General features: G+C 43.0%; 2 non-coding genes and 1 pseudogene across 2 annotated transcripts; all 3 read right to left on the reverse strand.

Moving 5' to 3' along the window:
* Positions 1 to 35656: 35656 nt before the first annotated feature.
* LOC123126962 (uncharacterized) lies at positions 35657 to 35735 on the reverse strand (annotated as a pseudogene).
* A 174-nt stretch (positions 35736 to 35909) lies between these two features.
* LOC123126958 (small nucleolar RNA Z199) lies at positions 35910 to 35990 on the reverse strand. Its single transcript, XR_006462151.1, has one exon. It is a non-coding gene; the product is annotated as a small nucleolar RNA Z199 (small nucleolar RNA).
* Positions 35991 to 36074: 84 nt separating this feature from the next.
* On the reverse strand, positions 36075 to 36171 carry LOC123126363 (small nucleolar RNA R64/Z200 family). The gene has a single exon (XR_006461644.1). It is a non-coding gene; the product is annotated as a small nucleolar RNA R64/Z200 family (small nucleolar RNA).
* Between the last annotated feature and the right edge of the window lie 35918 nt (positions 36172 to 72089).

Here is a 72089-nt window from a genome sequence, read left to right on the forward strand (position 1 = left end):
GGGGTAGCCAATGACAAGGCCTAGCAGCCCGACTCGTGTTATTCGGTTGTGCTGGTTTTGATAGTATATCAATATCCCATAAAAACGCCTTGATAAAGAGATGGGTCTGTAATGGACTGTCATAGATTTCTTCATGAATTGCTCTTCGTCTTGACCTCCAGACTGCCCAGAGAGTGGCCACCATGTGCGTGAACTCATCATGCGACAATATTTCATGCATTGTGAAGATCCAATTTTTAGCATTTAAGTTCAGGTTATCACACATCTTCTCCACCATCTCCTCAGATGATAGAGACCACACACACCTTGCGGAGATGCAGTTGATTAAGGCGTGTTTCCAGCCATCTTCCGCCGAACACAATGGGCAGATTGAGCTTCTGGCCATATGCCGATGATGAAGAATGTCTGATGTTGGTAACGAGTCCCTACATAATCTCCAGACAAAATTTTTCAGTTTTGAGGGGACATTGATGTTCCACAAGGACACCCATGCCTTCATCTCTTGACCTGATGCCGACGACCCTCCTGTGCCAGCAAGTAAATTTTCCCTTTGACTTTTTAACTTGAAGAGCCTATTGTAAGTTTAGCTTACCGAAAACTTTCCCTGGCGATCTTCACCCCAAGCCCAAAAGTCATCGATCCTCTTAGTACACAGTGGGATAGATAGTATGGCTGCAACGTCAATTAGAATAAAAATCCTTCTCAGCTCCTCCTCCCGCCATGCACTGGAAGAAGCATCTATGAGGTTCGAGACATGTTGCGGTGGGCTAGTCACCAGTGAAGCGACCGGTCTCATCATGCCCGGCCTAGGCAACCAGTTTTGTGTCCATATGTCGGTGTTCTCACCTGTTCCAATCCTTCCAATTTTGCCTTGTGCAATGACATCTCGCCCATCCAGGTTCGCCCTCCAAATCTGCAAAGGATGAGCCCCCAACTCAGAATCTAAGAAAGAAACCCAGGGGCAGTACACCACCTTTAGTATCCTTGCACTCAGCGTCAAAGACCCCTCAATCAAGCTCCATGCTTGTCTTGCCAAGAGCGACATATTTAATAATTCGATGTCCTTAAAGCCCAGGCCTCCCAATGATTTTGGTGTAGTGCATACATCCCATGAGACCCAACACGGCTTCCTTTTGCCCCTCTTGCTTCCCCCATCAGAATTGACGGATCATTGACATCACATTCTCACAAATACCACATGGCAACCTAAAGCATGCCATAGAATAAACCGGGATTGCTTAGGCAACTGCTTTTTTCTCAACACTTCCTTTCCCACATACGATAATAACTTCTCCATCCACCCTTTGATCTTTTCCCAAACTCTATCTCTCAAATACTTAAAAGTTCAATTCCTTGAGTGACCCACATCAGTGGGCATGCCTAGCTACCTCTCGCTCAATTGTTCATTGTGCACATCGAGGGAAATTTGTATGCTATCTAGAACAGCTTGAGAGCATCCCTTGCTGAAAAAGTTGATGACTTTGCATTATTGACCCTCTGACCAGAAGCATTACAATAGGTAGTCAGCGGGTTTGACACAGAGGTCGCCCCCTCATTACTCGCTTTGAATAGCAGCAGGCTATCATCGGCAAAGAGAAGATGGTTAACAACCGGAGCTGTCGGAGCCACCTGTACTCCCACAAATTTTGATGATTGAGTTCCAGATTTCAAGAGGCACGAAAGGCCCTCCGCAGCAATCAAAAGAGATAAGGGGAGATTGGATCTCCCTGTCGAATATCCCTGGTGGGTTTAAACTGGTCCAATTTCTCTCCATTGAATAAATCGTGCCTAGAATCATTTAACACACGGCCTCACTCGCATCAACGTCTTACGGCTGACCCATTTGACGCGTCCATGTAATCAACGTGCCGAACCGCTGTCCATGAAAACCCGGGCAAAGGGGCCAGACCTAACCATCGGCTTGGGGTGAAAGAACTGTTTTTGACCCATGCAACGCTAAAACGTCTGCACCCTTATTATAAACTAGTAGAACGCCCCCGTGGGTTGCTATAAAATGGGTGGACCATGCATGCTCGCTAACCAATAATAGAAGGTGAAAGACATCAAAGACTCATGCTTCCTCTTTAATCTTGAGTGTCATCTATTCACACACACACACACACACAGAGACTATTTAAATGGTTTTCTATGTTTAAATTCCGAGATGAGAGAGAAAGAGAGAGATGGATCTAATTATTACCCCTAAGTATATAATGTTTTGTCAGTAGTACCTCAAATTTGATGTGAAGTTTTTCATTATTGTTGTTGGGCCTAAACTACATCAAAGACTTCAATAGGGGATGTTGCCTCTTTCACCTGATTGTTGTGCTTTCTTAACTCTCCATCTTGAGTAAATCATAGTGTAGATGCGTCTTATATTCTGTTTAGGATTGTAGGTGTGTGCTTACTTATGTTTCCATTTCTTATAAGTTGTCTTCATTTTGTTGCTTATGTTTAAGTTTGAATTTTTTTCTTCAACCCACAGGCCCAGTTAAGTGTGAGCAAGAACACAACAGGTGCAAAGGTTTCCCATCGATCTTCAACGCCCAACCTCTCTAATGTTTCCATGCGAAATGTTCAGAAAAATGCTAAGAGAATAAAACAACTCACGCCTTCAGTGGATACCCTTGAGAAAATGATGATGTTGTGTTTTGAATGGTTCCTCTAACTGTGGTAGAAGTGTATTAAGAATACATGGAAGTGTAAATGCATGTCATGTCATGCTATGGGAGGAGAAATCAGGCAAATATCCCATATGAGCTTTATCTTGTACAATTTTTTTTGTTTTTTCTGTGCTCTTGATAGTGGGTTGTGGTTGTTTCATAAATGGGTCCAGTTTGGCTATTTCCTGATCTTATCAAGATATTTCGCATCATCTAGATTAATTATTGAAACATTTAGGAAATTGTGCCTGATATTTATCTCAGTGATTATTTATCCTTAAAGTGACATGCAAGTACAAGGATAAATTTGGTTTTGAACTTCCCTTTTTTGGTCAATTGACATTTAAATTTTGCACTTCTCATATATTAGAATTGCAACAATAAGCTTAAATCGTCATGTGAGCCTCGCGCATATTGGTTCATTGGTCGTGCACTTTAAACTTTCACTTTGTTCATTATATTTTCTTGATTGTTGTATCCATGCAATATTTCAGCTAGATTTTTGTTTATTATGTTTTAGATGGTTTTAGGACATCAGATCAACATTCTTGGTTCGGGGGCATCACTAGCGGTGCACACCTCCTTGATGGCGGTGGTGGATTGACACGAACATGGGGGGAGAGGGTCAGGGCAGGGACCGAGGTGGGACGGTTGGTTGGGGAATCTTAGCCAGTCCGTGGGGACGTACGGTGTGAAGGAGAGAGGGCGCCATCCGATTTTAAAGGACAGAGCTCCAACAAGAAATTGTTGGGGAACACAGTAATTTAAAAAAAAATCATACGATCACGCAAGATCTATCTAGGAGATACATAGCAACGAGAGGGGATAGTGTGTCTACGTACCCTCGTAGACCGAAAGCAGAAGCGTTTAGTAATGCGGTTGATGTAGTCGAACTTCTTCACGATCCAATCGATCCAAGTACCGAATGTACGGCACCTCCGTGTTCAGCACACGTTCAGCTCGATGACGTCCCTCGTACTCTTGATCTAGTTGAGGCCGAGGGAGAGTTTCGTCAGCACGACGGCGTGGTCACGGTGATGATGAAGTTACCGGCGCAGGGCTTCGCCTAAGCACTACGACGATATGACCGAGGTGTGTAACTGTGGAGGGGGGCACCGCACACGGCTAAAAGATCAACTTGTGTGTCTTTGGGGTGCTCCCCTCCCCCGCATATAAAGGAGGGAGGGAGGAGGCGGCCGACCTAGGGGGCGCGCCAAGCATAGGGAGTCCTACAAGGACTCCCAAGTCCTAGTAGGATTCCCTTTCCTATTCGGAGTAGGAGGGAAGGAAAGAGAGGGAGATGCAGAAGGAAAGGGGGGCCGCGCCCCCACCCCTTGTCCAATTCGGTTTGGGCAGGGGGGAGGCGCGCGCCATCTCTTGGCCCTTCGCCCCTCTCTCCACTAAAGCCCAATAAGGCCCATTACTTCTCCTGATGAATTCCCGTAACTCTCGGTACTCCGAAAAATACCCGAATCACTCGGAACCTTTCCGATGTCTGGATATAGCCTTCCAATATATGAATCATTATGTCTCGACCATTTCGAGACTCCTCGTCATGTCGATGATCTCATCCGGTACTCCAAACAAACTTCGGTCATCAAATCACATAACTCATGATACAAATCATCATCGAACGTTAAGCGTGCGGACCCTACGGGTTCGAGAACTATGTAGACATGACCGAGACACATCTCCGGTCTATAACCAATAGCGGAACCTGGATGCTCATATTGGCTCCTACATATTGTACGAAGATCTTTATCGGTCAAACCGCATAACAACATACGTTGTTCCCTTTGTCATCGGTATGTTACTTGCCCGAGATTCGATTGTCGGTATCATCATACCTAGTTAAATCTCGTTACCGGCAAGTCTCTTTACTCATTCCGTAATGCATCATCCCGCAACTAACTCATTAGTCACATTGCTTGCAAGGCTTATAGTGATGAGCATTACCGAGAGGGCCCAGAGATACCTCTCCGAAACACGGAGTGACAAATCCTAATCTCGATCTATGCCAACCCAACAAATACCTTCGGAGACACCTGTAGAGCATCTTTATAATCACCCCTTTACGTTGTGACGTTTGATAGCACACGAATTGTTCCTCCGGTATTCGGGAGTTGCATAATCTCATAGTCTGAGGAACATGTATAAGTCATGAAGAAAGAAGTAGCAATGAAACTGTAATGATCATAATGCCAAGCTAACAAATGGGTCTTGTCCATCACATCATTCTCCTAATGATGTGATCCCGTTCATCAAATGACAACACATGTCTATGGTTAGGAAACGTAATCATCTTTGATAAACGAGCTAGTCCAGTAGAGGCATACTAGGGACACTCTGTTTTGTCTATGTATTCACACATGTATCAAGTTTCCGGTTAATACAATTCTAGCATGAATAATAAACATTTATCATGATATAAGGAAATAAATAATAACTTATTATTGCCTCTAGGGCATATTTCCTTCAGTCTCCCACTTGCACTAGAGTTAATAATCTAGTTCACATCGCCATGTGATTTAACACCAATAGTTCACATCACCATGTGATTAACACCCATAGTTCACATTGCCATGTGACCAATACTCAAAGGGTTTACTAGAGTTAGTAATCTATTTCACATCACCATGTGATTAACACCAAAAGAGTACTAAGGTGTGATCATGTTTTGCTTGTGAGAGAAGTTTAGTCAATGGGTCTGCCACATTCAGAGCCGTATGTATTTAGCAAATTTTCTATGTCTACAATGCTCTGTATGGAGCTACTTTAGCTAATTGCTCTCACTTTCAATATGTATCCAGATTGAGACTCAGAATCATCCGGATCGGTGTAAGAGCTTGCATCGACGTAACTCTTTACGACGAACTCTTTATCACCTCCATAATTGAGAAATATCTCCTTAGTCCTCTTAGGTAACTAAGGATAACTTTGACCGCTGTCCGGGGATCCATTCTTGGATCACTTTCGTACCCCCTTGCCAAACTCATGGCAAGGTACACAATAGGTCTGGTACACAGCATAACATACTTTATAGAACCTATGGCTGAGGCATAGGGAATGACTTTCATTCTCTTTCTATTTTCTGTCGTGGTCGGGTTTTGAGTCTTACTCAACTTTACACCTTGCAATACAGGCAAGAACTCCTTCCTTGACTGTTCCATATTGAACTACTTCAAAATCTTGTCAAGGTATGTATTTGTTGAAAAAACTTATCAAGTGTCTTGATCTATCTCTATAGATCTTGATGCCCAATATGTAAGCAGCTTCACCGAGGTGTTTCTTATAAAAACTCCTTTCAAACACTCCTTTATGCTTTCCAGAAAATTCTACATCATTTCCGATCAACAATATGTCACTCACATATACTTATCAGAAAAATTGTAGTCCTCCCACTCACTTTCTTGTAAATACAGGCTTCACCGCAAGTCTGTATAAAACTATATGCTTTGATCAACTCATCAAAGCATATATTCCAACTCCGAGATGATTGCACCAGTCCATAGATGGATGGCTAGAGCTTGCACATTTTGTTAGCACCTTTAGGATTGATAAAACTTTCTGGTTGTATCATATACAACTCTTCTTTACCAAATCAATTAAGGAATGCAGTTTTAACATCCATTTGCCAGATTTCATAAAATATGGCAATTACTAACATGATTCGGACAGACTTTAAGCATCGATACGAGTGAGAAAATCTCATCGTAGTCAACACCTTGAACTTGTCAAAAAACTTTTTCGACAAGTCGAGCTTTGAAGATAGTAACACTACTATCAATATCCTTCTTCCTTTTGAAGATCCATTTATTCTCAATGGCTTGCCGATCATCGGGCAAGTCCACCAAAGTCCACCATTTGTTCTTATACATGGATCCCATCTCTGATTTCATGGCCTCAAGCCATTTTGCGGAATCTGGGCTCATCATCGCTTCCTCATAGTTCGTAGGTTCGTCATGGTCTAGCAACTTGATCTAAAGTTTCATGATGATCATCATTAGTTTCCTCACTAATTGCTGTAGGCATCACTAGAACTGATTTCTGTGATGAATTAGTTTCATGATGAATTACTTTCCAATTACCTCATCAAGTCCTACTTTCCGTCCACTCACTTCTTTCAAGAGAAACTCCTTCTCTAGAAAGGATCCACTCTAAGCAACGAATTTGCCTTTGGATCTGTGATAGATGGTGTACCCAACTGTCTACTTTGGGTATCTTATGAAAATGCATTTCTTCGATTTGGGTTCGAGCTTATCAGGTTGAAGCTTTTTCACATAAGTATCGCAGCCCCAAACTTTAAGAAACGACAACTTAGGTTTCTTGCCAAACCACAGTTCATACGGTGTCGTCTCAACGGATTTAGATGATGCCCTATTTAAAGTGAATGCAACTGTCTCTAATGCATAACCCCAAAATGGTAGTGGTAAATCGGTAAGAAATAGCATAGATCGCACCATATCTAATAAAGTACGGTTACAACGTTTGGACACACCATTACGCTGTGGTGTTCCAGGTGGCGTGAGTTTGTGAAACTATGCCACATTATTTTAAATTAAGGCCAAACTCATAAATCAAATATTCACCTCCACGATCAGATCGTAGAAACTTTATTTTCTTGTTACGATGATTTTCCACTTCACTCTGAAATTCTTTGAACTTTTCAAATGTTTCAGACTTATGTTTCATTAAGTAGATATACCCATATATGTTCAAATCATCTGTGAAGGTGAGAAAATAATGATAACCGCCGCGAGCCTCAACACTCATTGGACCGCATACATCAGTATGTATTATTTCCAATAAGTCGGTAGCTTGCTCCATTGTTCCAGAGAACGGTGTTCTAGTCATCTTGCCCATGAGGCATGGTTCGCAAGTATCGTATGATTCATAATCAAGTGATTCCAAAAGCCCATCAGCATGGAGTTTCTTCATGCGCTTTACACCAATATGACCTAAACAGCAGTGCCACAAATATGTTGCACTTATTATTAACTTTGCATCTTTTGGCTTCAATATTATGAATATGTGTATCACTACGATCGAGATTCAATAAAACATTTACATTGGATGTATGACCATAGAAGGTTTTATTCATGTAAACAGAACAACAATTATTCTCTGACTTAAATGAATAACCGTATCACAATAAACATGATCAAATCATATTCATGATCAACGCAAACACCAAATAACATTTATTTAGGTCCAACACCAACCCCGAAGGTATAGTGAGTGTGCGATGGTGATCTTATCAACCTTGGAATCACTTCCAACACACATCGCTACCTTTCCCTTAACTAGTCTCTGTTCATTTTGCAACTCCTATTTCGAGTTACTAATTATAGCAACTGAACTCGTATAAAATACCTTGGGGTTACTATGAACACTAGTAAAGTACACATCAATAACATGTATATCAAATATACTTTAATTCACTTTGCCATCCTTCTTATCTGCCAATTATTTGGGGTAGTTCCGCTTCCAGTGATTTATCCCTTGTAGTAGAAGCACTTAGTTTCAGGCTTAAGTCTAGCTTTGAGTTTCTTCATGGGAGTGACAACTTGCTTGTCATTCTTTTCCCTTTCTATCCCTTTGCCCTTTTCTTGAAACTAGTGGTCTTGTTAACCATCAACACTTGATGCTCTTTCTTGATTTCTACCTTCGCCAATTTCAGCATCGCGAAGAGCTCGGAAATTAGTTTCGTCATCCCTTGCATATTATAGTTCATCACGAAGTTCTAGTAACTTGGTGATAGTGACTAGAGAACTTTGTCAATTACTATCTTATCTGGAAGATTAACTCCCACTTGATTCAAGCAATTGTAGTACCCAGACAATCTGAGCACATGCTCACTGGTTGAGCTATTGTCCTCCATCTTGTAGGCAAATTACTGTCAGAGGTCTCATACCTCTTGACACGGGCATGAGTATGAAATACCAATTTCATCTCTTGGAACATCTCATATGCTCTATGGCGTTCAAAGCATTTTTGAAGTCCCGGTTCTAAGCCGTAAAGCATGGTGCACTAAACTATCAAGTAGTCATCATACCGAGCTTTTGTCAAACGTTCATAACGTATGCATTTGCTCCTGCAATAGGTCTGTCACCTAGCGGTGCATCAAGGACATAATTCTTCTGTGCAGCAATGAGGATAATCCTCAGATCACGGACCAAGTCCACATCATTGCTACTAACATCTTTCAACTTAGTTTTCTCTAGGAACATATCAAAAATACTGGGGAGCTACAACGCGAGCTATTGATCTACAACATAATTTGCAAATACTATTAGGACTAAGTTCATGATAAATTAAAGTTAATCATATTACTTAAGAACTCCCACTTAGATAGACATCCCTCTAGTCATCTAAATGATCACGTGATCCATTTCAACTAAACCATGTTCGATCATCGCGTGAGATGGAGTAGCTTTCAATGGTGAACAACACTATGTTGATCATATCTACTATATGGTTCACGCTCGACCTTTCGGTCTCAGTGTTCCGAGGCCATATCTGCATATGCTAGGCTCGTAAAGTTTAACCCGAGTATTCTGCGTGTGCAAAACTGGCTTGCACTCGTTGTATGTGAACGTAGAGCTTATCACACCCGATCATCACATGGTGTCTCGGCACGATGAACTGTAGCAATGGTGCATACTCAGGGAGAACACTTATAACTTGAAATTTAGTGAGAGATCATCTTGTCATGCTACCGCCGTACTAAGCAAAATAATATGCATAAAAAGATAAACATCACATGCAATCAACATATGTGACATGATATGGCCATCATCATCTTGTGCCTTTGATCTCCATCTCCAAAGTACCGTCATGATCTCCATCATCACCGGCATGACACCGTGATCTCTATCATCTTGATCTCTATCAACGTGTCATCACATGGTCGTATTGCCAACTATTGATTTTGCAACTATTGCTATCGCATAGCGATAAAGTAAAGCAATTATATGGCGCTTGCATCTTATGCAATAAAGAGACAACCATAAGGCTCCTGCCAGTTGCCGTTAACTTTAACAAAACATGATCATCTCATAAAAAAATTTATATCTCATCATGTCTTGACCATATAACATCACAACATGCCCTGCAAAACAAGTTAGACGTCCTCTACTTTGTTGTTGCAAGGTTTACGTGGCTGCTACGGGCTTCTAGTTAGAACCGTTCTTACCTACGCATCAAAACCACAACGATTTTTCGTCAAGTGTGCTGTTTTAACCTTCAACAAGGACCGAGCGTAGTCAAACTCGATTCAACTAAAGTTGGAGAAACAGACACCCGCCAGCCACCTGTGTGCGAAGCACGTCGGCAGAACCAGTCTCATGAACGCGGTCATGTAATGTCGGTCCGGGCCACTTCATCCAACAATACCGCCAAATCAAAATAAGGCGTTGTTGGTAAGCAGTATGACTATTATCACCCACAACTCTTTGTGTTCTACTCATGCATATAACATCTACGCATAGACCTGTCTCTGATACCACTGTTGGGGAACACATTAATTTCAAAAAAATTCCTACGAACACAGAAGATCAATCTAGGAGATGCATAGCAACGAGAGGGGAGAGTGTGTCTACGTACCATCGTAGACCGAAATCGGAAACGTTTAGTAACGCGGTTGATGTAGTTGAAATTCTTCGTGATCCAAGTACCGAAGGTACGGCACCTCCGCGTTCAGCACACGTTCAGCTCGATGACTTTCCTCGTACACTTGATCTAGTTGAGGCCGAGAGAGAGTTTCGTCAGCACAACCGCGTGGTGACGGTGATGATGAAGTTACCGGCGCAGGGCTTCGCCTAAGCACTACGACGATATGACCGACGTGTGTAACTGTGGAGGAGGGCACCGCACACGGCTAAAAGATCAACTTGTGTGTCTTTGGGGTGCTCCCCTCCCCCGTATATAAAGGAGGGAGGGAGGAGGCGGCCGGCCTAGGGGGCGCGCCAAGCATAGGGAGTCCTACTAGGACTCCCAAGTCCTAGTAGGATTCCCTTTCCTATTCAGAGTAGGAGAGAAGGAAAGAGAGGGAGAGGGAGAAGGAAAGGGGGGCCGCGCCCCCACCCCTTGTCCAATTCGGTTTGGGCAGGGTGGAGGCGCGCGCCACCTCTTGGCCCTTCTCCCCTCTCTCCAATAAAGCCCAATAAGGCCCATTACTGCTCCTGGTGAATTCTCGTAACTCCCGGGTACTCCAAAAAATACCCGAATCACTCGGAACCTTTCCGATGTCCGAATATAGCCTTCCAATGTATGAATCTTTATTTCTCGACCATTTCGAGACTCCTCGTCATGTCCGTGATCTCATCCGGGACTCCAAACAAACTTCGATCATCAAATCACATAACTCATAATACAAATCGTCATCAAACGTTAAGCGTGCGGACCCTACGTGTTCGAGAACTATGTAGACATGACCGAGACACATCCCCGGTCAATAAGCAATAGCGGAACCTGGATGCTCATATTGGCTCCTACATATTCTACGAAGACCTTTATCGGTCAAACCGCATAACAACATACATTGTTCCCTTTGTCATCGGTATGTTACTTGCCCGAGATTCGATTGTCGGTATCATCATACCTAGTTCAATCTCATGACCGACAAGTCTCTTTACTCGTTCTGTAATGCATCATCCCGCAACTAACTCATTAGTCACATTGCTTGCAAGGCTTATAGTGATTAGCATTACCGACAGGGCCCAGAGATACCTCTCTGAAACACGGAGTGACAAATCCTAATCTCGATCTATGCCAACCCAACAAATACCTTCGGAGACACCTGTAGAGCATCTTTATAATCACCCATTTATGTTGTGACGTTTGATAGCACACAAAGTGTTCCTCTTGTTTCGGGAGTTGCATAATCTTATAGTCTGAGGAACATGTATAAGTCATGAAGAAAGCAGTAGCAATGAAACTGTAATGATCATAATAATGCCAAGCTAATAAATGGGTCTTCTCCATCACATCATTCTCCTAATGATGTGATCCCGTTCATCAAATGACAACACATGTCTATGGTTAGGAAACATAACCATCTTTGATAAACGAGATAGTCAAGTAGAGGCATACTAGGGACACTCTGTTTTGTCTATGTATTCACACATGTACCAAGTTTCGGGTTAATACAATTCTAGCATGAATAATAAACATTTATCAAGATATAAGGAAATAAATAATTATTTTATTATTGCCTCTAGGGCATATTTCCTTCCGAAATGACGTTTAAACCGCAGGGACCGATCGGAAAATAAAAGGGTGCGTCACGGGTGGTTTTTTTTGTGTTGGACTGCGTGTTCGAGATAACATGGAAGATAGTTTGTACAACCACATTGCTCCCTCACATAGGGGCTGGATTTCAAGACAAGTCAATTTTGGGGGGCCCACTGAACACGCCTGGACGTACGAGAGAGGATGAGCTTCGACCTGACGTTCTTAATTATTTGGTTCATTAACTTATATGTGATTTAGCCCGTAGCAACGCACGGGCATTTTACTACTAGTTAGTTGGTAGCATCGTCTGCATTCCGGTTAAAGCTTCCCCATCAATTTCTTTTTCTATCCACCAATTTATTTTAACTGGGTTTTTGCCCACTAATCTACTTAATTCAGTTTTTATCGGTGAAATTTAGTAATGTCGTTATGGAAAGGAATCAGCCACGGTGATCTCTAATCAATCTTTAAAGACCCAATATATGGAAAAAGAATAAATATTAGCAACATTTATGGAAAAGAATCAGTGTTTGATAACACATCCCAAACGATTTTTGGTATTGGTCTGAACTCCTCCACTCTGATTAACTACCCACAACAAAGTAGCCAACCAGCTGGTCATATTTCGCCTCACCGGTTTAACTTTTCCTCACCCTTTCACCACCCTCTTCACGCTGGTTTCTTCTCCCTCACACGTAATTCCCCTTCCTCTATCGACTCAACCCATTACTCTCTTAAAAAAATCATCGACATAGTGATACGTTCATTTTGCATCATGTTTTCCTACTGTTATTTATAGTGTTTTTAATCAATATAACACATTGTGGAGAAACTCTAATGCCTTTTCTCTCTTAATATGCAACATTTACATGAAGAGGGAGATTGCCGGCAGCTGGAATTCTGTACCTGAAAAAGCTATGTCAGAGATACCTATTATGCACATCTCCAAATGAGCTGAAATTTTACGGAGATTTACTGTAGAATAAATAAAAAATATTTGTGGAAAGAAGTACCAGAGGGGGCCACCCAGGTGCCCACAAGGCACCAGGGCGCGCCCCTGGTGGCTTGTGAGGCCCCTGGCCATCCTCCAACGCCCATCTTCTGGTATATAAGTGTTGGGTGATGTCTACTACACAACCTTCTTCTTGTAGGCGTTGTTGGGCCTCCAAGTGCAGAGGTTTGTAGGACAGTAGCAAATTTCCCTCAAGTGGATGACCTAAGGTTTATCAATCCGTGGGAGGCGTAGGATGAAGATGGTCTTTCTCAAACAACCCTGCAGCCAAATAACAAAGAGTCTCTTGTGTCCCCAACACACCCAATACAATGGTAAATTGTATAGGTGGACTAGTTCGGCGAAGAGATGGTGATACAAGTGCAATATGGATGGTAGATATTGGTTTTTTAATCTGAAAATATAAAAATAGAAAGGTAACTAATGATAAAAGTGAGCACAAACGGTATTGCAATGCGTTGAAACAAGGCCTAGGGTTCATACTTTCACTAGTGCAAGTTCTCTCAACAATAATAACATAATTAGATCATAGAACTATCCCTCAACATGCAAGAAAGAGTCACTCCAAAGTCACTAATAGCGGAGAACAAATGAAGAGATTATGGTAGGGTACAAAACCACCTCAAAGTTATCCTTTCTGATCGATCTATTAAAGAGTTCGTACTAGAATAACACCTTAAGACACATATCAACCAAAACCCTAATGTCACCTAGATACTCCAATGTCACCTCAAGTATCTGTGGGTATGATTATACGATATGCATCACACAATCTCAGATTCATCTATTCAACCAACACAAAGTACTTCAAAGAGTGTCCCAAAGTTTCTACCGGAGAGTCAAGACGAAAATGTGTGCCAACCCCTATGCATAGGTTCATGGGCGGAAATCGCAAGTTGATCACCAAAACATACATCAAGTGAATCATGTGATATCCCATTGTCACCACAGATAAGCACGACAAGACATACATCAAGTGTTCTCAAATCCTTAAAGACTCAATCCGATAAGATAACTTCAAAGGGAAAACTCAATCCATTACAAGAGACTAGAGGGGGAGAAACATCATAAGATCCAACTATAATAGCAAAGCTCGCGATACATCAAGATCGTACCACCTCCAGAACACGAGAGAGAGAGAGATCAAACACATAGCTACTGGTACATACCCTCAACCCTCAGGGTGAACTACTCCCTCCTCGTCATGGAGAGCGCCGGGATGATGAAGATGGCCACCGGTGAGGGATCCTCCCTCTGGCAGGGTGCCGTATCAGGGTTCTGATTGGTTTTTGCTGGCTACAGAGGCTTGTGGCGGCGGAACTCCCGATCTATTCTGTTCCCCGATGGTTTTAGGGTATATTGGTATATATAGGAGGAAGAAATACGTCAGGGGAGGCACGAGGGGCCCACGAGGGTGGAGGGCGCGCCTGGGGGGGGTGGGCACGCCCCCCTGCCTCGTGCCTTCCTCCTTGATCCCCTGACGTGCACTCCAAGTCTCCTGGATTGCTTTCTTTCCAAAAATAACTTCTCCCGAAGGTTTCATTCCGTTTGGACTCCGTTTGATATTCCTTTTCTTCGAAACACTGAAACAAGGGAAAAAACAGGAACTGGCACTGGGCTCTGGGTTAATAGGTTAGTCCCAAAAATAATATAAGTGTTTAATAAAGCCCATAAACATCCAAAACAGATAATATAATAGCATGAATACTTCATAAATTATAGATACGTTGGAGACGTATCATTGGGGAACGCAGTAATTTGAAAAAAAATTCCTACGCACATGCAAGATCCATCTAGGTGATGCATAGCAATGAGAGAGGAGAGTGTTGTCCACGTACCCTCGTAGACTGCTACCTCTTGAGCATGCGTTGGTTTTCTCTTGAAGAGGAAAGGGTGATGCAGCAAAGTAGCGTAAGTATTTCCCTCAGTTTTGAGAGCTGATAACCCACAAGTATAGGGGATCGCAACAGTTTTCGAGGGTAGAGTATTCAACCCAAATTTATTGATTCGACACAAGGGGAGCCAAAGAATATTCTCAAGTATTAGCAGTTGAGTTGTCAATTCAACCACACCTGGATAACTTAGTATCTGCAGCAAAGTATTTAGTAGCAAAGTAATACGATAGTAGTGGCAACGGTAACAAAAGTAACGGTAGCAAAAGTAATATTTTTGGTGTTTTGTAGTGATTGTAACAGTAGCAACGTAAATGTAAATAAGCGAAGAACAATATGGGAAAAGCTCGTAGGCATTGGATCGGTGATGGAGAAGTATGCCGGATGCGGTTCATCATGTAACAATCATAACATAGGGTGACACAGAACTAGCTCTAATTCATCAATGTAATGTAGGCATGTATTCCGAATATAGTCATACGTGCTTATGGAAAAGAACTTGCATGACATCTTTTGTCCTACCCTCCCGTGGCAGCGGGGTCCTAGCGGAAACTAAGGGATATTAAGGCCTCCTTTTAATAGAGTACCGGAACAAAGCATTAGCACATAGTGAATACATGAACTCCTCAAACTATGGTCATCACTGGGAGTGGTCCCGATTATTGTCACTTCGGGGTTGCCGGATCATGACACATAGTAGGTGACTATAGACTTGCAAGATAGGATCAAGAACTCACATATATTCATGAAAACATAATATGTTCAGATCGGAAATCATGGCACTCGGGCCCTAGTGACAAGCATTAAGCATAGCAAAGTCATAGCAACATCAATCTCAGAACATAGTGGATACTAGGGATCAAACCCTAACAAAACTAACTCAATTACATGATAGATCTCATCCAACCCATCACCGTCCAGCAAGCCTACGATGGAATTACTCACGCACGGCGGTGAGCATCATGAAATTGGTGATGGAGGATGGTTGATGATGACGATGGCGACGAATCCCCCTCTCCGGAGCCCCGAACGGACTCCAGATCAGCCCTACCGAGAGGTTTTAGGGCTTGGCGGCGGCTCCGTATCGTAAAACGCGATGAATCCTTCTCTCCGATTTTTTTCTCCCCGAAAGTGAATATATGGAGTTGGAGTTGAGGTCGGTGGAGCGTCAGGGGGCCCACGAGGTAGGGGGCGCGCCCCCCACCCTCGTGGGCAGGGTGTGGGCCCCTGACGTGGATTTTTCTTCCGGTATTTTTCTTATTTTCCAAATAGATGTTTCGTGGAGTTTCAGGTCATTCCGAGAACTTTTGTTTCTGCACATAAATAACACCATGGAAAGTCTGCTGAAAACAACGTCAGTCCGGGTTAGTTCCATTCAAATCATGCAAGTTAGAGTCCAAAACAACGGCAAAAGTGTTTGGAAAAGTAGATACGACGGAGACGTATCAACTCCTCCAAGCTTAAACCTTTGCTTGTCCTCAAGCAATTCAGTTGATAAACTGAAAGTGATAAAGAAAAACTTTTACAAACTCTGTTTGCTCTTGTTGTTGTAAATATGTAAAGCCAGCATTCATGTTTTCAGCAAATATTATGAACTAACCATATTCACAATAACTCTTAGGTCTCATGTTTACTCATATTAATAGCATAATCAACTAGCGAGCCATAACGATAAATCTCGGATGACAACACTTTCTCAAAACAATCATGATATGATATAACAAGATGGTATCTTGCTAGCCCTTTCTGAGACCGCAAAACATAAATGCAGAGCACCTTTAAAGATTAAGGACTGACTAGACATTGTAATTCATGGTAAAAGAGATCCAATCATAGTCATACCCAATATAAATTAACAGTAATGGATGCAAATGACAGCTGCGCTCTCCAGCTAGTGCTGAGGGTGATGACTCAACATAAAAGTAAATAGATAGGCCCTTCGCAGAGGGAAGCAGGGATTTGTAGAGGTGCCAGAGCTCGGTTTTGAAGTAGAGATAAATAATATTTTGAGCGGCATACTTTCATTGTCAACATAACAACCAAGAGATGGCGATATCTTCCATGCTACACACATTATAGGCGGTTCCCAAACGGAATGGTAAAGTTTATACTCCCCCTCCACCAACAAGCATCAATCCATGGCTTGCTCGAAACAACAAGTGCCTCCAACAAGCAACAGTCCCAGGGGGATTTTTGTTTGCAATTATTTTGATTTAGTTTGCATAAAGCATGGGACTGGGCATCCCGGTGACCAGCCATTTTCTCGTGAATGAGGATCGGAGTCCACTCCTCTTGAGAATAACCCGCCTAGCATGGAAGATAAGGGCAACCCTAGTTGATACATGAGCTATTCGAGCATACAAAACAGAATGTTTATTTGAAGGTTTAGAGTTTGGCACATACAAATTTACTTGGAATGGCAGGTAGACACCGCATATAGGAAGGTATAGTGGACTCATATGGAATAACTTTGGGGTTTAAGGAATTGGATGCACAAGCAGTATTCCCGCTTAGTACAAGTGAAGGCTAGCAAAAGACTGGGAAGCGACCAACTAGAGAGCGACAACAGTCATGAACATGCATTAAAATTAATGAAGATTGAGTGCAAGCATGAGTAGGATATAATCCACCATGTTCAACTACATGTGTGAACATGTGCCAAGTCAAGTCACTTAAATCATTCAAAGGAGGATACCACCCTACTATACCACATCACAACCATTTTGATAGCATGTTGGCACGCAAGGTAAACCATTATAACTCATAGCTAATCAAGCATGGCACGAGCAACTATGATCTCTAATTGCCATTGAAAACATGTTTATTCATAATAGGCTGAATCAAGAACGATGAACTAATCATATTTACAAAAACAAGATAGGTCGAGTTCATACCAGCTTTTCTCATCTCAGTCAGTCCATCATATATCGTCATAATTGCCTTTCGCTTGCACGACCGAACGATGTGAATAATAATAAGAGTGCACGTGCATTGGACTAAGCTGGAATCTGCGAGCATTCAATAAACAGGAGAAGACAAGGCAATATGGGCTCTTGGTTAAATCAACAATAATGCATATAAGAGCCACTTCAACAATTTAATTATGGTCTTCTCCTATCGACCCCCAAAGAAAAGAAAAGAAATAAAACTATTTACACAGGAAAGCTCCCAACAAGCAAAAGAAGAACAGGAAATATTTTTGGGTTTTCTTTTTAATTATTACTACTACAGCAAGAAATGTAAACTAACTAAAAGCTACTACTTTTTTATTTTTCTTAAGGTTTATCAAACACACAAGAAGAAAGCTAGAAAAAGAAAATAAACTAGCATGGATATTATAGTGAAAGAGTATGAGCACCGACATCTAGCAATGAGTGTGTGAACATAAATGTAATGTCGGTGGGAAATACGTACTCCCCCAAGCTTAGGCTTTTGGCCTAAGTTGGTTTATTGCCACGGATGGCCTAGCGGATACCCGTAGTTGTAGCTGGGGTCGTATTGAGATGAAGAAGACTCTGACTACCACTGGCTGGCAGTCATCTCCGGATCCCAAAAGTAATCAGATTGTCGTGGACGCTCAAATTGTGGTTCCGGCTCCGTGGCTGGTGTAGGGTTCCTGTAGGCGTAAATGGCTGCCCACGGAACGAGATACGGGCCTTTAGATAAATTAAACAAGGAAGGAGCAGGCAAGGTAATAGTCTCAGGGTGATGTTTGTCAAAGACCAATTTGTATTTAAGCTCCCCTTCCTTGTTCTTAACAATAAAGTCATGCGCTACCATACTCTTATAGTCTAAATAAGCAGTGGGCAGCAATTTTTCTTCTTTTTCATAGTGCCTAATAGGTATATTATAATATGCAGGAAGGCGTGAAGCGTAAATACCTCCAAAGATGGGACCCTTAGTACGGTTCAGACTTAACCGTTTAGCAATAATACCGCCCATACTAACAGTGTTATCGGAAAATAAACCATGGAACAAAATGATAATATCAGGAACACTAAGGTTTCCACAGTTTCCGCGACCAATTAAGCAACGACTAGCAAATATGGCAAAGTAACGTAAAACAGGAAAAGGTATGCTAGTGATTCTTGCATCGGAAACCTTCCTGGTTTGCCCCACAGTAATAGTGTCAATAAACCCGTCCACATCTTTACGATGTGGTTCATCTAAGGTACCCTCGAAGGGTATTTTGCAAACCTTGCAAAATTCATCTAGTGGCATCTTCTTAACAACATCATATAAATGAAACTCTACTGAAGGAGGTGATTCCTTAGGAAAATAGTAGAAGTTTTGCACAAAAGTATTTGTGAGTAAGAGATACTGATGACGTTGGTCGCGGAGGAAGTCGGTGAGGCCAGCATTCTCAGCCAATGAATAGAAATCATCATAAATCCCGGCTTCTCTCAAGAAATCATCGGAAGGCCATTCACACGGCCGGACCTCCGCGGTGCGAGGCAAATTATATTTGGGCCTCTGTGCTTCTTCATTCTGCTTTTCCTTCGAGCTTCGGCACGATGAGCCCCTCAAAAATCTCTTCATTGTTTTCTGAAAATTTCTGAAATTTTTAGTAACTTCAAATAAAAGTGAACCAAGCTCAATAAAATTGATAGCAACTACTCCTACAAGTGCCTAGAGACTATATCATGCATTACAACTACTTGGAACCATATAAATTTGACATGCAAGCTCAAGAACGTGGTCACCTAGGCAGCACAAATTTGCAATGAATAAAGCACTAGAACAAAAACTAATTGGACCAATGGAGGAGTCACATACCAAGGAACAATCCCCCCAAGCAGTTTTGTGAGAAGTGCTTTGAGCAAGGAGATCGAAAATCGCAGCAAAATGAGCTAGAACTTGTGCTTGAGCTGGATATTGGTGTTTGTGGGAGGAAGAAGGAATGTGTGGGTGCAGGAATAAGTGGAGGGGGGCCACGGTGGGCCCATGAGGCAGGGGGCGCGCCCAGGGGGGTAGGGCGCGCCCTCCACCCTCGTGGCCAGGTGCTTGCCCCTCCTGCTGTGTTTTCAGTGCCAGATATTCTCAAATATTTTAGAAAAAATCATATTCCATTTTCAGGGCATTTGGAGAACTTTTATTTTCGGGGTATTTTTATATTGCACAGATAAATCAGAAAACAGATAGAAAAATACTATTTTTACTTGATTTCAACTAAATAACAGAAAGTAGAGAGGGGGTACAGAAGGTTGTGCCTTCTAGTTTCATCCATCTCATGCTCATCAAAAAGAATCCACTAACAAGGTTGATCAAGTCTTGTTAACAAACTCATTCCGAATAACATGGAACCAGAGAAATTTCTAATAACACTATGTTACCTCAACGGGGATATGCACATCCCCAATAATAAGAATATCATATTTCTTCTTGATAGTAGGAAGAGGAAATTCAAAACCTCCAAAAATAATCGATGGATTTTTTCCAATAGAGTTGATACTATGAACTTGAGGTTGTTTCCTCGGAAAGTGTACTGTATGCTCATTACCATTAACATGAAAAGTGACATTGCCTTTGTTGCAATCAATAACAGCCCCTGCAATATTCAAAAAAGGTCTTCCAAGAATAATAGACATACTATCATCCTCGGGAATATCAAGAATAACAAAGTCTGTTAAAATAGTAACGTTTGCAACCACAACAGGAACATCCTCACAAATACCAACAGGTATAGTAGTTGATTTATCGGCCATTTGCAAATATATTTCAGTAGGTGTCAACTTATTCAAGTCAAGTCTACGATATAAAGAGAGAGGCATAACACTAACATCGGCTCCAAGATCACATAAAGCAGTTTTAACATAGTTTCTTTTAATGGAGCATGGTATAGTAGGTACTCCTGGATCTCCAAGTTTCTTTGGTATTCCACCCTTAAAAGTATAATTAGCAAGCATGGTGGAAATCTCAGCTTCCGGTATCTTTCTCTTATTTGTAACAATATCTTTCATATATTTAGCATAAGGATTCATTTTGAGCATATCAGTTAATCGCATACGCAAAAAGATAGGTCTAATCATTTCAGCAAAGCGCTCAAAATCCTCATCATCCTTTTTCTTGGATGGTTTGGGAGGAAAAGGCATGGGTTTCTGAACCCAAGGTTCTCTTTCTTTACCATGTTTCCTAGCAACAAAGTCTCTCTTATCATAACGTTGATTCTTTGATTGTGGGTTTTCAAGATCAACAGCAGGTTCAATTTCTACATCAGTGTCATTACTAGGTTGAGCATGATCATGAACATCATCATTAGCATTTTCATTAGGTTCATGTTCATTACCAGATTGTGTTTCAGCATCAGAAATAGAAAGATCATTTGGATTCTCAGGTGTTTCAGAAATAGGTTCACTCGAAGCATGCAAAGTCCTATCATTTTTCTTTTTCTTCTTTTTAGAAGGACTAGGTGCATCAATATTATTTCTCTGAGAATCTTGCTCAATTCTCTTAGGGTGGCCTTCAGGATACAAAGGTTCCTGAGTCATTCTACCAGATCTAGTAGCCACTCTAACAGCATAATCATTTTTCTTACTATTCATTTCATTGAGCAAATCATTTTGAGCTTTAAGTACTTGTTCTACTTGAGTGGTAACCATAGAAGCATGTTTAGTAATGAGTTTAAGTTCACCTTTAACATTAGCCATATAATCACCCAAGTGTTCAATCATATAAGCATTTTGTTTTAACTGTCTACCAAAATAAGCATTAAAATCTTCTTGCTTAACCATAAAGTTATCAAACTCATCCAAGCATTGGCTAGCAATTTTAGTAGGAGGGATTTCAGCTTTATCATATCTATAGAGAGAATTTACCTTTACTACATGTGTCGGGTTATCTAGACCATGAGGTTCTTCAATAGGTAATGGATTAAGATAATATGTTTCTTCAACAGGCGGTAAATTAAGACCATGTATTTCTTCAATAGGAGGTAAATTCTTAACATCTCCAGCTTTAATACCTTTTTCTTTCATAGATTTCTTTGCCTCTTGCATATCTTCAGGACTGAGAAATAGAACACCTCTCTTCTTCGGAGTTGGTTTAGGAATAGGCTCAGGAGCGGGCTCGGGAAGTGTCCAATTATTTTCATTTGTCAACATATTATTCAATAGAATTTCAGCTTCATCTGGTGTTCTTTCCCTGAAAACAGAACCGGCACAACTATCCAGGTAATCTCTGGAAGCATCGGTTAGTCCATTATAAAAGATATCAAGTATTTCATTTTTCTTAAGAGGATGATCAGGCAAAGCATTAAGTAACTTGAGAAGCCTCCCCCAAGCTTGTGGGAGACTCTCTTCTTCAATTTGCACAAAATTATATATTTCCCTTAAAGCAGCTTGTTTCTTATGAGCAGGGAATATTTAGCAGAGAAGTAATAAATCATATCCTGGGGACTACGCACACAACCAGGATCAAGAGAATTAAACCATATCTTAGCATCACCCTTTAATGAGAACGGAAATATTTTAAGGATGTAAAGGTAGCGAGATTTCTCATCATTAGTGAACAGGGTGGCTATATCATTTAATTTAGTAAGATGTGCCACAACAGTTTCAGACTCATAGCCATTGAAAGGATCAGATTCGACCAAAGTAATTATATCAGGATCATCAGAGAATTCATAATCCTTATCAGTAACACAGATAGGTGAAGTAGCAAAAGCAGGGCCAGGTTTCATTCTAGCATTAAGAGATTGCTGATTCCATTTAGCTAATAACCTCTTAAGTTCATATCTATCTTTGCAAGCTAAAATAGCTAAAGCAGCTTCTTTTTCAAAAACATAACCCTCAGGAATAACAGGTAAGTCTTCATCATCACTTTCATCAATATAATCAGTTTCAATAATTTCTTTCTCTCTAACCCTAGCAATTTGTTCATCAAGAAATTCACTAAGTGGCACAGTAGTATCAAGCATAGAAGTAGTTTCATCATAAGTATCATGCATAGCAGAAGTGGCATCATCAATAACATGCGACATATCAGAACGAATAGCAGAAGCAGGTTTAGGTGTCACAAGCTTACTCAAAACAGAAGGTGAATCAAGTGCAGAACTAGATGGCAGTTCCTTACCTCCCCTCGTAGTTGAGGGATAAATTGTTGTCTTAGCGTCTTTCAAGTTCTTCATAGTGACCAGCAGATATAAATCCCAAGTGAATCAAAGAATAGAGCTATGCTCCCCGGCAACGGCGCTAGAAAATAGTCTTGATAACCCACAAGTATAGGGGATCGCAACAGTTTTCGAGGGTAGAGTATTCAACCCAAATTTATTGATTCGACACAAGGGGAGCCAAAGAATATTCTCAAGTATTAGCAGTTGAGTTGTCAATTCAACCACACCTGGATAACTTAGTATCTGCAGCAAAGTATTTAGTAGCAAAGTAATACGATAGTAGTGGCAACGGTAACAAAAGTAACGGTAGCAAAAGTAATATTTTTGGTGTTTTGTAGTGATTGTAACAGTAGCAACGTAAATGTAAATAAGCGAAGAACAATATGGGAAAAGCTCGTAGGCATTGGATCGGTGATGGAGAAGTATGCCGGATGCGGTTCATCATGTAACAATCATAACATAGGGTGACACAGAACTAGCTCTAATTCATCAATGTAATGTAGGCATGTATTCCGAATATAGTCATACGTGCTTATGGAAAAGAACTTGCATGACATCTTTTGTCCTACCCTCCCGTGGCAGCGGGGTCCTAGCGGAAACTAAGGGATATTAAGGCCTCCTTTTAATAGAGTACCGGAACAAAGCATTAGCACATAGTGAATACATGAACTCCTCAAACTATGGTCATCACCGGGAGTGGTCCCGATTATTGTCACTTCGGGGTTGCCGGATCATAACACATAGTAGGTGACTATAGACTTGCAAGATAGGATCAAGAACTCACATATATTCATGAAAACATAATAGGTTCAGATCTGAAATCATGGCACTCAGGCCCTAGTGACAAGCATTAAGCATAGAAAAGTCATAGCAACATCAATCTCAGAACATAGTGGATACTAGGGATCAAACCCTAACAAAACTAACTCGATTACATGATAGATCTCATCCAACCCATCACCGTCCAGCAAGCCTACGATGGAATTACTCACGCACGGCGGTGAGCATCATGAAATTGGTGATGGAGGATGGTTGATGATGACGATGGCGACGAATCCCCCTCTCCGGAGCCCAGAACGGACTCCAGATCAGCCCTCCCGAGAGGTTTTAGGGCTTGGCGGCGGCTCCGTATCGTAAAACGCGATGAATCCTTCTCTCTGATTTTTTCTCCCCGAAAGTGAATATATGGAGTTGGAGTTGAGGTCGGTGGAGCGTCAGGGGGGCCCACGAGGTAGGGGGGTGCGCCCCCCACCCTCGTGGGCCGGGTGTGGCCCCCCTGACGTGGATTTTTCTTCCGGTATTTTTCTTATTTTCCAAATAGATGTTCCATGGAGTTTCAGGTCATTCCGAGAACTTTTGTTTCTGCACATAAAAAACACCATGGAAAGTCTGCTGAAAACAGCGTCAGTCCAGGTTAGTTCCATTCAAATCATGCAAGTTAGAGTCCAAAACAAGGGCAAAAGTATTTGGAAAAGTAGATACGACGGCGACGTATCAAGAGCCAAGGTATCAATCCAGGAGGAAACTACACGCAAATCCCTTGTACATGCACAAACAAATAAGAACCTTGCAACCAACACGATAAATGGGGTTGTCAATCCCTTCACGGCCACTTGCAAAAGTGAGATCTGATAGAGATAATAAGATAAATATTTTTGGTATTTTTGTTGTATAGATTGAAAAGTAAAGATTGCAAAAATAAACGGCGACAGAAATAGCACGTTGGCGAGAGATTAATATGATGGAAGATAGACTCGGAGTCCATAGGTTTCACTAGTGGCTTCTCTCAAGATAGCAAATTCTACGGTGGGTGAGCAAATTAGTAACGAGCAGTTGATAGAAAAGTGCATAGTTATGAGAATATCTAGGCATGATTATGTATATAGGCATCACGTCCGTGACAAGTAGACCGAAACGATTCTGCATCTAATACTATTACTCCACACATCGACAGCTATCCATCATGCATCTATAGTATTAAGTTCATAAGAACAAAGTAACGCATTAAGCAAGATGACATGATGTAGAGGGATAAACTCAAGCAATATGATATAAACCCCATATTTTTATCCTCGATGGCAACAATGCAATACGTGTCATGCTGCCCCTGCTGTCACTGGGAAATGACACCACAAGATTGAACCCAAAGCTAAGCACTTCTCCCATTGCAAGAAAGATCAATCTAGTAGGCCAAACCAAACTGATAATTCGAAGAGACTTGCAAAGATATCAAATCATACATATAAGAATTCAGAGAAGAATCAAATATTGTTCAAAGATAATCTTGATCATAAACCCACAATTCATCGGATCTCGACAAACACACCGCAAAAAGTATTACATCGAATAGATCTCCAAGAGAATCGAGGAGAACTTTGTATTGAGATCCAAAGAGAGAGAAGAAGCCATCTAGTAATAACTATGGACCCAAAGGTATGTGGTAAACTACTCACACATCATCGGAGAGGCTATGGTGTTGATGTAGAAGCCCTCCGTGATCGATTCCCCCTCCGGCGGAGCGCCGAAAAAGGCCCCGATGGGATTTCACGGGTACAGAAGTTTGCGGTGGTGGAAATAGGGTTTCATTGTGCTCCTGGGTGTTTTAAGGGTTTAAGAGTATTTATAGGCGAAGGAAGTAGGTCGGTGGAGCTACGAGGGGCCCATGAGGGTGGGGGGCACGCCTACCCCCACTGGGCGCGCCCTCCTACCTCGTGGCCACCTCGTGGCTTCCTTTACGTCCACTCCAAGTTTCCTGGATTATGTTTGTTCCAAAAACGATTCTCCCGAAGGTTTCATTCCGTTTGGACTCCGTATGATATTCCTTTTCTACGAAACACTGAAATAGGCAAAAAACAGCAATTTGCACTGGGCCTCCGGTTAGTTGGTTAGTCCCAAAAATAATATAAAAGTGCATAATAAAGCCCATTAAACATCCAAAACAGATAATATAATAGCATGGAACAATCAAAAATTATAGATACATTGGAGACGTATCAAGCATCCCCAAGCTGAATTCCTGCTCGTCCTCGAGTAGGTAAATGATAAAAACAAAATTTTTGATGTGGAATGCTACCTAGCATAATTCTCAATGTAATTTTCTTTATTGTGGCATGAATGTTCAGATCCGAAAGATTCAAGACAAAAGTTTAATATTGACAAAAATAATAATACTTCAAGCATACTAACTAAGCAATCATGTCTTCTCAAAATAACATGGCCAAAGAAAGTTATCCCTATAAAATCATATAGTCTGGCTATGCTCTATCTTCATCACACAAAATATTTGAATCATGCACAACCCCGATGACAAGCCAAGCAATTGTTTCATACTTTTGATGTTCTCAAACTTTTTCAATCTTCACGCAATACATGAGCATGAGCCATGGACATATCACTATATGTGGAATAGAATGGTGGTTGTGGAGAAGACAAAAAAGGAGAACATAGTCTCACATCAACTAGGCGTATCAACGGGCTATGGAGATGCCCATCAATAGATATCAATGTGAGTGAGTAGGGATTTCCATGCAACGAATGCACTAGAGCTATAAGTGTATGAAAGCTCAACAAAAGGAACTAAGTGGGTGTGCATCCAACTCGCTTGCTCATGAAGACCTAGGGCATTTTGAGGAAGCCCATCATTGGAATATACAAGTCAAGTTCTATAATGTAAAATTGCCACTAGTATATGAAAGTGATAACATAGGAGACTCTCTATCATGAAGATCATGGTGCTACTTTGAAGCACAAGTGTGGTAAAAGGATAGTAACATTGTCCCTTCTCTCTTTTTCTCTCTTTTTTTCTTCCTTTTTTTTGTTTGGGCCTTTCTCCTTTTTTATGGCCTCTTTTCTTTCTCTTTTTTTTATTTTTAGTCCGGAGTCTCATCCCGACTTGTGGGGGAATCATAGTCTCCATCATCCTTTCCTCACTTGGGACAATGCTCTAATAATGATCATCACACTTTTATTTACTTACAACTCAAGAATTACAACTCAATACTTAGAACAAAATATGACTCTATGTGAATGCCTCCGGCGGTGTACCTGGATATGCAATGAATCAAGAGTGACATGTGCTGGGGAACGTAGTAATTTCAAAAAAAAATCCTACGCACACGCAAGAGCATGGTGATGCATAGCAACGAGAGGGGAGAGTGTTGTCTACGTACCCTCGTAGACCGTAAGCGGAAGCGTTATGACAACGCGGTTGATGTAGTCGTACGACTTCACGATCGACCGATCCTAGTACCAAAAGTACGGCACCTCCGCGATCTGCACACGTTCGGCTCGGTGACGTCCCACGAACTCACGATCCAGCAGAGTGTCAAGGGAGAGCTTCGTCAGCACGATGGCGTGATGACGGTGATGATGAAGCTACCGACGCAGGGCTTCGCCTAAGCACTATAACGATATGACCAAGGTGGATTATGGTGGAGGGGGGCACCGCACACGGCTAAGAGATCAATGATCAACTTGTCTGTTCATAGGGTGCCCCCTGGCCACGTATATAAAGGATGGAGGGAGGAGGAGGCCGGCCCTCATAGGGCGCGCCCAAAGTGTGGAGTCCTACTAGGACTCCCTAGTCCTAGTAGGATTCCACCTCCCACATGTAATAGGAAAAGGGGAAGGGAGAAGGAGAAGGAAGGAAGGGGGCGCCCCCTTTCCCTAGTCCAATTCGGACCAGTCCATGGGGAAGGAGCGCGGCCACCCTTGAGGCCTTTTTCTGCTTTCCCGTATGGCCCATTAAGGCCCAATACGAATTCCCGTAATTCTCCGGTACTTCGAAAAATACCCGAATCACTCGGAACCTTTCCGATGTCCGAATATAGTCGTCCAAAATATCGATCTTTATGTCTCGACCATTTCGAGACTCCTCGTCATGTCCCCGATCTCATCCGGGACTCTGAACTACCTTCGGTACATCAAAACACAGAAACTCATAATACCGATCGTCACCGAACGTTAAGCGTGTGGACCCTACGGGTTCGAGAACTATGTAGACATGACCGAGACACGTCTCCGGTCAATAACCAATAGCGGAACCTGGATGTTCATATTGGCTCCCAAATATTCTACGAAGATCTTTATCGGTCAAACCGCATAACAACATACGTTGTTCCCTTTGTCATCGGTATGTTACTTTCCCGAGATTCGATCGTCGGTATCTCAATACCTAGTTCAATCCCGTTACCGGCAAGTCTCTTTACTCATTCCGTAATGCATCATCCCGCAACTAACTCATTAGTTACATTGCTTGCAAGTCTTATAGTGATGTGAATTACCGAGAGGGCCCAGAGATACCTCCCCGATACACGGGGTGACAAATCCTAATCTTGATCTATGCCAACCCAACAAACACCTTCGGAGACACCTGTAGACCATCTTTATAATCATCCAGTTACGTTGTGACGTTTGATAGCACACAAGGTGTTCCTCTGGTATTCGGAAGTTGCATAATCTCATAGTCAAAGGAACATGTATAAGTCATGAAGAAAGCAATAGCAATAAAACCCAACGATCATAATGCTAAGCTAATGGATGTGTCTTGTCCATCACATGATTCTCTAATGATGTGATCCCGCTCATCAAATGACAACACATGTCTATGGTCAGGAAACTTAACCATCTTTGATTAACGAGCTAGTCTAGTAGAGGCATACTAGGGACACATTGTTTTGTCTATGTATTCACACATGTATCAAGTTTCCGGTTAATACAATTCTAGCATGAATAATAAACATTTATCATGATATAAGGAAATAAATAATAAATTTATTATTGCTTCTAGGGCATATTTCCTTGAGTCTCCCACTTGCACTAGAGTCAATAATCTAGTTCACATCGCCATGTGATTTAACATCAATAGTTCAAATCACCATGTGATTAACACCCATAGTTCACATCGCCATGTGACCAACACTCAAAGGGTTTACTAGAGTTAGTAATCTAGTTCACATCGCCATGTGATTAACACCCAAAGAGTACTAAGGTGTGATCATGTTTTTGCTTGTGAGAGAAGTTTAGTCAACGGGTCTGCCAAATTCAGATCCGTATGTATTTTGCAAATTTCTATGTCTACAATGCTCTGCACGGAGCTACTTTAGCTAATTGCTCCCACTTCCAATATATATCCGGATTGTGACTTAGAGTCATCCAGATTGGTGTCAAAGCTTGCATCGACGTAATTCTTTACGACGAACTCGTTATCACCTCCATAACTGAGAAATATTTCGTTAGTCCTCTAAGGATAATTTTGACCGATGTCCAGTGATCTACTCCTAGATCAAAATGTACTCCCTTGCCAAACTCAAGGCAAGGTATACAATAGGTATGGTACACAACATGACATACTTTATAGAACCTATGGCTGAGGCATAGGAAATGACTTTCATTCTCTCTCTATCTTCTGCCGTGGTCGGGCTTTGAGTCTTACTCAACTTCACACCTTGCAACACATGCAAGAACTCTTTCTTTGACTATTCCATTTTGAACTACTTCAAAAACTTGTCAAGGTATGTACTCATTGAAAAAAAAACTTATCAAGCGTCTTGATCTATCTCTATAGGTCTTGATGCTCAATATGTAAGCAGCTTCACCGAGGTCTTTCTTTGAAAAACTCCTTTCAAATACTCCTTTATGCTTTCCAAAAAATTGTACATCATTTCCGATCGACAATATGTCATTCACATATACTTATCAGAAAAGGCTGTAGTGCTCCCACTCACTTTCTTGTAAATACAGGCTTCACCGTAAGTCTGTATAAAACTATATGCTTTGTTCAACTTATCAAAGTGTATATTCCAACTCCGAGATGCTTGCACCAGTCCATAGATGGATCGCTGGAGCTTGCAAATTTTGTTAGCACCTTTAGGATTGACAAAACCTTCTGGTTGCATCATATACAACTCTTCTTTAATAAATTCATTAAGGAATGCAGTTTTGTTATCCATTTGCCAGATTTCATAAAATGCGGCAATTGCAAACATGATTCTGACAGACTTAAGCATTAATACAAGTGATCTCATTGTAGTCAACATCTTGAATTTGCCGAAAACCTTTTGCGACAATTCGAGCTATGTAGATAGTAACACTACTATCAGTGTCCGTCTTCCTCTTGAAGATCCATTTATTCTCAGTGGCTGGCCGATCATCGAGCAAGTCAATCAAAGTCCATACTTTGATCTCATACATGGATCCCATCATAGATTTCATGGCCTCAAACCATTTCACGGAATCTGGGCTCATCATCACTTCCTCATAGTTCGTAGGTAGTCATGGTCTAGTAATATGACTTCCAGAACCGGATTACCGTACCACTTTGGGGCCGAACGTACTCTGGTTGACCTACGAGGTTCGATAGTAAATTGATCTGAAGTTTCATGATCATCATCATTAACTTCCTCACTAATTGGTGTAGGCATCACTGGAACTGATTTCTATGATGAACAACTTTCCAATTCGGGAGCAGTTACAATTACCTCATCAAGTTCTACTTTCCTCCCACTCACTTCTTTCGAGAGAAACTCTTTGTCCAGAAAGGATCCATTCTCAGCAAGGAATATTTTGCCTTCGGATCTGTGATAGAAGGTGTACCCAACAATTTTGTTTGGGTATCCTATGAAGATGCACTTCTCCGATTTGGGTTGGAGCTTATCATGTTGAAACTTTTTCACATAAGCATCGCCGCCCCAAACTTTAAGAAACGACAGCTTAGCTTTATTGCTAAACCACAGTTCATATAGTGTCGTCTCAACGGATTTAGATAGTGCCCTATTTAACGTGAATGCAGTTGTCTCTAATGCATAACCGCAAAACGATAGTGGTAAATCGGTAAGAGACATCATAGGTCGCACCATATCTAATAAAGTACGGTTACGATGTTCGGACACACCATTACGCTGTGGTGTTCTAGATGGCATGAGTTTGTGAAACTATTCCATATTGTTTTAATTGAGGGCCAAACTCGTAACTCAAATATTCGCCTCCGCGATCAGATCGTAGAAACTTTATTTTGTTGTTACAATGATTCTCCACTTCACTCTGAAATTCTTTGAACTTTTCAAATGTTTCAGACTTGTGTTTCATTAAGTAGATATACCCATATCTGCTCAAATCATCTTGTGAAGGTTAGAAAATAACGATACCCGCCGCGAGCCTTAACAATCATCGGACATCATACATCAGTATGTATTATTTCCAATAAGATAGTTGCTCGCTCCATTGTTCTGGAGAATGGAGTCTTAGTCATCTTGCCCATAAGGCATGGTTCGCAAGCATCAAGTGATTCCAAAAGCCCATCAGCATGGAGTTTCTTCATGCGCTTTACACCAATATGACCTAAACGGCAGTGCCACAAATAAGCTGCACTATCATTATTAACTTTGCATCTTTTGGCTTCAATATTTATGAATATGTGTATCACTACGATCGAGATTCAGTAAACCATTTATATTGAGTGTATGACCATAGAAGGTTTTATTCATGTAAATAGAACAACAATTATTCTTTGACTTAAATGAATAACCGTATTGCAATAAACATGATCCAATCATATTCATGCTCAACGCAAACACCAAATAACATTTATTTTAGCTTCAACACTAATCCCGAAGGTAAAGGGAGTGTGCGATGGTGATCTTATCAACCTTGGAATCACTTCCAACACACATCATCACCTCGCCCTTAACTAGTCTCTGTTTATTTTGCAACTCCCGTTTCGAGTTACTACTCTTAGCAACTGAACCAACATCAAATACCGAGGGGTTGCTATAAACACTAGTAAAGTACACATCAATAACATGTATATCAAATATACTTTTGTTCACTTTGCCATCCTTCTTATCCGCCAATTATTTGGGGTAGTTCCGCTTCCAGTGATTATTCCCTTTTGTAGTAGAAGCACTTAGTTTCAGGCTTAGGTCTTTAGCTTTGGGCTTCTTCATGGGAGTGGTAACTTGCTTGCCACTCTTCTTGAAGTTCCCTTTCTTTCCCTTGCCCTTTTACTTGAAACTAGTGGTCTTGTCAACCATCAACACTTGATGCTTTCTCTTGATTTCTACCTTTGCCGATTTCAGCATCGCGAAGAGTTTGGGAATCGTTTTCGTTATCCCTTGCATATTATAGTTCATCACGAAGTTCCAGTAACTTGGTGATAGTGACTAGAGAACTCTGTCAATCACTATCTTATCGGGAAGATTAACTCCCACTGGATTCAAGTGATTGTAGTACTCAGACATTCTGAGCACATGCTTACTCGTTGAGCTATTCTCCTCCATCTTGTAGGCAAGTGTTGTCAGAGGTCTCATACCTCTTGACACGAGCATGAGTATGAGATTCCAATTTCAACTCTTGGAACATCTTATATGCTCTATGGCGTTCAAAACATTTTTGAAGTCCCGGTTCTAAGCCGTAAAGCATGGTGCACTAAACTATCAAGTAGTCATCATAACGAGCTTGTCAAATGTTCATAACGTCTGCATCTGCTCCTCCAATAGTTCTGTCACCCAGCGGTGCATCAAGGACATAATTCTTCTGTGCAGCAATGAGGATAATCCTCAGATCACGGACCAAGTCCGCATCATTGCTACTATCATCCTTCAACTTATTTTTCTCTAGGAACATATCAAAAATAAACAGGGAGCTACATCGGGAGCTATTGATCTACAACATAGTAATGCAAATACTATCAGGACTAAGTTCATGATAAATTAAGGTTCAATTAATCATATTACTTGAGAACTCCCACTTAGATAGACATCCCTCTAGTCTTCTAAGTGATCACGTGATCCAAATCAACTAGACCATGTCCGGTCATCACGTGAGATAGAGTAGTTTTGAATCGTGAACATCACTATGTTGATCATATCTACTATATGATTCACGCTCGACCTTTCGGCCTCAGTGTTCGGAGGCCATATCTGCATATGCTAGGCTCGTCAAGTTTAACCCAAGTATTCTGCGTGTGCAAAACTGGCTTGCACCCGTTGTATGTGAACGTAGAGCTTATCACACCCGATCATCACGTGGTGTCTCGGCACGACGAACTTCGCAACGGTGCATACGCAGGGAGAACACTTGTACCTTGAAATTTAGTGAGAGATCATCTTATAATGCTACCGCCGAACTAAGCAAAATAAGATGCATAAAAGATAAACATCACATGCAATCAGTATAAGTGATATGATATGGCCATCATCATCTTGTGCCTTTGATCTCCATCTCCAAAGCACCGTCATGGTCACCATCATCACCGGCGCGACACCTTGATCTCCATCGTCGCATCGTTGTTGTCTCGCCAACTATTGCTTCTACGACTATCGCTACCGCCTAGTGATAAATTAAAAACAATTACAGGGCGATTGTATTGCATACAATAAAGCGACAACCATATGGCTCCTGCCAGTTGCGGATAACTCTGTTACAAAACATGATCATCTCATACAATAAAATTTAGCATCATGTCTTGACCATATCACATCACAACATGCCCTGCAAAAACAAGTTTACGTCCTCTACTTTGTTGTTGCAAGTTTTACGTGGCTGCTACGGGCTGAGCAAGAACCTTTCTTACCTACGCATCAAAACCACAACGATTTTTCGTCAAGTGTGTTGTTTTAACCTTCAACAAGGACCGGGCGTAGTCAAACTCGATTCAACTATCACTACAAGAAATATGTCAACTTGTGACCCTCACTATTGGCCGCTGAAAGGTCATAGTTTTTCATTTGCGACCTTTTTGTGACCAAAAATAGAAGGTCAAAAGCTGGCGGTCGTAAACTGAAATTAACGACCTTCTCTCAGAAGGTCGTTGAACCCATGACCTTTTGTTTTGGTCACTGGCTGTCTGCCCAGGCCACGTCAGATCCGACGTGGTAATCTGTCGTGGCAAAATTGCGACCAATTGAAAAGGTCAAAAATTAGAATCGGCCCAGTCCAATTGGGTGTTTATATGGGCCGAGCCCATTAATTCAGCCCATTTGTTGTTTTTTCTTTCAATTTGGGTAAGCTACACGGGCCAGGCCCTATAATTCGGACTTTTTATTTTTGGGTTGTGGCCCTTCTTTTTCCTTTTTCAAATGGGTCCCAATTGTCAGATTCTGATAAGCGGGTCCCAAATGTCCGTTTCTGGTTTGTGGGTCCTTGTTGTCATGGTCATGTTCCTCAGATTTCAATATGCCAATAATTAAACAACCAATATTTAAATCAAAATAGACAGAAAACAGGTGTAATACTTCAAATAACAAGAAGCAACAATCTGTTATATCAACACATACAAATGCGATCACAGTATAACAAGCTCTACAGGTGTACAGTATGTCACAAGAGCCGATGAGCATCAGGCTCTACAGTATAACAAGCTCTCTATGTCACAGTTCGTGCTTCAATTTGTTCCAATACGGATCAGCATCAAGGGCTTCATTACTCCTTGAACTAGCTCCGATGAGCTTGAACTATGCTACTTCTGACTTCTTCGTCTTGATGCTCGCGACGAAACATGAAACGCCAGCATCTGCACGTTATAGAACAAAATGGTTAGGTACAAAATGAAAGCAAATCTAACAGCATATATCTAACAGTAGATACAAAATAATGAAGGCCAATCCGTGTGCATATATACTAGCGTGCATATATACCAGCAGAACACATAAACCCATCCATCAAAAATCTTGTTTCTGAACATTGGCATCAAATCAACACAAACGCTGAATTAATGTGCACAAAAGGAAAGAGCTAATACAGGGCAGGTATATGGGTATCAAAACAAACAAGAAAGAAACTACAATCTATTTTAAGTAAACTCTTACAAGAAACATGCCCCAGTAAGTAAGCTGAATGGGTGACAAACTGAATAGTGAAACAAGTTGATAGTTGTACACTATAGTGTTTACACACAGTGGAACTGAATGAATTTCAGATTATGTTGCATGCAAGAAGAGGAGCAACAGTGCACTCTAGCTAGTGTCCTTGTCAGCTTGTCCAAAACAAGCAGCATTCATCATGATTAATTCATGGAGTAAGAAGAAATACAGAGACAACATCATCATCTGATGATGCGCTAACCAATCAACGACTTCGTTCGTCCATATCACAGGCAGTGTGACAGAAGAAGAGACTACCTGGACATCCTCGACGGCGGCACGGAGGTCGGGCGAGTCCTTGACGGCCTTGATGTGGTCAACGACGTTCAGCCTGTCGACGATGCGCTTGAGCAGGTGGACCAAGCTTTCCCACGCATGCTCCACGCCCTTCTCAAGCTCCTCCAGCTCGCCCTCCTGCATACAGAGAAACTTCAGATGAGCTAGACTAAAACTCTTGTCAGTTGTCACCTACATAAAATAGTCAAGACTAGAGTCTAACTCAAATCAGGTATGCATTCTTCGGACGTTAAATGGAAGCTTTATATATATATGGCTATAAGGTATGATGCAAACCAACCAAAGTTTTCATCTCCATTATGAGCAAATTAGACTGCAATGGAGTTGCTTGATACTTATAGCATGATTGGTTTTCCGTTCTGAAACTGTAGACATGTTGTGCTTGGCTCATGTTTCAGATATGATCGGTCTACAGAGATTCAGACTGCGCCACAAAGGCACAGTAACAGCTGATGGATATACAAGTAATAAGACAATACTCCCTCGGTGTCAAAGAAACCCGTCCTAGAAATTGTATCAAGCAATTCGTAAGAAAACAAGAACGTGAGCAGCATTGCATTTCACAAGACAACGGTTATTTGAAGATAAGAAATCATCAGACTTTAAACTACGATTCACAAGAGTGTAACTCCTGTCATATTGTTGCAGTTTCTCATCATCACTTGAACCACAAATGAAATCAAGCAACACTTTAGATTGGAACTACAAATGGTAAATATCTTTGTTGTGGAGATAGTTCAATTTATAAACTCGTTCAAGCAAAATTATATTTGTTGTGAAGATAGCAGGACTTCCTTCAGTATGTGGATAGCATAGAAAGCCACAAGCATATCAGGGTGTTGAGGTACCATCAGAGACTTAAATACTAAGAATCAGAGGAGAAGAGCTCCATCATATTATGGTTTATTCCTCATCACTTGACCCTCAAACATATAAGCATGCATCGACAGCAAGAAAAAAGGCTATAACAATTTATAGTTTGGCAACTATCAGTATGAAATGCAAACATTATTGCTCAGAATATGAAATATCTTCTCATCAATGACAAATGGCATCTCTGAAGTCTGACATACGTCGTAGATTTCATGATTCATCACAGCATTTTGCAAACCGCAGAAAGGATCTCGTGACCACAGACATCGCCATTCACCAATAATTAACAGTGTAAACATGTATCAGTAGAGTTGGATGAGCAGTACAAGTATATTAGTATAGGAACTAGAAGTGCTGTGTTGTGCTACAAGACCACTAGCAACAGCAGCATGAGTAGTACAAGTATATTAGTATAGGAACTAGATGCCTAGGAATTGGGAGAAAATCCCAAACTAGGGAATAGCACACAAAAAAAAAAGCACACAAAAAAGGCAGGTCTTGCAAGCCTACTCTTCACTCGAAGCCCCAGGAAATAGCACAAAAAATGAGTTGCCTAATAGAGCAACCAATTTCATGTTTGTTCTAATAAAAAAATAGCAACCCCCTACTATAATAATAGCAAAAGAAACACATAAGAAGTCATGCTGATTGCGCCTACTATAATAATAGCAAAAGTCATCGAATGGTGAGCAAACAAGACTAGAATTAACACTTGAGCGACAGAGTATCAGAAACCAATTCACGTTATAATCCAATCCTCAAAGTTGTCGCACAAAAACTCATTGTTTCTTTGTTCCACCATCCAAGTTGGATCAGCACCATGACCCAGGAGATATCTCGTGATAGCAAGCATCCCATAAGCCGCAGAAATGGCCAGAGCAGTGTCACCTGCAATAAGTAAAACAAAAGAACCAAATTAATCTAGGATTACTGGGATGTGCGGAAGAATTGATGCGAAGAGATCAAAAGGGAACCAGATTAATTATCATGTGAGAGTTCACTGGTTGACGAGGCACCTACACATGTCCAGCCACCTTTCCATGACCGCTGTGTTGGGGATCGTAGCAGAATTTCAAAATTTCCTACGCATCACCAAGATCCATCTATGGAGTATACTAGCAACGTGGGGAAAGGAGTGCATCTACATACCCTTGTAGATCGCGAGCGGAAGCGTTCTAATGAACGGGGTTGATGGAGTCGTACTCGCCGTGATCCAAATCACCGATGACCGAGTGCCGAACGGACGGCACCTCCGCGTTCAACACACGTACGGAGCAGCGACGTCTCCTCCTTCTTGATCCAGCAAGGGGGAAGGAGAGGTTGATGGAGATCCAGCAGCACGGCGGCGTGGTGGTGGATGTAGCGGGGATCTCGACAGGGCTTCGCCAAGTTTCTGCGAGAGAGAGAGAGGTGTTGCAGGGGGAGAGGGAGGCGCCAGGGGCTGTGGTGCTGCTGCCCTCCCTCCCCCCACTATATATAGGGACCCCTGGGGGGGCGCCGGCCCTGGGAGATCAGATCTCCAAGGGGGGCGGCGGCCAAGGGGGAAGGGGGGTGGCTTCCCCCCAAGCCAAGTGGGCCCCCCCACCCCTAGGGTTTCCAACCCTAGGCGCAGGGGGAGGCCCAAGGGGGGGCGCCCCAGCCCACTAAGGGCTGGTTCTCTTCCCACTTCAGCACATGGGGTCCTCCGGGATAGGTGGCCCCACCCGGTGGACCCCCGGGACCCTTCCGGTGGTCCCGGTACAATACCGATAACCCCCGAAACTTTCCCGGTGGCCGAAACTGGACTTCCCATATATACTTCTTCACCTCCGGACCATTCCGGAACTCCTCGTGACGTCCGGGATCTCATCCGGGACTCCGAACAACTTTCGGGTTTCCACATAGTAATATCTCTACAACCCTAACGTCACCGAACCTTAAGTGTGTAGACCCTACGGGTTCGGGAGACATGCAGACATGACCGAGACGCCTCTCCGGTCAATAACCAACAGCGGGATCTGGATACCCATGTTGGCTCCCACATGTTCCACGATGATCTCATCGGATGAACCACGATGTCGAGGATTCAATCAATCCCGTATACAATTCCCTTTGTCAATCGGTATGTTACTTGCCCGAGATTCGATCGTCGGTATCCCAATACCTTGTTCAATCTCGTTACCGGCAAGTCTCTTTACTCGTACCGTAATGCATGATCCCGTGGCTAACTCCTTAGTCACATTAAGCTCATTATGATGATGCATTACTGAGTGGGCCCAGAGATACCTCTCCGTCATACGGAGTGACAAATCCCAGTCTCGATCCGTGCCAACTCAACAGACACTTTCGGAGATACCCGTAGTGTACCTTTATAGTCACCCAGTTACGTTGTGACGTTTGGCACACCCAAAGCACTCCTACGGTATCCGGGAGTTGCACGATCTCATGGTCTAAGGAAATGATACTTGACATTGGAAAAGCTCTAGCAAACGAACTACACGATCTTTTGTGCTATGCTTAGGATTGGGTCTTGTCCATCACATCATTCTCCTAATGATGTGATCCCGTTATCAATGACATCCAATGTCCATAGTCAGTAAACCATGACTATCTCTTGATCAACGAGCTAGTCAACTAGAGGCTTACTAGGGACACGTTGTGGTCTATGTATTCACACATGTATTACGATTTCCGGATAACACAATTATAGCATGAACAATAGACAATTATCATGAACAAAGAAATATAATAATAACCATTTATTATTTCCTCTAGGGCATATTTCCAACAGTCTCCCACTTCACTAGAGTCAATAATCTAGTTACATTGTGATGAATCAAACACCCATAGCGTCCTGGTGTTGATCATGTTTTGCTCTAGGGAGAGGTTTAGTCAACGGATCTGCTACATTCAGGTCCGTATGTACTTTACAAATATCTATGTCTCCATTTTGAACACTTTCATGAATGGAGTTGAAGCGACGCTTGATATGCCTGGTCTTCCTGTGAAACCTGGGCTCCTTGGCAAGGGCAATAGCTCCAGTGTTGTCACAGAAGAGAGTCATCGGGCCCGACGCATTGGGAATCACCCCTAGGTCGGTAATGAACACCTTCATCCAGATTGCTTCTTGCGCTGCCTCTAAGGCTGCCATGTACTCCGCTTCACATGTAGATCCCGCCACGACGCTTTGCTTGCAACTGCACCAGCTTACTGCCCCTTCATTCAAAATATACACGTATCCGGTTTGTGACTTCGAGTAATCCAGATCTGTGTCGAAGCTAGCGTCGACGTAATCCTTTACGACGAGCTCTTCGTCACCTCCATAAACGAGAAACATATCCTTAGTCCTCTTCAGGTACTTCAGGATATTCTTGACCGATGTCCAGTGTTCCATGCCGGGATTACTTTGGTACCTTCCTACCAAACTTACGGCAAGGTTTACATCAAGTCTGGTACACAGCATGGCATACATAATAGACCCTATGGCCGAGGCATAGGGGATGACACTCATCTTTTCTCTATCTTCTGCCGTGGTCGGGCATTGAGCCGTGCTCAATTGCACACCTTGCAATACAGGCAAGAACCCCTTCTTGGACTGATCCATATTGAACTTCTTCAATATCTTGTCAAGGTACGTACTCTGTGAAAGACCAATGAGGCGTCTTGATCTATCTCTATAGATCTTGATGCCTAATATATAAGCAGCTTCTCCAAGGTCCTTCATTGAAAAACACTTATTCAAATAGGCCTTTATACTTTCCAAGAATTCTATATCATTTCCCATCAATAGTATGTCATCCACATATAATAAGAGAAATGCTACAGAGCTCCCACTCACTTTCTTGTAAACACAGGCTTCTCCATAAGTCTGTGTAAACCCAAACGCTTTGATCATCTCATCAAAACGAATGTTCCAACTCCGAGATGCTTGCACCAGTCCATAGATGGAGCGCTGGAGCTTGCATACCTTGTTAGCATTCTTAGGATCGACAAAACCTTCCGGCTGCATCATATACAATTCTTCCTTAAGAAAGCCGTTAAGGAATGCCGTTTTGACGTCCATTTGCCATATCTCATAATCATAGAATGCGGCAATTGCTAACATGATTCGGACGGACTTCAGCTTCGCTACGGGTGAGAAAGTCTCATCATAGTCAACCCCTTGAACTTGTTGATAACCCTTAGCGACAAGTCGAGCCTTATAGATGGTCACGTTACCATCCGCATCTGTCTTCTTCTTAAAGATCCATTTATTTTCTATGGCTCGCCGATCATCGGGAAAGTCAGTCAAAGTCCATACTTCATTTTCATACATGGATCCTATCTCGGATTTCATGGCTTCAAGCCATTTGTTGGAATCCGGGCCCGCCATCGCTTCTTCATAGTTCGAAGGTTCACCGTTGTCTAACAACATGATTTCCAGGACAGGGTTGCCGTACCACTCTGGTGCGGAACGTGTCCTTGTGGACCTACGAAGTTCAGCAGTAACTTGATCCGAAGCTTCATGATCATCATCATTAACTTCCTCGCCAGTCGGTGTAGGCACCACATGAACATCTTCCCGTGCTGCGCTACTTTCCGGTTCGGAAGGGGTGACTATCACCTCATCAAGTTCCACTTTCCTCCCACTTAATTCTTTCGAGAGAAACTCTTTCTCCAGAAAGGACCCGTTCTTGGCAACAAAGATCTTGCCTTCGGATCTGAGGTAGAAGGTATACCCAATGGTTTCCTTAGGGTATCCTATGAAGACGCATTTTTTGACTTGGGTTTGAGCTTTTCAGGTTGAAGTTTCTTGACATAAGCATCGCATCCCCAAACTTTTAGAAACGACAGCTAAGGTTTCTTCCCAAACCATAATTCATACGGTGTCGTCTCAACGGATTTCGATGAAGCCCTATTTAAAGTGAATGTTGCAGTCTCTAAAGCATAGCCCCAAAATGAGAGCGGTAGATCGGCAAGAGACATCATAGATCGCACCATATCCAATAGAGTGCGATTACGACGTTCGGACACACCATTTCGCTGAGGTGTTCCAGGCGGCGTGAGTTGTGAAACGATTCCACATTTCCTTAAGTGCGTACCAAATTCGTGACTTAAATATTCTCCACCACGATCTAATCGTAAGAACTTTATTTTTCTGTCACATTGATTCTCAACCTCACTCTGAAATTCCTTGAACTTTTCAAAGGTTTCAGACTTGTGTTTCATTAGGTAGACATACCCATATCTACTTAAGTCATCAGCGAGAGTGAGAACATAACAATATCCTCCGCGAGCCTCAACACTCATTGGACCGCACACATCGGTATGTATGATTTCCAATAAGTTGGTTGCTCGCTCCGTTGTTCTGGAGAACGGAGTCTTGGTCATCTTACCCATGAGGCATGGTTCGCACGTGTCAAATGATTCGTAATCAAGAGACTCCAAAAGTCCATCTGCATGGAGCTTCTTCATGCGCTTGACACCAATGTGACCAAGGCGGCAGTGCCACAAGTATGTGGGACTATCGTTATCAACTTTACATCTTTTGGTATTCATACTATGAATATGTGCAACATCACGTTCGAGATTCATCAAGAATAAACCATTGACCAGCGGGGCATGACCATAAAACATATCTCTCATATAAATAGAACAACCATTATTCTCAGATTTAAATGAGTAGCCATCTCGAATTAAACGAGATCCAGATACAATGTTCATGCTCAAAGCTGGCACTAAATAACAATTATTGAGGTTTAAAACTAATCCCGTAGGTAGATGCAGAGGTAGCGTGCTGACGGCGATCACATCGACCTTGGAACCATTCCCGACGCGCATCGACACCTCGTCCTTCGCCAGTCTTTGTTTATTCCGCAGTTCCTGTTTTGAGTTACAAATATGAGCAACCGCACAGGTATCAAATACCCAGGAGCTACTACGAGTACTGGTAAGGTACACATCAATTACATGTATATCACATATACCTTTGGTGTTGCCGGCCTTCTTGTCTGCTAAGTATTTGGGGCAGTTCCGCTTCCAGTGACCACTTCCCTTGCAATAAAAGCACTCAGTCTCAGGCTTGGGTCCATTCCTTGGCTTCTTCCCGGCAACTGGCTTACCGGGCGCGGCAACTCCCTTGTCGTCCTTCTTGAAGTTCTTCTTACCCTTGCCTTTCTTGAACTTACTGGTTTTATTCACCATCAACACTTGATGTTCCTTTTTGATCTCCACCTCCGCTGATTTCAGCATTGAATATACCTCAGGAATGGTCTTTTCCATCCCCTGCATATTGAAGTTCATCACAAAGCTCTTGTAGCTCGGTGGAAGCGACTGAAGGATTCTGTCAATGACCGCGTCATCCGGGAGATTAACTCCCAGCTGAGACAAGCGGTTGTGTAACCCAGACATTCTGAGTATGTGCTCACTAACAGAACTATTTTCCTCCATTTTACAGCTGAAGAACTTGTCGGAGACTTCATATCTCTCGACCCGGGCATGAGCTTGGAAAATCATTTTCAGCTCTTCGAACATCTCATATGCTCCATGTTTCTCAAAACGCTTTTGGAGACCCGGTTCTAAGCTGTAAAGCATGCCGCACTGAACGAGGGAGTAATCATCAGCTCGTGATTGCCAAGCATTCATAACGTCTTGCTTCTCTAGGATTGGTGCTTCACCTAGCGGTGCTTCTAGGACATAATCTTTCTTGGCAGCTATGAGGATGATCCTCAGGTTCCGGACCCAGTCCGTATAGTTGCTGCCATCATCTTTCAGCTTGGTTTTCTCTAGGAACGCGTTGAAGTTGAGGACAACGTGGGCCATTTGATCTACAAGACATATTGTAAATATTTTAGACTAAGTTCATGATAATTAAGTTCATCTAATCAAATTACTCAATGAACTCCCACTCAGATAGACATCCCTCTAGTCATCTAAGTGAAACATGATCCGAGTTAACTAGGCTGTGTCTGATCATCACGTGAGACAGACTAGTCAAGATCGGTGAACATCTCCATGTTGATCGTATCTTCTTTACGACTCATGCTCGACCTTTCGGTCCTCCGTGTTCCGAGGCCATGTCTGTACATGCTAGGCTCGTCAAGTCAACCTAAGTGTATTGCGTGTGTTCCGAGGCCATGTCAGTACATGCTAGGCTCGTCAACACCCGTTGTATGCGAACGTTAGAATCTATCACACCCGATCATCACGTGGTGCTTCGAAACAACGAACCTTCGCAACGGTGCACAGTTAGGGGGAACACTTTCTTGAAATTATTATAAGGGATCATCTTACTTACTACCGTCGTTCTAAGCAAATAAGATGCAAACATGATAACATCACATGCAATCAAATAGTGACATGATATGGCCAATATCATTTTGCTCCTTTGATCTCCATCTTCGGGCACCATGATCATCTTCGTCACCGGCATGACACCATGATCTCCATCATCATGATCTCCATCATTGTGTCTTCATGAAGTTGTCACGCCAATGATTACTTCTACTTCTATGGCTATCGCGTTTAGCAACAAAGTAAAGTAATTTACATGGCGTTATTCAATGACACGCAGGTCATACAAAAAAAAATAAAGACAACTCCTATGGCTCCTGCCGGTTGTCATACTCATCGACATGCAAGTCGTGATTCCTATTACAAGAATATGATCAATCTCATACATCACATATATCATTCATCACATCTTCTGGCCATATCATATCACAAGGCACATGCTGCAAAAACAAGTTAGACGTCCTCTAATTGTTGTTGCAAGTTTTTACGTGGCTTGTATAGGTTTCTAGCAAGAACGTTTCTTACCTACGTAAAACCACAACGTGATGTGCCAATTTCTATTTACCCTTCATAAGGACCCTTTTCATCGAATCTGTTCCGACTAAATTGGGAGAGACAAACACCCGCTAGCCACCTTATGCAACTAGTGCATGTCAGTCGGTGGAACCTGTCTCACGTAAGCGTACGTGTAAGGTCGGTCTGGGCCGCTTCATCCCACAATACCGCCGAAACAAGATAAGACTAGTAGCGGGAAGAAGAATTGGCAACATCTACGCCCACAACTGCTTTGTGTTCTACTCGTGCATAGTAACTACGCATAGGCCTGGCTCTGATACCACTGTTGGGGATCGTAGCAGAATTTTAAAATTTCCTACGCATCACCAAGATCCATCAATGGAGTATACTAGCAACGAGGGGAAAGGAGTGCATCTACATACCCTTGTAGATCGCGAGCGGAAGCGTTCCAATGAACGGGGTTGATGGAGTCGTACTCGCCGTGATCCAAATCACCGATGACCGAGTGCCGAACGGACGGCACCTCCGCGTTCAACACATGTACGGAGCAGCGACGTCTCCTCCTTCTTGATCCAGCAAGGGGGAAGGAGACGTTGATGGAGATCCAGCAGCACGACGGCGTGGTGGTGGATGTAGCGGGGATCTCGGCAGGGCTTCGCCAAGCTTCTGCGAGAGGGAGAGGTGTTGCAGGGGGAAAGGGAGGCGCCAGGGGCTGTGGTGCTGCTGCCCTCCCTCCCCCCCCACTATATATAGGGACCCCTGGGGGGCGCCGACCCTGGGAGATCAGATCTCCAAGGGGGGGCGGCGGCCAAGGGGGAAGGGGGGTGGCTTCCCCCCCAAGCCAAGTGGGGCGCCCCCACCCCTAGGGTTTCCAACCCTAGGCGCATGGGGAGGCCCAAGGGGGGCGCCCCAGCCCACTAAGGGCTGGTTCTCTTCCCACTTCAGCCCATGGGGCCCTCCGGGATAGGTGGCCCCACCCGGTGGACCCCCGGGACCCTTCCGGTGGTCCCGATACAATACCAATAACCCTCGAAACTTTCCCGGTGGCCGAAACTGGACTTCCCATATATAATTCTTCACCTCCGGACCATTCCGGAACTCCTCGTGACGTCCAGGATCTCATCCGGGACTCCAAAAACTTTCGGGGTTCCGCATACTAATATCTCTACAACCCTAGCGTCACCGAACCTTAAGTGTGTAGACCCTACGGGTTCGGGAGACATGCAGACATGACCGAGACGCCTCTCCGGTCAATAACCAACAGCGGGATCTGGATACCCATGTTGGCTCCCACATGTTCCACGATGATCTCATCGGATGAACCACGATGTCGAGGATTCAATCAATCCCGTATACAATTCCCTTTGTCAATCGGTATGTTACTTGCCCGAGATTCGATCGTCGGTATCCCAATACCTTGTTCAATCTCGTTACCGGCAAGAATCTTTACTCGTACCGTAATGCATGATCCCGTGGCTAACTCCTTAGTCACATTGAGCTCATTATTATGATGCATTACCGAGTGGGCCCAGAGCTACCTCTCCGTCATACGGAGTGACAAATCCCAGTCTCGATCCGTGCCAACTCAACAGACACTTTCGGAGATACCCGTAGTGTACCTTTATAGTCACCCAGTTACGTTGTGACGTTTGGCACACCCAAAGCACTCCTACGGTATCCGGGAGTTGCACGATCTCATGGTCTAAGGAAATGATACTTGACATTGGAAAAGCTCTAGCAAACGAACTACACGATCTTTTGTGCTATGCTTAGGATTGGGTCTTGTCCATCACATCATTCTCCTAATGATGTGATCCCGTTATCAATGACATCCAATGTCCATAGTCAGGAAACCATGACTATCTCTTGATCAACGAGCTAGTCAACTAGAGGCTTACTAGGGACACGTTGTGGTCTATGTATTCACACATGTATTACGATTTCCGGATAACACAATTATAGCATGAACAATAGACAATTATCATGAACAAAGAAATATAATAATAACCATTTATTATTGCCTCTAGGGCATATTTCCAACACGCTGGGGTTCACTGTCCTCCTCGACATCCTCAGCTCCTTGGTCGCCACCCTGACCGATCGGACCGGTCCACTCGCCCAGGCCTCTCCCCTCTCCTCGATCACCCTGTGTCGACGAGCCGCGTCAGATCGAATAGCCGACACTCCAAAAAATTGTAGAGAAACAAACCACACTCGGATTTGAAATCAAGTGCAAGAATGGCTGCAGCACATACAACTAGCATGTTACGGTTGGTGGGTGATGGGGAAAATGCATGTGAAGTGCATAAATCACAGAGGGGTATGTACAATACACACCATCTCGTCGGAAGCTAGTTTATACCTCCATCAACACCTCCCCCTCCTAGCATTCGTTCATTAGCAGCACTGACCTGCCAAAATAAATCCAAGTTATATAATTCACTGTTGAATACAGAGAAAGATAATTGCTTCTATGCAAAATATTACACATCAGTTTATCATAAAACACAAATGGAGTTAACAAAAGTATTTAGTAAAATGCTCACATAATAGATCATCTCATCCAAGCTTGCGAAGGCTTAAGATCTAACTGGCCGAATGGATTTGTAATAAGATACTGGATTTATAAAGTTGTTGCAGAAGGGACTGCAACTTTCCTGATAATTTGAGGCTCAGAACTCAAATTCAACTCCATGGAAAATAAGCTGACAGTCATTGGGTAACTTGATTCAGACTTCTTAGTGATGCCCTTAATGGCAGGGGGAACTGATACAGACATTAAAACAGAAAATAAGCATAGCTAAGAAGACCATGTTCACCAACCCAGACCTAGGCAAAGGCATGTTCCATCTGAGAAGCCAGCCTAACTACAACGCCATGTGATGGTTCAGTTCCGATCCCATGCTCAGATCCCACTACGCGCAGGTAGTTGCTACTCCATATTTGGTAAAATACAACTCGACCAATCTCACCTATCCAAGCATATCTACATACGCAATCACATGGCCAATTGTTGTAGTTGCGCGCGGAAGCAGCAGGAGAGTAGTACCTTGGCGGTGATCGCGGAGGTACTTGGCTCGGACAGCGCCGGGCGCGCGGGACCAGTCGCGGCCGCGGTTCCTCTTGAGGGCCGCCCGCGCGGCAACCACCGCCGCGTCCACGTCCTCCGAGGTGCCCGCCGGGATCTCGCCTGCGCAAACCTACCGATGAGCACCCAACGGCACGGGAGAACGGAAAGCAGAGAGAAAGCAGGATGGATGGATCTGGTACGGACCGATGGAGGCCTCGGTGGTGGGGTTGATGACGGGGAGGCGGCGGCCGAGCGACGACGCGCGCCAGTCGCCGTCGATGAAGAGCTGCCGCTGCGGGATCTTCGTCGTGGCAACCATCGCGGGAGGCGGGGAGTGACTGGAGTTGCATCGGCCGGGGTTGGTTGGTAGTACGACTGCGAGGCGCGAGGTGGAGAAGAGGTGGGGAGCGCTATCCTCTCGTCGAGTACGCGACGAGCACGCACGCTTCGGGGTGCCGTAATGCCGGAGGGGAGGGAGGGAGGAGCGATCTGGATCGAGGAGAGCGAGGGGAGGGGCGGGTGCCGGCGAGGGCGGATCTGGAAGGGGAGAGGAGGAGAAGAGAGCGAGGGAAAGAAAGGAGGCGGGGGGGTGGATGTAAAATTACCACAGGGCAGAGCTAGGGTTTCAGGGATGGTGTGGAAGGGCTGATGACTGCCGTTGGATCCACGATCATCCGACTGTGTTCGATGCATGATCCGCGTGATGCGTCCACGAACCAATCAGAATACAGTACGACGTTATGACCATCTAAATTGGTCAAAAAATTCATTTTTTATTTTTCGAGTGCCTAAATTGAGTTTTTTTGCAAATGACCTACCATATATTTGTTGCAAAATGGGACCAGATCATTTTTATAATATATTAGGCCATATTTAATGTTCAATTGACAAAATGGTTGGTTGTCAAAAGTTTTTATACACCTCTGGTGAAAAAGACAAAATTCCGCCGCTACAGTAGGAAGCGGGTCAAATTTAAACTACAGCTGCCTCATAGTTTGCTCTTTATTTTTTCCAAAAATCATTTCTAGGTACATAAGTATCTATTTAATCAGAGAAACACCACAAAAACATCCAAGATTCAACCACTAGCTAGGAACGGTCAATCCCGTCGTTTTGACCGCATTTTGAAACGGGCATAAAAAATTCAAAAAAAATCGAAAAATTGGAAAACCTTCGCATCGTGTCATTATATGTAACCAAGTTTCCAGGAAAAATAATAAACTTGTAATACAGCAATTATTTCAAAAAAGTATCCTCAGAAATGAGCTATCATGCGTGAAGATTCATAGCATTCAAGCCAAATGATCAACCTTATGGCCACATTCATGACATAGTTTGCTTAAATGATCTCATATTGTGCACAAGGGTGCATATTGGAATGGCAAACAATGTTGCCTAAGGAAGTTTTCATTTTCTTTGGACGAAAAATCAATTTTCCATTTTTAGAGTGGCCAAAATAAGTTTTTTAGTGAAGGACCTATAATATATTTGTTCCAAAATTGTACCAAATAAATTTTCTAAAATTCTAGGACATATTTAATGCACAATTGACCAAATGGTTGAGTGTAAAAAGTTTTGATCCACCTCTGGTGGAAAAGACAAATTTCCACAGATTCAGGTGGAAATGGGTCAAATTTGAACTGCAGCTGCCTTATAGTTTGCTCTTTATTTTTTACAAAAATCATTTCTAGGTACAAAAGTACCTATTTAATCAGAGAAACACCAAAAAATTCCAAGATTCAACCACTAGCTAGGAACGGTCATTCCCGCCGTTTTGACCGCATTTTGAAACGGGCATAAAAAATTCAAAAAAAATCAAAAAAATGGGAAATCTTCGCATTGTGTCATTATATCTGGCCAAGTTCCCAGGAAAAATAACAAACTTGTAATACGGCAATTATTTTAAAAAATGTTCTCAGAAACGAGCTATCACGTGTGGAGATCAATGGCTTTCAAGCCAAATGATCAATCTTATGGCCACATTCATGGCATAGTTTGTTCAACTGATCTCATATTGTGCACAAGGGTGCATATTGGAATGGCAAACAATGTTGCCTAAGGAAGTTTTCATTTTCTTTGGACGAAAAAACCATTTTCCATTTTTCGAGTGCCCAAAAGGAGGGTTTTTTGTGAAGGACCTCCCAAATAATTTTTGCAAAATTGGACCAAATCAATTTTATAAAATACTAGGACATATTTAATGCACAATTGACAAAATGGTTGGGTGTAAAAAGTTTTGATCCACCTCTCGTGAAAAAGACAAATTTCCGCCGATTCAGCTGGAAGCGGGTCAAATTTGAACTGCAGCTGCCTCACAGTTTGCTATTTATTTTTTCCAAAAATCATTTCTAGTTACATTAGTACCTATTTAATCATAAATACATGGTTTCGTGGCGATACGTCGAGGTTTGGGCGGTGGCCGAGGGCCCCAACTCTAGAGCGCGTAAACTCGCATGCCCGCCGCGTGGTCACCGCGTGACTGTGGCGTTGCCATGTGTTTTGGGCGGCCTAGGCATGTCTAGTGGGTTGGGCACTCCCCAGGTAGGTGCTAGGAAAAAATTACAACATAAGATTCTCACGAGGAGACCGGTCGATGCTCAAACATGAATTAGCAGCCAAGTGTTTGATTAGCGGTACAGGAAATGTACATGGCTAATGGGCGTGAGTTTTGGCTGAGGATGATCAGTTACTAAGAAGACCGTCTTCACAAGTTTTCAGCTCAAAAGGAGGAGCCTAGGTGGTACTTGCTTTGCAAAGTACCACACTGGACATAAATACGAATGTTGAAGCTGGGCTCAAAATAATGAATGGATTGAGCTGTCATTTGGTGGAGGATGGTTATTTGAGCATAGGAAAGCACTGTAGAAAATGGATACTATCTGGACATGCCAAAGTGGTACTTCCTTCACAAAGTGCTGCTCTGAACACAATAGGAAAATGAATATTGTTGAATTATTTTTGAACTAGGCAAGGAAGGTTTTTGACATACTTGATGAAGATATGATCGAAAAAATTTATGAGAATTTTTTGGGAATTTTTGGAATAACAGAAATATAGGTTGCGTCACAACCTAGGGCAAAAATTGACACATGGACATGACACATAGGCAAAACTGATGAGATGGCGCCTAGTCATCGCAACCCACCACAATTTAAAAGGCTATGACCATCTATATTGGTTGTTAACAACTAGAAATAAGGCAGCGGACTAGCGCTGTTTGCTTTATGACCATTTTGTGTAAGGAAATTACGACCTTTCTGACCAAAATGGTCGCAATGGTTTAGGGTTTGGAGCCCCTCGAACAGCTTTTGACCAATTGGTCTCAAATGGTCATAGATCTATGACCAATTCTTCCAGGGTCACTTCCAGAAGGTCACTAGTTGACATATTTCTTGTAGTGTATAAAGTTGGAGAAACTGACACCCACCAGCCACCTGTGTGCAAAGCACGTCGGTAGAACCAGTCTCGCGTAAGCGTACGCGTAATGTCGGTCCGGGCCGCTTCATCCAACAATACCGCCGAATCAAAGTATGACATGCTAGTAAGCAGTATGACTATTATCGCCCACAACTCTTTGTGTTCTACTCGTGCATATAACATCTACGCATAGATCTGGCTCGGATGCCACTGTTGGGGAACGCAGTAATTTAAAAAAAATCCTACGCACACGCAAGATCCATCCAAGTGATGCATAGCAACAAGAGGGGAGAGTGTTGTCCACGTATCCTCGTAGACCGTAAGCGGAAGAATTTTATCAATGCGGTTGATGTAGTCGTACGTCTTCACGATCTGACCGATCCAAGTACCGAACGTACGTCACCTCCGTGTTCAGCACACGTTCAGCTCGATGACGTCCCACGAACTCTTGATCCAGTTGAGGTCGAGGGAGAGTTCCGTCAGCACGACGGCGTGGCGACGATGATGATGAAGTTACCGGTGCAGGGCTTCGCCTAAGCACTACGATGATATGGCCGAGGTGTGTAACTGTGGAGGGGGGGCACCGCACACGGCTAAGACAATGATCAACTTATGTGTCTATGAGGTGCCCCCTGGCCACGTATATAAAGGAGGGAGGGAGAGAGGCCGGCCCTAGGGGGGCGCGCCAAGTGTGGGGAATCCTACTAGGACTCCCAAGTCCTAGTAGGTTTCCCCTTTCCTTTCGGGAGTAGGAGAGAAGGAAAGAGGGAAAGAGAGAGGGAGTAGGAAAGGGCAAGGGGGGCGCCACCCCTTTCCCCTAGTCCAATTCGAGCCCATGGGAGGGTGCACGCCTCCTTCCCTTTGGACTGCCTCCTCTAATCACGTATGGCCCAATAAGGCCCAATACTTCTCCCGACGAATTCCCGTAACTCTCCGGTACTCCGAAAAATACCCGAATCACTCGGAACCTTTCCGATGTCCGAATATAGCCTTCCAATATATCGATCTTTACGTCTTGACCATTTCGAGACTCCTCGTCATGTCCGTGATCTCATCCGGGACTCCGAACAACCTTCGGTACATCAAATCACATAACTCATAATACAAATCGTCATCGAACGTTAAGCGTGCGGACCCTACGGGTTCGAGAACTATGTAGACATGACAGAGACACATCTCCGGTCAATAAACAATAACGGAACCCGGATGCTCATATTGGTTCCTTCAGATTCTATGAAGATCTTTATCGGTCAAACCGCATAACAACATACGTTGTTCCCTTTGTCATCGGTATTTTACTTGCCCAAGATTCGATCATCGGTATCCTCATACCTAGTTCAATCTCATTACCGGCAAGTCTCTTTACTCGTTTCGTAATGCATCATCCCGCAACTAACTCATTAGTCACAATGCTTGCAAGGCTTATAGTGATGTGCATTCCGAGAGGGCCCAGAGATACCTCTCCGATACACGGAGTGACAACTCCTTATCTCGATATATGCCAACTCAACAAACACCTTGGGAGACACCTGTAGAGCATCTTTATAATCACCCAGTTACGTTGTGACGTTTGATAGCACACAAAGTGTTCTACCGGTATTCGGGAGTTGCATAATCTCATAGTCAGAGGAACATGTATAAGTCATGAAGAAAGCAGTAGCAATGAAACTGAAACGATCATAATGCTAAGCTAACGAATGGGTCTTGTCCATCACATCATTCTCTAATGATGTGATCTCGTTCATCAAATGACAACACATGTCTATGGCTAGGAAACTTAACCATCTTTGATTAACGAGCTAGTCAAGTAGAGGCATACTAGGGACACTCTGTTTGTCTATGTATTCACACATGTACTAAGTTTCCGGTTAATACAATTCTAGCATGAATAATAAACATTTATCATGAAATAAGGAAATAAATAATAAATTTATTATTGCCTCTAGGGCATTTTCCTTCAATAAGCCCATTTGCCCTAGGAAAAAAGGACTTTCGGGACGAAGCACTGTTGTCTCGAGGTGGAACCTGGGCAGGAGCACTTTTGCTCTCCAGCGGAGCACTTCCGCCGGGGATACTTCCCTCCGGAAGGGGGAAATCGAAGCCATCATCATCACAAAAAACCCTCTCATCGTCGGAGGAATCGAAGCCATCATCATCACCAACAATCCTTTCATTGGGGATATTTCACTGATTGCTCACACTTGACTGTTTTTAGTTTGAAAACTGTGAAATAGACCTCTTACACGCGGTTTTGTTTCATCGGTGACCGTCGCTCCCTTAATTTGTACTTTAAATTCAGAGCACGTGTAGAATGAATGATAGTCAACCGATCAGCAATCTAGAAGAATAGCATATCATACCATAGACTGTGAAGTATGGATGGCTTTGCGGGGAATTCTGAAAAAATTTGAAATGAACCGTTTATTGCAAAAAATTCAGTGTGCAACCCAATGGCATTGAAAGGCAAACATGAGAAAAAGACAACGATTCCAGCCACTATTGCCATGATGGTCAGGACGAGCTCATCATTTATCTTGTTGATCAGACCGCAAGATGGCCATTCTTACGAGTATGTCCTCCACTTTCCTCACTTGCAGGAAACAATCAAATCACAATCACTTCAAACGATAAATTCGGATTAAGCTTTATCATTTAGATTTTTCTGTTGGGCCGAAAAAACTAGTAAAAATATTCTGCTCATGGTAGTACGTGTGTGATGTTGACCTGCAAAGTTTGAAGTTCAAATGTTTTCTCTTTTGGGAGAAACAACAAATAAAAGTTCATTTTTTTCAGGGTTGAGGGGAGGAGAGAGCTTGACTATGGAAATTAGCGACTAAGGAAGAGGGGAATGGAGCGAGTGAGTCTGTTGACATGCGTGAATAGAACACCTGGTGCACTTTCTGCTATATTTCCGCTCGTGCGAGTAGTACTCTATTGGGCCTTCAGTTTTATTCCCTATATTATTTACTAGGCTTCATATTTTTTCTATTCTCTTTCTTTTCTTTTGTTGGGTGTATCCTCTTTTATTTTGAAAGAAAGCCATCACAATCGCCACCACACATAATCAAAAGACACTCTACTTAATATAAATTAACAAACAAGTCCCCAAGGGGCAAGGGGATCAATTGCTCAATGAGATCGTTGCCGGTCATTGACCACTCATAACGCCGCTGAGGACATGGTCAAAGGGGAAGGAGATATACAAATACCTACGAAATGCAAATTAAATTACCAAAGGATAATACACAGTGCCTTCTATGCATATACCAAATCCCTGGTGACCAAAGATACAACAAATAATTCACGAACCGAGATTTGATAATTTCGAGATAGAAATGATATCGATGATGGGAAATTGTATGGACTCACTGGTACTTTGATTTATTGATAGCTCCGAATCCCCCCGTTACAAGCTTTGTCCTTGGGTAGGTTAGAGGTTGAGCAAGCTTTTAACAAGCGATGCATTTACTTGACTTTCCTTTTGGTGGATGAATAATGTCAGTATTTTTTCAACCACTGCATCAAGATATGAACCTATCCAACAGAACAATTAAATCCATTACTATTAGAAATTTCGTGAAGGAGGCATGGCGGATGCTACTCGGCAAACTTGTCAAAGAGATGAGGCTAAGTTACACGGTTGGGACAGAGACGTTGCTAAGACAAGCTACAGACAAATCTCGGAGGACTCTGTGGTTGCTGATGTTGACATACCACCGGGGTATCATTAAGGAGGAGAAAGCTAACCCTCTTGACAAAGGGTGGCCAGGGCTGACTATCCAGACAGCAACTTCCAAGTGTCATCAACTTGGAGTACAAGACATGAACATGTATTTATCCGATATCTTGAATTCTAGTTATAAATGACTCGAAAATCTAAGCAAGTTTGGCGGAGGAAGGGTCTCAGAAGTGGACATGGGATAGAGAGGTGGAGGGCCAAGCATCATCGTCAGATCTACGTGAATGTTTAGGATGGAGAGGGAAATCGAGAGCTTCGAGAAGATGGGAGGGGATCCGCGCCCATCCGTTTTCCGGTTCTGGCCATCGCTGCCGCCAGCAGCAGAGTGGTGGTGGACAATTTGTCTTTGTGTCTTGTGCTGGGGGCAACCATGTGTTTCCCCTCAGAGCGACACAGTAAGGAACTTAAAGTGGTTCATGGTTAGGGGTTTCTTGCCTTAATAGGATGACTTTTAGATAACCAACACAAACCATGAAGTATGATCTCAATAATGATGATTGTTTAACATAAATAAATTAAGGAGTTAATCCCAATGCATCAAACTAGATTCAAATAGTTAGACACGGTACAATAGAATTACTAGCATAAAGTGTGTGCTATACATGGTTCCCTCAAAAATAATGAACCAAATGTTATAAACTCCTAGGCACATTTATGAAACAATATTAGTGATGGGAACTGTGATGATACCAGAAACAAGACATCAAATAGAAAGAACGAGGACATAATACGTGAACAAATTCTCCGAAAGAAACACATAATACGTGAACAAAGTAGTGGCAACACATAACATGACTAATGGCAAGCATTCATGCTCTATATGTTCTTCATATGGCTTCGCATGTCGAGATTAATCCTATAGACAGATGCTTAATTGAAGACAACCTGTTAGGACCAAGAGTATATCGACCAGAGGGGGGGAGGTGAATGGGGGATTAAAAAATTCTTACGAATGTATTGAACAGATCCCAGACACAGCAGCGGAAATAAGATTCGGTAGAAATGAACTTAATCAAGCACGTTATTGAGGAACATATTTATCGAGGTAGGAAGCAATAATGGTATGAGCATATGGTATCACAGGTTTGATAATAATGATGGTGATTCAATATGCTAACACGTACATTAGCATGATAGAAAACAGGCTAAGAAATACGAAGGAAAAGCACAAAGAACAGGGTGACGAGGTGAATGAAAATGACACAAGAAAATCATGCCAGTCTTAATAATATGAGTACGAAGAGAAATAAGTGGACTGGAATAACTAAACTGAATGATGAGAAAGCAACAAAGTGAGCAACGAACTATAACAGATGAGAAAGATAGAGATGACACAGACGAATGATATGCAACAGACAATGATTTATCAGATAATCTATCGTCACAGAGCACGAAAGTAAACTGCTGGAGGTAATGCAGTAATGTAAAGTGAACCAGCGGTGCTCGATGGCGACAGATGAATTTGGTAGACCAGTTTGCCCTTGTGCCAAAGGACTACGTCTAGTTGGAGGGGTTGTGATTTAACACAGAAGATAAACTCTCTTCGCCCTATTCTCCTTCAACTCGGAGCTGATCAGACTCTAGTTGATTTCACTCATGGTAGATACTTGTCAGCAATCTCCAAACCTTCGACAGACCTCTTCGTGAACCACAATGACTCTTGGTTGCTGAAGATATTGCTTGGTGAAGACAATGACTCTTCAACACTCGAGCCGACACCTATCCGTCTAGAGAGTGTGCAGCTGTCAAGAGTAATAGGTACAAGAACTCTAAACTCAGAACTACTGTGATGCTCAACCACTATCTAAGTTTTGGCTCTTGATTTTTCTCTTAGTGGATCTTAAACTCAAATCACTCGGAGAGGGGATGCTCAGTCAATCTTCTCAGAAATCTTAACCAGAGCAGCCAACAGACAATGTTGGAACATGGTGGCTATTTATAGTCGCATCCTTCCCAGAAGGGTAAAGACCAAATTGGACATGTGGAGCAGCCAATGACCGAACGACACGAGTCCAAGGGTCGGAAATTGGGCACAAAAGTAACATTCCTTGCGGAGCAAGTAATGCTAACTCCTCAGTTCGAAAGACATGTCCTGCAGCACGAAGAACAACGTCTACTGCTGCCAGATAATCATTCAAAACACAAAGAGATTTCTCTCAGTCTCGCATAGGTTTTGGGCTAAGCATCACATCGGATCTAAGCATCGAGAACCTATACCCCTCTTAATAGTACGGAGGTCCTATGACTCAAATAAATGAAAGAAGAACAACGAAATGATTACTACGTCTTCACTTTGTCTTCGACTTCCATTCGCTGCAGTCAAGTTTCTTCGGACATAATCTCCTAACCAATTGCTTCACAATAGCAATAAATTTTCAATGGATTAACTCCTTCACATCAATCTTCTCACCTACATGTCTTCAACAGATGTAGCTGATTCTTCTGTGCAACGCAGATATTCTCCGGTGAAGTTCCTCGAACTTGACACCGTAGACAGCATTCTCTTCGGTTTTGCATGGACTTTTTCTCTCTGTGTACAGTAGCAAACACATCAATCCATGCATGTTTCTGTCAACAATCTCCAAAACACAAGAGGGCAAATATTCCACCAACATAACCATTCTAGAATAAAAGAACGATAGTGGCATGAATGCAGTAGAGAGGCAAACACCTACCTAGCCTTTGGGTGGGTAGGTTCTGATCTAGCAGGTCATGTCCTCTAATTAGTTGACATAGTTGATCCAGATTTTTTTGAACTTATGTTCAATAAGCTGTTATTTCCATAAAATATTTTTTCCAAATAAACTTAAATTTATGTTGTACTCGTATAAAAAGTTTGGCCCAGCAATAATTTTCATGGTATGGTTGATGAAAAAATAAACAAAATCAACACTATATACAAGTTACTATTCAGACATTTGTCATTTTTTTTCTTAAGTTGATGGTAGTAATTACCAAAAAAGTTAGAAAAAATCCAAAACTTGTTTGGAAATATACTTGATCTTCCGTTGTACTTGTATAAAAAAGTTGGTCAAGAAATAACTTTCATGTTATTGTTGGCGGAAAAAAACCAACACTATATAGTCCCTCTGTTTTGTTTTTGTTGTCGCCATTTGTATACCCGATATGTACTACCGTAGTTCCTCCTCCATGACAATTAAAATGGGACGGATGGAATACAAGTTAGTATTCACACTTTTGGTCCTTAAATTTTTGTTTTTTTGTCCTGAAGTTAGGGATGAAAATGGAGTGGAAAATTTCTGTTTTTTCGGAGGAAAAATGGAAACGAAAAGGAAATATGAAAACGGAAATGGAAATTTGCAAAATGGAAATGGAAGTGGAATTTTTTATGCGGAAACGGAAACAAAAACGGGACGGTGTTTTCTGGCGGAATAGGCATGGAAACGGAACTTTTCGTTTCCGTGAATATGGAATTTCCGTTTTTACTATAGACCTATGTCTTCTTTGTAGTCCAACCACCAACAACACACAATTATACAATGAGTAGAATGGATCGTTTGAACCCGGCTTCTACTACTACACATGTACTCAGCTTGACCCTATACGCAATTGTCCAGCATTACTACAATACTACACTAGGTTGCCATGTTATTTTGTAGCCATGTTAACAATTCATTAAATCTGTTTGTGTTTTGTGTGTATTTCTCTATGATTCAATGGTTTTTTAAGTTCCGATCAATGCCAACTTATGTTTCCGTGTCCGCTCTGTATGCGTTCTGTGTCCGTTTCCGGTAGTATCTCTTTCCGTATTCATTTCCGGCTCTGCTTCTGCAAAAATATATGAACACAAATGTGGTAGCACTCAGTTCCGTCCGTTTCCGCTCCGTTTTCGTCCCTACCTGAAGTCGACGGAAGTATTTTTCTTTGCGAAACATTTTATATGCGTACAAGAGAAGATCTACTTCATTTTAAAAAGTTTCAACCTTTTTTTACTTTTCTCATGATTACTAGTATTATCCACCAACAATTACTTCTGACTTTCGTAATTACTAACTTTAAATAGCTATGATTACCATAAACTAATTTATAAATTATTGTTTCCTTTAGGTTGACATGGAATTTTGTAGTTTGCCCGAATTGAGTTCTTGCAATCTCGATGTTATTTTTATTATATTTGAGGTGCTTTGTACTTTCGGTGAACTATGATAATAGATCTGGATCATTTTTGCCAAAAAAACATGTACAACATTTGAATACCTTTCCTTTTTTCGCCCACAACATAAATGTTCCATTGCATATGCACCCGATATAAAACAATTTAGTAATAATGTAAAAAGTAAAAATCTGAACAAAGGAAAAACGGAATAAACTTGACCTTATGTTGTGCTCAAAATCTGCAAAGAAAAATTTCCCATCCATTTCAGGGCAAAAAGACAAGAATTCCTGGGACAAAAGATGTGAATAGTCACTTGTATGTAGCGTAGTTTTTTCTCTCCTTGAAGTCAACAGGAATTTTTTTCGTTCGTGAATTTTTGTATAGAAGCGCAACCACAAATCAAGTTCGTTTACAAAAAAATCAGGTTTTTATTACTAATTTGTTTTTACAGTTCAGGCGCATATGCACCCGAGATTAAAACAATCACGTGACAATAAATCTATTTGTACACAGTCTGTTCAGCTAAAAGCTAGCTAATGGTCAATGATTATTGGCTATAACAATGCAAGTGACAAACCCAGAATACTTTCATTATTTTTATCTCACAATGCGATTACAATGTACTTAGCGCATATCACTACTTGACATTATGTATGGCTAGTCAGTACTCCTGTACGGATCAAACCGTTTTTCCAGACGTCTAAACAAATTCATTAAGCAATTACATGGAACCAACATCTGAACTGAGGGGGGGCAATATTCGAACACATGCCTCTCACTTGCTAATGTTTTTTTTTCCTTTTTGCGATGTCACTTGCTAAAGTTGTCGTGCCGCTGAAGGGTGGCATTTATCACATATAAGTGCAGAACGCGTCCCGCAGCAATTGATCTTCCTATTTATCACATATAAGTGCAGAACGCGTCCCGCAGCAATTGATCTTCCTGCTTGATGCTGTATCTACTCTTCTATATCGCACTTACTGCACTATCTATACCTATATTTACTCATGGTCTGACAAAGCGTATACCAAAAAATCGCTACATTAACTCATGATCTTGATGCACGACAGGACGATCAAGATTCCGGGGACATATGTCGCCCAGAACCAACCGTCTGCGTCCATGCCTTAGATATCTTCATCATTCTATTTCCTGTACTTACTAAGACCATTGCCTACAATATTAGATAGGTAAAATCAAAAGTTAAACATGAGCCACATAATTACATGCATGTACTTGTATAAAAATTTTCCATGACAGATTGTGCCATTGACAAAGCATCATGCATTCCCAAAAATTGGACATCAAGATGTAATTTTAGGTCCATTCGTAAATAAATAAAAAAGATATTTTAGGTTGGCTTGATTGGTCACATTATTAAACAAAAAAACATGCATATAGTGGACGATAGTACTGTTTGCTCCTTCCTTGGAAAGCTACGCCACTTCCTTGCTAGGCATCCAGCAATTTCCAAGCGCTGATTGGGCTAAAGGAAAGATGGCTGCAGTGGACGATAGTACTGTTTGCTCCTTATCGCATGTGCGACCAGCAAGGATAGAACCAGCCAAGTGGAAGCCACCCCCAGATCATTGGACGAAACTGAACATTGATGGGTCATTTTCTAGCGAGGATGGCGGAGCAGGTTCAGGTATGGTCCTTCGCAGGCATGACGGCTCAATCATTATCTCTGTCTGCAGATCACTTTGGTCCTGCCCTGATGCACGTCACGCAGAGCTGGCGGGCTGTATGGAGGGCTTGGCTCTTGCACATCAGTGGACTAATCTACCAATTATTCTGGAGTGTGATAGCAAGCAAGCAGTCGAGATGATTTGGTCACAGGACCAAGATCGTTCGCAGTACTCGATGGTGGTCACGGAGATCAAGAGACTTCTGGGTGAAAGAGAGTGTAGTATTACTCATATTAGTAGAGAGCAAAATAATGTTAGTCATGTCTTAGCAAAATTTGGTAGGACGGAGGACCGCACTGTGGTTTGGATTGCCTCAGGTCCATCTAATATCCTTAGACTGTGTAGGGAAGACTTTCTCGGCTCTTGAGTAATACAAAACTCCTTTACCCTCGAAAAACAAACAAAAAAACATGCGTCTCTCACAATATTTACTGTTCAGCAAATCCAGTATAAATCTCAGGGCAATCTCAACAGATCATGAAACGTGCGCCAATTTTTCTCTGTATTACTGGCAGAGTTATGTATAGAACGTTCTTGAGCTTAGCCAGACAAATAAATTACCTCACCAGTTAACACTCTCAAAATCGACTTTCATTCTCGTAAAACAAAACAAAAACCTACTAGTACGGTCTGAGGCATGCTAGCACGGATATTGCTTTAGATAGAGCTGGTAATTTCACAACTAGTCCCAATGTACCCTATCCGTGCCTTGTCAGGACACAAAATTTAGGACCCATACATGTGCACACGGGACTGTATTTGCCTGTATTTTTTCTCATTTGACTCTTACAGAACAGAATCCCTATAATAGTATGAATGGTGAGTTAACCAATAAAACCGGCCACCATGTTCAGGTCATCCATTTTGAGTATTTTCCCTCCTAAGCCAGTAGCTAAAATCTTGGCGTGATCCAAATTGGAGCTGGTAAATGTAGCCAAGGATACAAGCTTGGCCATGCATCACTAAGTTCTTAATGTTCCAGATTCCAATGTCCTTCCGTAACATTTGGCTGTACTCGAAACAGTCGTCCGTGTGGTAGGCACAATTTGGCTCGAAAGCTGGAAAGTCCTTGGTCGGAAGGCAAACGATAGAGTTGAGCCCCACGAAGAGCGTGTGGTCCCCAATGTCCCTTAGCTCCACCAGCTTCTGTCTATCGACGTCAACCTTGAAGACTAAGATGTCCTCCGTGATGACCTCCTCGACAAGTCCGATGTGGCAAGTCAATGCCTTCGCGAAGCAGTTGCGACACATCAATCTCTTGGTCATTTTCATTGCCTTCATATAATTTGAGTTCTTCATAGTCATCTATTTCAGGGGGAAAAACAAAATGTCCTAGGACAAAACGTGAGAGTAGTCACTTGTATATAGCGTAGTTTATTTTTTTTGCCTTGAAGTCAACATGAATTTTTCCCGGTTGTGACATTTTTTGAAGTGCAACAGAAAATCAAGTTCATTTACAAAAAGGAATATTTTTTTTAGTTTTGTAATTAATTTTTTCTACAGTTCGGGTGCATATGCACCTGAGATTAAAAATCTCACGTGACAATAAATATATTTGTACACAATCTGTTCAGCTCGCAAAAAAAAGTCTGTTCAGCTAAAAGCTAGCTAATGGTCAATGATTATTGGCTATAACAATGCAAGTGACAAACCCACAATACTTTCATTAATTTCATCTAACAATGTGGTTACCTGGAGCTTGGCACATACTCCCTTCATTTCTAAATATAAGTCGTTCTTTTATAGATTTCAATACAAACTACATACGAATCTATATAGACATATTTTAAAGTGTAGATTCACTCATTTTGCTCCATATGTAGTCCGTTATTTAAATCTCTAAAAAGACTTATATTTAGGAACGAAGAGAGTATGTATGGCTAATCAGTACTCCTATAGAGATCGAACCGTTATTCCAGACATCTAAACAAATTCATTAAGCAAGACTGTATTTGCGTGTATATTTTCTCATTTGACTCTTCTAACAAAACAGAATGCACAAATCCCTATGGTAGTATGAATGGTGAGATAACCAATAAAACCGGCCGCCATGTTCAGGGCATCCATGTTGAGTATTTCTCCCCTAAACCAATAGCTAAAACCTTGGCGTGATCCAAACTGGAGCCGGTAAATGTAGCCAAGGATACATGTTTGGCCAAGCATCGCTAAGTTTTTGCATACTCCTATTCTTGATGTTCCAGATGCCAATGTCCTTCCGTAACATTGGGCTGTAGTCGAAACAGTCGTCCGTGAGGTAGGCGCAATTTGGCTCGAAAGCTGGAAAGTCCTTGGTCGGAAGGCAAACAACAGAGTTAAGCCCCACGAAGAGCGTGTGGTCCCCAATGTCCCTTAGCTCCACCAGCTTCTGTCTATCGACGTCAACCTTGAAGACTAGGATGTCCTCCGTGATGACCTCGTCGACAAGTCGATGTGGCAAGTCAATGCCCTCGCGAAGCAGTTCCGACGCATCAATCTCTTGGTCATTTTCATTGGCTTCATATGGTTCGAGTTCTTGGTGGTCATCTATCCCTAGATAATCACTTGGCTTATTGTTGTTGCCATCTTCGTTGGCGAGATCTACGCAATCTTGAAACAGTTTGTTCACAATGTCATGATAAGTCTGGCGATCTTTGAGTGGGGTATTTGTGTGACTCCAGTTCCTCCAGACCTCCAAGGGTTCGCCGGATGGCCCAAGAGTGAGATACTTGGTAAGAAAATCGCATGAATCTTGTGCCACACCGCGCATGCTCTTGTTCACAGACGGTGAGGGCCCACTTAGATCTAAAGTACTAACAGAGCAATCGTCCAAGCCAAGAATGTAGAACAAGCCATTCTTGTCATTGTAAAAAATATCGCTCAAGAAGCTTGTTTGCTTGGAGACCAGTGTCCAACGGTCGTCTCCCGGCCTGGCAAAGGAGAGCCTCCACTCCGGCATGTGCAAGATCACGACGGTGCATTCCGTCACGTCGGCGGCGGCGGAGATGGCGACCCGAAGATACTCTGAGTGTCGCGCCCAGCTAATGGTGGGTTTCATGATTCCGTACTCGGGTTCAGCAGGCCAGACACACCTGCCATCGTCGTCGTAGAATTCGTCGTTGTGATAGATTGTTTTGACCGGAGGGAGCATGGCCCGGGCGCCGGTGACGGGGTTGAGCAGGTAGGGGTCGCCGACCTCATCAGCGGTGAACACCCAGCCGCCGTGGCACGCGAAGGTGAAGCCCCTCTTCTCGTGCGGCGGCCCGGGGAATGGGACCCGGAAGGTGGCGCGGGTGGATGGGCAGTAGAGGGCGGCCTCGTTGGGTCCGTACTCCTCGCATGCGTAGAGCAGGCACGGCGCTCGCTCCAGCGCGGGGAGGCGGAAGGCGTCGTGGGCGGCGCGCCAGGATGTGCACACGGCGCCGGCACGCCGGAGGCTGGGGACGTCCAGCGACGCCATGATGGTGAACAGGAGGTCGTCTGGCAGGCCAGACCAGTAGTCGTCGTCTTTGACGGCGGCATCTGGAGCGACGTTTGAACTCCGTTTCTGCGTGTGGTTCTTGGTCGATGCGTGGACGACGGCGGCGTAGGACGACGGCCAGACCGCTCGCAAGGCTGGCTGGTTTCGTCGAGAGAGGCATGCATACAAGACCCCGAGCGCTATGATGGCGAGCAAGAGGTGGTGCCAGTAGTAGTCGGCCACGACGTCTGGAGCCAGCTGGCGGCGTCGAGGACGGCGGGGTAGGAGTTGGACGACAAGACTGCTCCCATGGTGTATGCTGGTTGCGTCTCGCACTGATGCACCATGGATAGATGTACTAGTATATAAGTATTTATAGGACGGCAAACGAGCGACCGCCACCGGCCCCGAGTCGGGCTGGAATCAACTTGGTCTATACTATACATGTATCTACCGCGCCACTGCCATCCCGAGTCGGACGCCAGGTCGATGTTTCACACATTAATTACACTTGCACACACTTATGTACTACTCCTACAAACTTTGCTGATCAACAAATTAAGGCTCGCTCCTCAGCCGTTGGATCTGGCACGTATAATGTTGGATCGCACCATACAGTAACCAGCAGGTTTGACCCGTCATCCTCGATCGCCTGCACAACACCCCTGCCATTCCTAGCAACAGATCATATCCGTTCTGTTAGGCCAACTCTAGCCCATCCCACGTTCAAAAAAAAAAAACTCTAGCCCATCCCCTCTCAAAGAAAAAAAACTCTAGCCCATCCTCTCAGACTGGTTAGGGGAGTAAAAATCCGATTTTACTACTTTTTTAACCGGGAACTAGCCGATCTCCTAAAACCCATAGAAGAGCACAAAAATGGCAGATCTCCTAAAATCCGAATTTACTCTGACCTGCCATCCATCATCGCCCTCCACAGCACCCCTGTCATTTGTAGTGACGGACCCATCTCCGCTTTCATATGTCTTAGCCACGTCGGCCATCCCTCCCAGCATCATCGGACGCATGTAGCAGTCTCTTGCAATACCTGGTCATCTCCTCGCAGCAACTCAGCGTTGCTATTCTTCTCCCATACTCTAGATTGGACTGTATGATCTCTAATAGTATTGAGTTTCTATCCTCCACAATCTTGTGATGCTTGCGAGGTTGCTTAGCCTACACACAAGCTTACAATTAGAGCCTTCAGCTAAGGTGAGAATTAACTAGGGTTAAATTCATTTTGGCAAGACGCTTCATACGACTAAAATTATTGCAACAAATGTCTAACATCGATTTTGTTAGAACTACATTTGAGAAGGAAAGGCAGAACAAACCTATGCATCATAAACTTTAACACTAAACGGTCTATACATAAACATGACTACTTGACTAGACGAGAGCATCGGGCCACAGTGAAGTTTTTGAACCTCAAGAGGCAGTTTCTCTCTCGCGTTGAGGCAATCTGCGTTCTTCCACCGGCAATTCCAGGGGTTCCCCTCGCCTCCACTGGTTGCTCCGGCACTGGTGGGAGGAGTGGGGAACCCCAGGACTTCGTTTCACGTGTGTACAGTAGGTAGGGTTTGGGTTTCTCCAGTGAGGCTTCGCTGGCGGAGGCTTCACTGGCTGGAATAAGTGTGCCTCCATCCCAGCTCCAGCTTGGCGACGCCCGATGCAGTGTGTTCGAGGGATTCGTGAGGGCAGTTTTCCGCGCTCCTCTGGGGCAGCGAATACGTCCTGCCTTGGTGTTGTCGGCGTGGAATTGGCGGCGGCATCTATTGGGACTATTGGTCCTTGGCTCGGGCCCTACTTCATCGACGGCCGATCCGATGTCGGTGACGTGCTTTGTGGTTGGCGTACAGGTGCTGGGCTAGTAGCGTCCGTCATGGGCAGCGCCGTTGATGTCTGGTGGTTGCTTGGATATGTGAGATTTCCTCCGGTGTCCTCTTCTCTTCCGGTGTGCTGGTCCGGTAGGACCTTAGTCTTCATGTGCAATTGCAGTCGAGTTATAACACTTGCAGTTGCATGTTTAGTGATGAACATGCAAATAGCCACCAACGAACACAGTCAGGGACCTTGCAGTAGACAAGCCCCAAAAGTCAATGGGCACAACACTACACAAGAGCGGCTGAGAAAACAAAAGAGAAGAGGAACAATGTGGCTTCGTCGATTTTATTGACAGTAAAGAAAGCCCACAACCAGTCACGAAGGGTCGTGAGTACAATCACATAAAACCATGAAAAATATTGTCCGCATACAACGTTGGTTTGCCAAACTTGCACGAATCACGATGCACTTTTGAAGTTGCCCATTAGGCGAGTCTGCAAGAAAGGAAAGCCCAAAATAGAAAAAAATAGTAAAAACCTTAGGAAAATGCCACTTACCCCATGACTATGCAACTATAGTAGCGCGTGGGGCATGTGTTGCTGCAATTTTATTTGCACAGTTCAAAAAAGCAAACAACCTATAAAAAGGAAAAAAAAAGGATTTAGAAACACGGACGCTTCTCTGGGACGACGAAGAAAGGTGAGAAACAACCCGTGGGATGTAAAAAGTAAATAGCTGATAGAAAAGAAAATATATGTACAATTTTATAAACTGAACGGTGCATTGGGAAAGGCAAAAAAACGAGAAACTAACCACGGGCCGAAGCAGCAACGACGAACCCACAACCAACCCCAATAACATGAGGCCAGAAAAAAAAAGCCAAGGGCCATCCCCTGTCATCCCACTCGATGAAGGAAAGAAACACGACAATCACATGCCGAGCACTCAAATCTTGAAGCATTTGATCAACGTCTGACAGATGACTGAAACACTACTACTTCTCGGCTAGGTGCAAAAATAGCAAACCCGTTTGTTTATATATTTTTGACACCCTAAAAAATTTAAACAAATAATAATAAATGAATAAATAAGTAAAATAAAAAGGAAGAAAAAAGAAAACCCCCCACTACAAAAAACAGGAAAAAAAAACCTCTTCTCCAGCACAATGGCAAGAGTTTTGTGGTGTTTTTCTCGCGAGGCTCTGAAGCCTAACTGGGAAGCCCTAGACCTGGCCTGATTCCTTCAAACCCATGCCAACCAAATCGGGAGGAGCAGATGCCTCTTCTGGCGGGATGTTTGCGGCGTTAGGGTGGACTTTGTGGACAAGGCGCAATAAGGTGGTGATTGAGCGGGTCTTTCTCCGGCGGGCCTCAAATTCAATATTCAAATTTCTTATATTTTTGCAGAACTAACATCCACTATATATCTAGACAGCGAGATCTCGATCACCTGGCCCTTGGGATGGATGATGTGACTGTGCACAATCTTGCCTCGCAACAGGCCCCTGAGACTACAACCACTTGGTGGCTTTTCTCCCTCTTTCTTTTAAGCTTTTGACGTGTTTGTGCTCATGCCACATAGCCTATTTTACTCATTCTATTTGAATCTTTTGCCTGCAAGTGATGCTAGCTTATTTATAAAGCGGGGTGAAGCTAAGGTTTCATGTATGGTTTTGAAATAGCGGTGGCAACTATGATGTTATCATCGACTTGAAGGAAATATGCCCTAGAGACAATAATAAAATTGTTATTTATATTTCCTTATATCATGATAAATGTTTATTATTCATGCTAGAATAGTATTAACCGAAAACTTGATACATGTGTGGATACATAGACAAAACACAGTGTCCCTAGTAAGCCTCTACTAGACTAGCTCGTTAATCAAAGATGGTTAAGTTTCCTAACCATAGACATGAGTTATCATTTGGTAAACGGGATCACATCATTAGGAGAATGATGTGCTGGACAAGACCCATCCGTTAGCTTAGCATAATGATCGTTAAGTTTTATTGCTATTGCTTTCTTCATGTCATATACATATTCCTTTGACTATGAGATTATGCAACTCTCGAATACCGGAGGAATACCTTTTGTGCTATCAAACGTCACAACGTTACTGGGTGATTATAAAGATGCTCTACAAGTATCTCCGAAGGTGTTTGTTGGGTTGGCATAGATCAAGATTAGGATTTGTCACTCTGGGCCCTCTCGGTAATGCACATCATAATAAGCCTTGCAAGCAATGTGACTAATGAGTTAGTTACGGGATGATGCATTACGGAACGAGTAAAGAGACTTGCCGGTAATGAGGTTGAACTAGGTATGAAGATACCGACGATCGATTCTCGGGCAAGTAACATACCGATGACAAAGGGAATAACGTATGTCGTCATTATGGTTTGACCGATAAAGATCTTTGTAGAATATGTACGAACCAATATGAGCATCCAGGTTCCGCTGTTGGTTATTGACCGGAGAGGTGTCTCGGTCATGTTGATACGTCTCCGTCGTATATACTTTTCCAAACACTTTTGCCCTTGTTTTGGACTCTAACTTGCATGATTTGAATGGAACTAACCCGGACTGACGCTTTTTTCAGCAGACTTTCCATGGTGTTATTTATGTGCAGAAACAAAAGTTCTCGGAATGACCTGAAACTCCACGGAACATCTATTTGGAAAATAAGAAAAATACCGGAAGAAAAATCCACATCAGGGGGGCCACACCCTGTCCACGAGGGTGGGGGGGCGCGCCCCCCTACCTCGTGGGCCCCCTGACGCTCCACCGACCTCAACTCCAACTCCATATATTCACTATCGGGGAGAAAAAAATCAGAGAGAAGGACTCATCGCGTTTTACGATACGGAGCCGTCGCCAAGCCCTAAAACCTCTCGGGAGGGCTGATCTGGAGTCCGTTCTGGTCTCCGGAGAGGGGGATTCGTCGCCATCGTCATCATCAACCATCCTCCATCACCAATTTCATGATGCTCACCGCCATGCGTGAGTAATTCCATCGTAGGCTTGCTGGACGGTGATGGGTTGGATGAGATTTATCATGTAATCGAGTTAGTTTTGTTAGGGTTTGATCCCTAGTATCCACTATGTTCTGAGATTGATGTTGATATGACTTTGCTATGCTTAATGCTTGTCACTAGGGCCTGAGTGCCATGATTTCAGATCTGAACCTATTATGTTTTCATGAATATATGTGAGTCCTTGATCCTATCTTGCAATTCTATAGTCACCTACTATGTGTTATGATCCGGCAACCCCGAAGTGACAATAATCGGGACCACTCCCGGTGATGACCATAGTTTGAGGAGTTCATGTATTCACTATGTGCTAATGCTTTGTTCCGGTACTCTATTAAAAAGAGGCCTTAATATCCCTTAGTTTCCGCTAGGACCCCGCTGCCACGGGAGGGTAGGACAAAAGATGTCATGCAAGTTCTTTTCCATAAGCATGTATGACTATATTCGGAATACATGCCTACATTACATTGATGGATTGGAGCTAGTTCTGTGTCACCCTATGTTATGATTGTTACATGATGAACCGCATCCGGCATAATTCTCCATCACCGATCCAATGCCTACGAGCTTTTCACATATTGTTCTTCGCTTAATTACTTTTCCGTTGCTACTGTTACAATCACTACAAAACACCAAAAATATTACTTTTGCTACCGTTACTTTTGTTACCGTTACCACTACTATCATATTACTTTGCTACTAAATACTTTGCTGCAAATACTAAGTTATCCAGGTGTGGTTGAATTGACAACTCAACTGCTAATACTTGAGAATATTCTTTGGCTCCCCTTGTGTCGAATCAATAAATTTGGGTTGAATACTCTACCCTCGAAAACTGTTGTGATCCCCTATACTTGTGGGTTATCACATGTCTACATAGTTCTCGAACCCGTAGGGTCCGCACGCTTAACGTTCGATGACGATTTTGTATTATATGAGTTATGTGATTTGGTGACCGAATGTTGTTCCGACTACCGGATGAGACCACGGACATGACGAGGAGCCTCGAAATGGTCGAGAGGTAAAGATTCATATATAGGACGATAGTATTCGGACACCGGAAGTGTTCCGGGGGTACCGGGTACGTATCGGGTCACCACAAGGGGTTCCGGGCAACCCCCGGCAAACTATATGGCCCTAATGGGCCAAGAGAGGGACAGACCAGCCCCTAACGGGTTGGTGTGCCCCCCATAGGGCGAAATAAGGGGGAAAGGAAAGGAGGGAAGGGAGAAGGAAAGGGGAGGATTCGGCCTCCCCCTTTCCTCCCCCCTCTTTTTCCTTCCCCCCTCCAATGCGTATGGAAGGGGGGAGGCCGACTTGGAGGAGGCGCCCAAGTAGGATCCCTCCTACTTGGGGCGCACCTTCCTGCCCCTCTCCCTCTCCCACCTATATATATGTGGGGGGGGGCACCGCTAGAACACACAACATTGATTCCAAGCCGTGTGCGGCGCCCCCCTCCACAATTTACGCCTCCGGTCATATTGTCATGGTGCTTAGGCGAAGCCCTGCGCCGATCACTTCACCATCACCCTCACCACGCCGCCGTGCTGACGAAACTCTCCCTCGACACTTTGCTAGATCAAGAGGTCGAGGGACATCATCGAGCTGAACGTGTGCATAACTCGGAGGTGCCGTACGTTTGGTGCTTGATCGGTCGGAACAAGAAGAAGTTCGACTACATCAACCGCGTTGTCAAACGCTTCCGCTTTCGGTCTACGAGGGTACGTGGACACACTCCCCCCCCCCTCGTTGCTATGCATTGAGGGAGTCCTGGATTAGGGGGTCCTCGGACAGCCGGACTATATACTTTAGCCGGACTGTTGGATTATGAAGATACAAGATTGAAGACTTCGTCCTGTGTCCGGATGGGACTCTCCTTGGTGTGGAAGGCAAGCTTGGAAATACGGATATGTAGGTCTCCTCCCTTGTAACCGACTCTGTGTAACCCTAGCCCCCTCTGGTGTCTATATAAACCGAAGGGTTTAGTCCGTAGGACAAGAACAACAATCATACCATAGGCTAGCTTCTAGGGTTTAGCCTCTACGATCTCGTGGTAGATCAACTCTTCTAATACTCATATCATCAAGATCAATCAAGCAGGAAGTAGGGTATTACCTCCATCGAGACGGCCCGAACCTGGGTAAACATCGTGTCCCCCGCCTCCTATTACCATCCGCCTTAGACGCACAGTTCGGGACCCCCTACCCGAGATCCGTCGGTTTTGACACCGACATGAATCTCCAAGATAGATCTTGGGTGAGCGTAGGAAATTTTTTGAAATTGCATGCTACGTTTCCCACCAGTGGTATTAGAGTCAGGTCTATGCGTAGATGATATGCATGAGTAGAACACAAAGAGTTGTGGGTGGTGATCATCATACTGCTTACCACCAATGTCTTATTTTGATTCGGCGATATTGTTGGATGAAGCGGCCTAGACCAACCTTACATGACCATGTTCATGAGACCGGTTCCACCGACAGACATGCAACTAGTTTTGCATAAAGGTGGCTGGCGGGCGTCTGTTTCTCCAACTTTGGTTAAATCGAATTTGACTGCGGCCGGTCCTTGTTGAAGGTTAAAACAGTAAACTTGATAAATCATCGTTGTAGTTTTGATGCGTAGGTAAGAATGGTTCTTATTAGAAGCCCGTAGCAGCCATGTAAAACTTGCAACAACAAAGTAGAGGACGTCTAACTCGTTTTTGCAGGGCATGTTGTGATGTGATATGGTCAAGACATGATGTGATATACGTTATTGTATGAGATGATCATGTTTTGTAAAAGTTATCGGCAACTGGCAGGAGCCTTATGGTTGTCGCTTTATTGTATGAAATGCAAACGCCATGCAATTGCTTTACTTATCACTATGCGATAGCGATAGTTGTAGAAGCAATAGTTGGCAAGACGACAACAACGCTACGATGGAGATCAATGTGTCAAGCCGGTGACGTTGGAAATCCTGACGGTGCTTTGGAGATCGAGATAAAAGGCACAAGATGATGATGGCCATATCATATCACATATTTTGATTGCATGTGATGTTTATCTTTTATGCATCTTATTTTGCTTAGTACGGCGGTAGCATTATAAGATGATCTCATACTAAAATTTCAAGGTATAAGTGTTCTCACTGAGTATGCACTGTTGCGACAGTTCGTCGTGCTGAGGCACCACGTGATGATCGGGTGTGATAAGCTCTACGTTCACATACAACGGGTGCAAGACAGTTTTGCACATGCGGAATACTCGGGTTAAACTTGACGAGCCTAGCATGTACAGACATGGCCTCGGAACACTGGAGACCGAAAGTTCGAACGGGAATCATATAGTAGATATGATCAACATAGAAATGTTCACCATTGAAAACTACTCCATCTCACGTGATGATAGGACATGGTTTAGTTGATATGGATCACGTGATCATTTAGATGACTCGGGGGATGTCTATCTAAGTGGGAGTTCTTAAGTAATATGATTAATTGAACATAATTTATCATGAACTTAGTCCCGATAGTTTTTGCATATCTATGTTGTAGGTCAATGGCCCGTGCTACCGTTTCCTTGAATTTTAATGCGTTCCTAGAGAAAACTAAGTTGAAATATGATGGTAGCAACTACACGGACTGGGTCCGTAACTTGAGAATTATCCTCATTGCTGCACAGAAGAATTTTGTCCTCGATGCACCGCTAGGTGAGAAGCCCCCTCCTGCTAATGTAGACGCTTTGAACGTCTGGCAGACGCGGTCTATGACTACTCTATAGTCAGTGTGTCAGGCTCTACGGCTTAGAATCGGGACTTCAAAGACGTTTTGAACGTCATGGACCATATGAGATGTTCCATGAGTTAAAGTTAATATTTCAAGCAAATGCTCGAGTTGAGAGATATGAAGTCTCCAGCAAATTCTATAGCTGCAAGATGGAGGAGAACAGTTCTGTCAATGAACACATACTCAGAATGTCTGGGTATCATAACCACTTGACTCAGCTGGGAGTTAATCTTCCGGATGATAGTGTTATTGACAGAGTTCTTCAATCACTGCCACCAAGCTACAAAGGCTTC

This window comes from Triticum aestivum, chromosome 5D (genome assembly GCF_018294505.1).
Source record: "Triticum aestivum cultivar Chinese Spring chromosome 5D, IWGSC CS RefSeq v2.1, whole genome shotgun sequence".
Taxonomy (NCBI): domain Eukaryota; kingdom Viridiplantae; phylum Streptophyta; class Magnoliopsida; order Poales; family Poaceae; genus Triticum; species Triticum aestivum.